This window comes from Alnus glutinosa, chromosome 4 (assembly GCF_958979055.1).
Source record: "Alnus glutinosa chromosome 4, dhAlnGlut1.1, whole genome shotgun sequence".
NCBI classification, from domain to species: domain Eukaryota; kingdom Viridiplantae; phylum Streptophyta; class Magnoliopsida; order Fagales; family Betulaceae; genus Alnus; species Alnus glutinosa.
The window spans coordinates 34,923,674-34,993,908 of NC_084889.1; the positions used below are offsets into that span (position 1 = coordinate 34,923,674).

Genomic DNA, 70,235 nt, shown 5'->3' on the forward strand with positions numbered 1-70,235 from the left:
AATAATCCCTTCTTTCATGAAGACTCCACAGAAAGTAATGGAAATAAGCTGAGATCTGAATCAGCTATTTTCCATGGCCAGAACCCCTTCTGGACTCCAAGGCATGGCTCTTCTTTGCTGGGTTAGATGAAAGCTTTTACCTGTTTCCTCTCTTTCCTGAGAGTAATCCATATCTAATGAGAATTTGTTGGTGTATGAGACATGAAAGATTCTTCAAGTAATTCAAATTCTTTTCCCTCAGGGTTTTCTCCAGTATGCGCAATAATTATCTGCCACTACAACTCTTTGTTTTCAAAATAGTGACTGCTAATTTTCAATCGACAAAGATGGGTTCCTCATGCAGCTATAAATCAAAATGGGAAAGTTCAAAACTTGAATGAAAATGCTTCAAAAGATCTGATTATTTTCATAAAATAAGAACTAACAAAAATTTCAAAACTAATAAAAAGCCATATGTTTGGGGGAAGCAGGTAGTCTGAACTACCTGGGGAGGGTTTATCTGAGTTTGCATGTCCACTGCAGAGATCACTGTAACAAAATTAATCAACCCTAGCAATTTATATAGGAGGCTGTACATCACTGTACTTTAGAGTGTGGCATTTTCAATGCAATTTGAAAATCAGGGATGAAAGCAATAACTACATAAAATACATACAAGTACTTTGCACCTGAGTTCACATCATGTTTGGGTCTTATGGAGGTCGGATTGATCACATTTATGAACATTTCACAGAAGATAATAACAATGAAGGAGCTAAGGGGCCGAGCCAGCGTACTCTCTCAATTTCTAAATATAAGGTTTTACAAAACCGAATCATTAGAAAAAGATGCTCCAAGATAAGGAAATTCTAATACAAGTCTATATAAGGACAGTGAATAGGTAATCACTATTTACATTTATATGTACAATTAATTGCATCAAAGAGAAGGGATTTCCGAGCCAGATACAGAAGACTCGGTGAAACCCTCGCGAACATCTCCTCGACAAAGTGGACATACACTGTAAAACACAAATGAGGAGAGAGTGAGAGAGGCATCGGAGAAAACAGGCAAATACATAATGAAATATAACATGAAAAAAGGGAGAAAGTGACAAAAAAATCGAAGCAGAGGGTGGCAATGACAAATACCCGTGTATCTCCTTTAGCCACTTATCAACACATGACATATGATACTCATGGTGACAGGGAAGAACTCGAATTTTGTCCCCTTCCTCATACTCAGCCAAGCAAATGTAACACCTATCAATTTGATTATTATAATTACTGTTAAATAAGTTCAAATAGAACACCGATACAAACTGCTGACTGTAAACAGTATCTTAGAATAAGGCATAACTATAGTAGTAGTAAACACTTTATATAACTCATTACCAGCACATACACAAAGAGATGAAAATACACACGCACACACGTGCATGGCAAATATTATTTCATTTATTTTAATTTATAAAAACATCTATATCATAGACAACATTGATGTGAGAAGGGACATACTGTTCTACATCACAACTCTCAGAGGTGTTGACCTTTTTGTGACTCTTGAGAGGGAAAGAGTCAACAACTGATTCAGGGGCTGGAAGAGAGACCATAGATAGGGAAAGTGACACAGGTTGGCGATGAATTTCATCCAAAACCTGCAAATAAAACATTACAAAAAATCTGAGTTACCAAGTTAATTGCTGCAGTTCCATAGATGTTATCAAGATTCAAGACTCCAATAGCAAAAATAGCAGGTAAGATTTTTATGAGAGGTAAATACAACTCACGCACTCACACATGATTGAAACCGCGGCATCACACTCCACCCCTTATTTACAAGGGAAGGATATGATGTTTGGTCCAAGGAACATTGACAAATAGATAGAAGCAATTTTAATCGAGTAGCTATCTAGCACGAATTTCACATTCTCCAAGAATCCAAATCTCACAACTGTCCTATCTCTTACAACTAGGGTATCAGAAAACATCTTGATACACAACCAAATAGATATAAATTAGGGTTAGCACAGGGGCACAAATAATCATAATTAAACAAAAACCAGAATGACAACAGTATCAACTGAAAGCAACAACAATAAAACTAAAAAACTGTTAATATTGTAGGGAAGATGTAACCATGAAGGATGGTTCATCTATTGAAACACCAAAGAATCAAACCTATGTCTCATCTTTAACTTGAAGGATTTTCAATGTCTCCACATAATGCTGATTTGAAATACTAACATTACCAAAAAGCATTTCTGAACTAACCAAAATCCAAAATTGTTAAAAAAAATTAACCTAATTATCTTTTCAAATGCTACATGAAGCATAGTGAAGTATTCCAGCAGAATCCCGAACAATCCCAAGTTTATACGATGGAATAAAGTGTGAAAGACACCCACATGCAGACCCCAAGACACCTGATCCCAAACCATGGATGTGGAACCTTGATAAAGTGTCCAAATAAAATGGTCTGCTGACACACTACGGAGTTTGAAATTTTTTGACAACATAAGTTTCCAGCGCTGACCAAAAACTAAAGTAAACTGGGAAAACAAGAGAGAGAGAGAGAGAGAGAGAGAGAGAGCGCCCATACATAGGCAATCAGCTAGTTCAGAAAAGAAAACTACCTCGAATAAAGCTTCAGCAAGCATGACTATGCGTGATATACTTGCACGAGTACTAGATTCTTCATTCGTCAAGACTGACTCACATGAGCATGTACCATCAGGGTGGAGACCTGATGGACAAGTGGTGTTTCGTCTACCACTGTCATCAAGGCTGCCACGAAGTCTTTCCCAGATCTGCACAGATTTACAAAAGAGTAGTTCATAAGATTATTAAACGAGCATAACATAAAAGTTAAAAAGCACAATATATCAATTCAGCTGCCCGGTTACAACAACGACATAGACAAAGTCTTTCCCAGATTTGCAAAGAGTTCTGCTGAAAAAGTTCATTAAATATTATCCAAGGAGTATGAAGTAAAATCAGACAGTAAATAACATAGCTTGCTACAGCTGCCCCGTTACAACAAATACATAGACAACGTAACAGAGCATGAAATCTATGACGTTGGTGTACAATAATAATGAGCAAACTTGAATGAAGATTTTCAGATGTAGGTAAAAAGTGTATTTAGAAGTCTATAATGTAAATGAAGAGTTCATAACATTACACTATACAGACCATAAGCCCCAAAAATCTCCCAAAAGAATGAAGCCCCAGAGATAATACAAGAATCTAACTATCAGATGCAAATTCTTGTGTAAAGGTTACAAAAGCATAATATAACAAAAATGTTCTGAGAACCACCTCAGATCTTGAGTTCCGTCGGCGTTCATTCAAGCTATGAATTCTATTGCCTAGATATCCACGATCACCTCCAACACCATCATCAAAAAGTTCACCACTCAGATCAAGGAGCCATCTATCATGAGATCCTAAATTCTCAGAATCATCTGTTGAGAAAAGAATGGTCGGAGAATCACTGTGCCTTCGAGAACTGCGTCTTGAAAAAGCGTCCCAAAACAGTCTTCTACTGTTTCTTCTGACTTCCCGATTACTTTCATCAGCATTGCTTCTTGAAATAATGTTAGAAGAGATGGTTACCACATCAACCTGAAGTACACTTCCATCTCCCCAGCCCTGTTCCCCATTGGAAACAAGGAATCCTAGACCAGAAGGTATTGCATCCTGAAAAGATTCATCTCCCAGTGATCGAGATGTTGCTGATACATTGGAATCATGAGGAACAGAATCAGAATCAGAGTTATGGACAGCAGCTACTTCACCAATGCCATTCTCAGCAGACACTCCACCAGAACTGGAATCTCCTATATCTTGAGGAGACGAGCTACAAGAATGAACCTCGGGACATATCTGAGGTATTCCCCTGTCCACTGAATTATCAATACCATTGCCCGCATCTTTGTTAGTGGAAACATTAACAGAGACTGGATCTGAAGACTGGTGTTCTTTAAAGGAAGTACTAGCTGCAGTACTACTATCCCTATAAGACTCATCATGACTATGATCAGTACTTACCTGATGAGGAGGAACTAGCTCCTTACTTTCAGACAAGAACTTCCCACGATTACTCGTTCCAACATTTATTGAACCATGTTCGACTGAAGTATCCTCACTAGCCACAATACTGCTCTCCGATAAGGCGCTAGTTTCGGTATTTGAGTAGGAGAACCTTCGTGTATCGGTACTCAGAGGGGTTTCCACTGTGATGTTCTGAACTTCATTGATGACTTGATTAGAATGTTCTGCAGAATTCACCAGAAATTCAGCTGGATAATCTTCCATCTGTGGAGAAGAATATCTACCCATTAGTTTTTGTTTCATCATCTAAAATGTTTTAATGCAAAATTCATGTCGCAAGAAAATTGAACAGAATCAAATTAATAGAACTTTCCAATGTCAAAAGTTTCAACCCTAAAGAGCTCGCCACCAATCAACAATATTAACAGAATTTGACAGACTAAATGCAGAAATCATAAAAACTGATGATTTCAACCTGCTGAGTTAAGATTCCGGTTCAGTAAACCAACCATTTAGTCAAGACCCTAAATCCTTCATCTAATCCTTCCTCGTGTTGATGATATGGCATGATTTTATTGTGAGCCTAAGAAATTGTAAGAACCAAACTTTATGTAAGGTAAGGCATCAAATGAATGACCCAATTGACCAAATTTCCAGGTGCTTAAGACCCCAAAATCGGATAATCAACAACTACTACAATCAACCCAATAAACCCACTAATAAACGAGCCTATACATAGAAGAAAGCACACAAGAAACAAAGATCAAACGTAATTAGAAAACAGTCCATTTCTTTTTAATTAGGCAAAAACACAAGGAACCTATCTTCTGCATCAATTGGTCAATACAAAATCATCCAAGTCAACATTTTGAATTGTAAATTCAGAGTTTGAATTGAAAACAACAAAAATCAGGACATGGGTATTAGATTTACAGCTAAAAGATAGCGTTTCCTCGATGGTGATTATGAATGGGACCGATCTTCGGCACTGATTGACCTATCCCAGATCATCCAAAAGTCATAAACTTGAACTTTTCAGATTCAAAATCGATCAGAATATTGAAAAATACGAGATTTAAAAGATCAAAGCCTTTGTTGAAGATGGTGGGGTTGAGTGTACCTGACGCGTAGCGCGAGAAGTGGAGCCACCGCAGATGAGAGAGAAGAGCTTTGAGCGGTTGGTGAGGTTGACTCGGGGCCGAGAAGGGCGTGACCCCAGCCGACTATTGCTCGAACCCATTATAGATAGACACACACAGAGAGAGAGAGAGAGAGAGAGAGAGAGAGAGAGAGAGAGAAAGAGAGAGAGGCTGTGGAAGATGATGACGAATCGACGATGATAATGGAAAATTGAACACACACACACACACACAACTCACAACTCACAACTCACAACTCACAGCTTCACTTTCGAATTCCAATTTCAATTATTTAAAGGTTAAGGCATGAAACACAACGCGAGACAGCGTATTGTACAACTCACTGTTTTTGTTTTTGTTTTTGTTTTTGTTTTTGTTTTTGTTTTTCATTTCACGTTTAACCCAAATGAATGTAACTTTTTTGAAATATATATAATATATGTCAGATTAATAAACTAAGTTAGAAATTCAATTAAAATTCTTTTCTCTTCTTTTAATCCACCTGAAGTTGTTCAATTCTTAATGGAATAGTTTTTGAATAAACAAAACAAAAGGCTTAAACATGTTTTTGGTTCTTTTGATCTTTTGTATTGCGGATTTTTATCAATAAAATAGATTAATTTTTGCTCACAGTAGGAAGTGATCATGGTAGATTTTTCTTTTCTAGTCTTAAATATATTTTTGAAAAATTTTACTTTTTATAATTCCTGATTTTTCATTACTTTTGAAATAAAGTACCCAAATTTTAAAACATATCAATTTAAGGTATCCATCTTTTAATTTTTTTCAATTTCAACCCTCCAATAGAAATTTCCGCTAAATCCTATCAAAATTCTGAAAATACTCATATGTTTTGTTTTTTAAAAAAAATTATAAAAAAAAAAAAAACAAAAAAAAAAAAATTCAGGCATGAGTATTTTTGCAAAGTTTGTTAAATTCTAACTAACAACTAAATCCTTGCAATTTTTTTTCTAGGTATTTTGAAAATTTTGACATGATTTAACGAAAAATTCTAACTGGTTGTTAAGATTGAAAAAAAATTGAAAGATAGATACCCTAAATTGACACATTCTAAAGTGTAGATACCTTATTTCAAAAGTGATAAAAGATTAGGAGTTACAAGTAAAGTATTTCTTATATTTTTTGTTTAATTTACATATGACTCGTAATGGGATCAGTATTTCATATTCTAGATTAGATTTAACTAATTTCATAGTAAATATGTTGTTACCGTAAAATGGAGATGACCGATTTCATTCCCTATATTGGATTTTATATATTTAATAATGTATCCCTTTGCGACGGGAAAATAGAGAAAATTTATTATATGGTTTATTATATTAATTTCATAAATCTAATGTTGTATATGTTATCATGTAATTTTAAAATTTTAAATGACATGGTACTAAGTTTAAATGATGTGACATCATATGTACTATTAGACGTAACTAAAGAAAATATTGACCTTTAAATTTAACTTTTCTATTTCAATTTCATAATGTAGCATAGCCATAATAAAGAATAGCATTAACAAATAGTCTAAAACATAATTAAATTGAATTCATTTAGCAAAACTTTTTTGATGTGTTTTTTGCTTTTTAGTTGTAATGTAACATAAAAGTAAAAGTAATTTTAATTGTTTTGTGTGTTAAGTTGTTTGTTAATTAATACTTTTATTTTCTTACTAAAAAACAAAAAGTTGTTTTAAAAAGTGTTGCCAAACAAGCTCTTTCTGTTTTCAAAATATTGACCAACACTTCAAATACAAAACTACTTTCCTATTTATATCGTATTAAAACAATTTTTTTCTTTTTTAAAATTTCCTTTAAAAAAAAAAAAAAATCCTTGAAAAACATAACAAACAAAACCAATAGTATTCACTTTCTCTCTCAAGTTTGCAGGCTTTGGTGGAGAGGTTGATGGTGAAATATATATACAGCAAAAGTAAATTCATCTTTGGCTCTATATATTATGTTGTTTGTAGAATGCTCCAATAAATAGAATATGTATAATAAGCATGTGGACCAACCTAATCCACTTTTTACAGCTTAATCTCTATCTTCTTTTCATTTCTTACTTTAGTGTTAAACAAACAATACTAGGCTTCACCATTCAAGTCTCGCTGTCTTCCACAATGTATATAAGGGCATGTTTGGGTAATATATATATATATTTTTTTAAAAAAAAATATGTTTGGGTTGTTTTTTAGAATTCAAAATCTACTAAAATTTTATTCAACTTTTTATAATTTTGTCTCAGGTTTTATAAATCATCCAAACATAATTTCAAAAAACAAGTTCTTTCGATATTCGCAATTTTGAATATAATACAAAATAGTAGAATATAATATAAAAAAATCACAAACCCAAATGAGCCATAAGAATTTTGTGAGTGCGAAAATTTTCAAAAGATAACACCAATAACATTAGTAATAGTAAAGTGCAATATATACAAAGTTTTTCTTAAACATATTCCTTAAAAATGCACGTAAGAATAGCCTGTTCTAAATATAATTAAATGTCAGTTTAATAAAGTGTTTTAATTCAATTTAAAAGAAAACTTTATTCCCTTTTATCATAGATAGAAACCAAGCTTGTAACATTGGATTGGCCACGATAACAAATGTGTTTTTGTCTATCATTAACTCCTTGATATTTTCTTACTGCTTATGTAATGAGAAATGATATATATCACATTTTTATCTCACTTTATTGATGTGCCACTGTCAATCAACTTTTAATTATTATTTATTTTCTTCGAAAAAATGACGATCAAGGATTGATTAGCAACATAAATAAAGTGAGATAAAATTGTGGTATTTAGCAATACTCTTCTTTAATTATTAACATTGCCCTTATAGGTAGAGGGAGGGAGGGAGGGAGGGAGAGAGAGAGAGAGAGAGAGAGAGAGAGAGAGAGAGAGAGAGAGAGAGAGAGAGAGAGAGAGAGAGAGAGAGAGAGAGAGAGGAGTAATGCTACACATCATCCCCTTGTCCTCTTTTTGTCCTCCCAAATTTGATGTGGCTCTTAAAATTACCATTGAATTTATGATAAATCATTATTGAATTTTGATCCAATGGTGATTTTAAGAGCCACATCAATTTTGGGAGGATAAAAGGAGGACAAGAGGATAATTTGTAGCATTACTCGAGAGAGAGAGTATTGTGATGTATCCTTATGGGCTCGTTCAGGCCCATTCTGAACCCAACAAAAAGGTTTTGAGGAAGATAGGCCTGATTTGGAGTCTTGGGTTTATTAATGTACAAAACGGACTCTATTAAAGGCTAGCTAGGAAGCCCAGACTTGGCCCACACGCTTCAACCTGATTATGACACTCCCACCAAAAATTTCACTCGACAGAGAAATGGAAGCAGCCAAAAGTCGTTGACATTAAGCAATTGGAAGTCACTACGTGGACAAATACAAGTCATACACCTATCACTCGCTTTCCTAACCATATATATATATATAGAGAGAGAGAGAGAGAGAGAAAGAGAGAGAGAGAGAGAGAGCAATACCGTTGGGTTATATTAACACTGCCGCTTCATTTAAAAAAAAATTAATGGTTTAGAAGTTAATGTAATAAGTATTATGTAAACTTACAAACTGACGTGACATTGTTATTTTATACTCTGTTTATTTTGTTGTAAAATATTTTCAATGAAATCATTTTTAGAAAAAAAATATTTTTTTTTTTGAAAATATTTTACGGTATTTGACTCGTACGAAAATATTACAAATAATAAAAATCATCAATGATGAAATTCCAGCGATTGTGATTGAAATCTGGCAGCACTGGCTAGAATCCGTCACCAACCGGCAAAATTCTTGCCAGTTTTGAGTGCAAATGGCCAAATTACGACATCGGCCGGCTAGAATCCGGCAGCCAGTGTTACTGGATTCCGGTGCTCGGATCTCAAAATACGGAAACCTTATGCTCAAATCTGGGCTACCAATAAACTTCAATGTCCGGTGGTGGCAAATTTTCATGAACGTACGTGTAAGAATAAAGAGTTTAAATTCAGAAAACGTTTTTCAAAAATTAAAGAGTTTTTTTTCGGTCAAATTAAAAATGATTTCTGTTGATTATCATTTTCGGTTGCACCAAACATACAAAAATATTAAAAGTATTTTTCAAAAAATATTGAAAGTATTTTTCAAAAAATATTTTTTATAAAATATTTAACGCCTAAACTAACGGTATTAGTCACTAGTTGTCACTTAAACTACCATGTTCACAGAATTTGCTCTAAGAAAACCTAGCCCAGACTGTCTTTCTCTTGAGTCTTGATCACCAGACTAAGCAAGAGAAAGCTACTTTACTTTTGACTATAACAAAATTCTTTAATCGGTGTTCCTTACTTTATAAAAGGGCAAGCTAGCAACAATTAAAAAAATATATATTTTATTCCAAAATAAAGTAAGGATCAGTAAATAAATTTATTGAGAAGAATGGATTTTAAAGATTATTATTATTATTATTTTAAAAAAAGAAAGTCTTATACAAATTTATTGAACCCATCCTGAACCGATCGAATTGAATAACATCACAGCTGTGCCCCGTGTGGCAAGCAAAGCAGTAGCCAGATGGCAGAGTGATTAATCATTCGATTCTCATCATGAATTAATGGGGGTGGGGATGGTATCATCTAGACTTTCTAGAGAAGTCCGTGAATTTTTGGTAGATAACCTACCGGTACCAGAAACAAGCATACATGCATGGCTGAATGATCGATGCCCTCTGACTTGCAGTTGTGAAATAATAAAGCTATTGCCTCTATCCTCAGCCGGCCACTTGTATAAATTCCAAAGGCTACCTCTATACCCTTTACAACACTGCAAAGGGGAAGAGGAAGAAAGAAAGAAAAAAGAAAAAGATGCCGGACCACCCTCCACCACCAGGCCCTCACCACCCACCGCCACCCCACGCGCCACCTCCAGGTCCTCCACATCCCGAGCCTCCTCCTCCGCATGGCCATCCTCCTCCTCCTCCCGGACCTCACGCGCCTCCTCCGGGCCCTCCTGAGCCGCACAAACCTCATCCACCGCCGCCTCATCACCACCACCCTTGATCATGTGTCCTCGATCAAAGCAAATAAGTGTAATCTCTAGTTTGTGACACTGTTTTTACTAGCATGCGCCGATGCGCGCACTATGCACTCATGTATGTCTTACCCTTTTCACTCTGTACTAGAGATGAAGAAAAAAGACATCGATCTAATGTAAAAACTATGATGGGATTGTTATTATAATAAAGTGAGAACATGTTTATACATGTATATATACATATAGTTGTCTCTTTTATACACTCGGACCTCGGTGGTTCCTTTAATTTCTCCACCATTTTAGCCTATTGAACTTTGTGGTGAAATTGGGGGAGTAACATGCCTGGCCTGGCCTCCAGTTAATAATCACAATAGACAGGTATGTTTCTTCAGTCCAAAAATGATCAATAGGCTACGTACGTAATGGTGGAGATAGCTAGAGAAGAGGTATTTCTGATTTTAGAGGCCAATTATTGATCATTCGTACTTCAAACTATATATAAATTTTCCAACTCTAACAATAAATTAACCTTGACACTAAGTGCAAACAGTTTCTTGGGGTCAACCACCTTAATTGTGTGGGGAAGGTCTTCGGACCTCTGATCATCTACTGGTAATTTAAGGCTCAATGCTTGGTGTGGTATCCGACATTGAGCCGGGAATTAGTCCTTAATTGGTTTCTGGCAGGCAGTCACTGCATTTGGAATGTTCGACTACCACCTCGTTGGGCCAGTCGTTCAGTAAACGAGGTACATTGTATCTATAAAAATGAATGCATAGTAATACAACTTTTGCTATAAATTATTTACAAATTAACGTGGTAAATTCAATTAATTCACGTAATATTATAGCCTCTCTTTTAGAAAGAACGTGGAGGTCATGCACATGGAAATTGCGGCATCCCGGAGAAAGAAATAGCAATTTGAGGCTTTGCTTCCTTGGTGCCCTTTCATGAAAGGAAGGGGTCAATGACTCAATGGGTCATTGACTAGTGAAGAGTGTGCACTGTGAGTGGTTTGGTTGAGGTGCTCTTTATTTGGAATGTTTTTTTTTTTTTTTTTTTTTTTTTTATTATTCATTTGTGTGATTTGTAAGATTTTTAGGCATTTTTGGTAAGTAATTTTTGTACTTTTAATTATTATGTAGCAAAGGAACTTAAATACTTTTGAAACACCAAAAAAGATGTTGATCGTTTCATGTTAAACTACTTCTATTGGGACGAAGATTTTAACGTGTTTTAATTTATATGAATTAAACAAAAATCTAAGGGTTTTTAAATTCATTTGAATGTTTTATAAGATGTATTTTACCAATTAGTATGATTTACTAGGATTTTTAGGCATTAATTTTGGATTTTTTTTTTTTTTTTTTGAAAGCAAAAGAAGTGGAAAAATTATTTGATTGTTGAGCAGAAAATGAACAGCTTGGATTTCATGCATAGTGCCAAATGCCAAGTGCCTCTTTTAAGTATAAGAGTGCGTTTGAGATTGCGATTTCGTAGAGAAAAAGTGCGTTTAAGATTGCGATTTTGTAGAAAAAAAGTGCGATTTTAAACTAAATCGCAGAAAATTAACCTTTTGAAAACTGCGTTTTTAAAAAATTGCGATTTGAAAACGCAAAAAGGCGCTTATTCAAATCGCAGACAATGTGATGTTTTTTTGAAAACACAATATTTTAAAAGGCTAATTTGCGATTTTAAAGGCCAAACTGCGATTTTGCCAAACGCTTAACTGCATTTTTAAAAATCATTTTTTTCAAATCGCATATTTTAAAATCGCTATTTTGAAATCGCAAACCCAAACGGACCTTAAAAGTTTCATTAGAATTGTTACTAATTAATGGTTAATATTCTATTCAGTTTTTAGACCAATTGAATGTTTAAACATCGCATACGCCTGTCTATTCCTTTTGTTTGCTTAAGTCAAGTCATATAAAACTAGATAAAGCGAAAATAAACTCTGTTTCTATCTTAATCGAACAATTTATTTATTTATTTTTTACTTTTTTTCAAGGGCCTTTAGGCTTCTTTTTCTGCAAAGTTGTAGTGGCCGATATCTAATTAAGAACAAACTTTATATCAATTTCAAGGAAAATTTAGATTATAAAATCACATTTCCTATTTATGGCTCTCTAATTATGCATTTAAATTTTTTTATTTTTGAATTCGATATTGTAATTAGAATTACACATTGCTGCGAACCAAGCTTGATTTTTTAATAGATCTTTTCTTTACTTTTTTTTTCTTTTTTTTTTTAAGTTCATTGATTTTCAATTTGATGCTTCCTTTCAAGCTTTGATCACAATGCAATTTATACAGATCCAAATTAAAAGACTTTGTTTTATTTTGTATTCATCAAAAATATATATTTCTTTATTTTTCTTTGTATTTTTCTTTTTCAAATGTATATATATATATATGGGTTTTAATTGTATTGGAATGTAATAGGTATAACACCAACAATATCATAGATTCATGTTCATTGCCTATCAATATTTTAATAATTAGAGTCTAGTTTCCATAAAATGGGAACAATCATTTGCATTTGTAAGGAGATTACAGTGAAAATTGTAGTACATACTTCAAGTGTTTTCCAAATCGAGTGTTGCTATGGGTATTATAGCATGGACCTGAAACGAGAGCCGATCCCACCAAGACAAAGAGGGGTGGGACGATGAAAAGACATGACCTTTCTCTCTCATACATCGATCTTATCTGCAAGAGTTAAGAATCGATATTCATCACCACACAAATTTAAAACATATTTTTTTAAATAATAAATTGAAGATATATATATCAGGACAACATATTATCCAGACATTGTGATGGCATACAGGTGAACCCCTTATTATATATAAGTGCCCCAACCTTCTCAAGTTCTCCCGCAATTGGGAGGCACCAATTAGTAAAAGCATCCCAGCTAAGAAATAGAACAAAAAGGAGCAAGAAGATGCATAACCCTCCACCACCACACGACCCTCATCACGGGCCGCCGCATCAGCCACCGCCTCCTCCAGGGCCACATCATCATGAGCCACCTCCTCCTCATCATGGCCCTTCTCCTCCAGGTCCACAGGCGCCTCCACGAGGAGGTCGGTGCGGTCCGGGCCTTTGTGACCCCCACAAACCACGCCCTCCCTATAATCACCACTAGTTGCACTATGTTGAAGCTTATGTGTGCCCTAAATGGTGTGACTAGCTAGGACAATAGATAGTCCAAATTTAATGCCAATGTTTTACTGTTCCAGCTTTTCTAGTCATGAGGCCAGGGACTTGTTTTGCTTTATGGCCGAATAATAAAGCATGCTTCTTGTTCAAAAAAAAAAAAAAAAAATCATAACCTCCATCATGTATATTCAGTGAATAACTGGAGGGTTATTTTGTGGAGATCTAGAAGAGTAGGAACCATATATGCTATTACAACTGTGTTTCAACTCTGCTGTGATAACTATTATTAATAAATGGAGCACAGTGTATCTGGGTTACTCTTCTTCTTCTTCTTCCTCCTCTCTTTTCACTCTTCAATTCTTGTCAACGTTTGTGAATGAACATAGTTATTTTTACGGTGGGCAATCATTCACAAGAAACTGTCAAAATACGATGACTCTTTATGCGCACGTACGTTGCATAGACATGATTTTTTAGTTCGAACTTTGTTTTCGTCATTTACTTTTATTTTCGTTAAATTTTATATGCGCTAAGCCTCGCTTGTTAAGAAATAATTTGAACTCATACATGAGTAAAATAATAATTAAATGATTAAATTCATCGTTTCTTTTAACCCATGTAAGTTTGTCTTTGCATTCCATCCCTTTCAGTTGGCTTATGATCTATGAACAAAGTGATGGCACAACAGTTACCACATACTAATTAATCATGCAGGGCAAAAGAGGACTGGAAAATAAACCCAAAGTAAATAGGTTCATTTAATTCTTTTATACCAATTCTTCCAAAGCCTTTTATTTTCACACAAAATTTTCTATAAAGTTCTGTATTTCTTAGTTACTTTTGGGACCAATTAGCCTCAAACTTGCCTGGTGCTGGTGTGTTTGGGTATTGAATTTTTGAAATCAGAATTGAATTCTAATTCTCTTTACAAATTTCAAGGCAAAAAAATGTGTTTGGGTGTTGAATTTTTAGATTGAAAAATATTATTTTTTAATTGTAAGAAATTATTGGAAGTTTGAAAAGTTGTGTATAATGATTGGTATTGTGAAAAGTTGTGTGGAATAATAATTTATTATATATTGATTGTTTAATTAAAAAATAAATAAATAATTTTTTTTAAAAAAAAACATAATTAAAATTAAAATTAAAAAAAAAAAAAAAAGGATGAAGGTGGTGGTTTTAATTTGGGGGTGGCCGAGGGTCCGGGGTGACTGCGCGGCCACCCCCAAGGGGGGGTGTAACCGGCAGCCACCTCTCTGCTTTTTTTTTTTTTTTTTTAAAAAAAAATTTCTTTTAATTTTTTTTTGTTGATTTAAATTTTTATTATTTTATTTATTAAATGTGGGATCCACGCGTTTTTAAAGACAACTTGTCCTGTGCGTGGGTCCCGGTCATTAAATCATGTTCATTAGAATGTCATCCTTGAATTGAAATAAAGACAACTGATGTAATAGTGACGCAGCACGGATACGAAAATAAAATAAAATAAATATAAATCTTGCGTTAATTTAGAGTCTCACCAAAATAACAAAGATGATAGAACAAACCAGCGTCTCACCACCACATAATAGAGGACGACTCACACCTCCAAGAAGCAAACATTTTTTTTATTCAATCATAATCTGTATATTACAATAGAATATTATGCTTAAAAGGCTCATAAACTAAACCTAATGTGACTAACTTTGGGCTAAGTCCATTATTGGATTATAAATAACTTAAACTAATATGATTGACTTTGGGCCAAACCCATTATTGAATTACAAATAACTTAAACTTTGGGTCAATGCCATAATTAAATTCAAATAAAACTAATAATTTAAATAAAACTAAATGACCAATTTATTCTTGTCTCATTCTGTATCAGATAGTTTACATGACACTCATTTTCATAAAATGCAAACAATCTTATTCAAAAAAAAAAAAAAAAAAAAATGCAAACAATCATTTGCGTTTATAAGGAGATTATAGTGAAAATGGTAGTACTTCAAATATTTTTCAAATTGAGTGTTGTTATATATGGGTACTCAATTTTTTTATTTTTTTTTACTACAAGTTATTTACAAAATGATATAATAATTCACGTAGTATTTAATATTTATCACGTCGGTCGCTAAACAATTGAATTTGATTGTAGTTGACGTAATAATGTCACGCGGATTGCTAAGTCAGTTTAAAACTCAATGTGAGATTATATATAGTAATTAAAAACTTCATATTACAACATATTATCCATTACGATAATCAGCCTCTGGCCCTCTGCCACTAATGGACAATTTACCTTGATAATGCATGTGCATGTGTCATATGCAATAGAGCCAAGCATATACTGCATCCTCATCCACTAGCCTGGACCTGAAACGAGAGCCCTCCCACCAAGACAAAGAGGGGTGGGACGATGAAAAGACATGACCTTTCTCTCTCATTCATCGATCTCTTCTTCAATAGTTAAGATGCGGTATTCGAATGGATATTCATCACCGCACAAATTTAAAACATGTTTTTTAAAATAATAAATTGAAGATATATATCAGGACAACATATTATCCACACATTGTGAATTTGTGACGACATACGGGTGAACCCCTTACTATATATAAGTGCCCCAACCTTCTAAAGTTCTCACACACTTGGGAGCTAGGCACCAATTAGTAAAAGCATCCCAGCTAGGAAGAACAACAAAAAGGAGCAAGAAGATGCATAACCCTCCACCACCACACGACCCTCATCACGGGCCGCCACATCAGCCACCGCCACCTCCAGGGCCGCATCATCATGAGCCACCTCCACCTCATCATGGCCCTCCTCCTCCAGGTCCACAGGCGCCTCCACCAGGAGGTCCGGGCGGTCCGGGCCCTCATGACCCCCACAAACCACACCCTCCCCATCATCACCACTAATTGCGCGCACTATGTTGAAGCTTATGTACGTGTGCCTTAAATGGTGTGACTAGGACTATAGATAGTCCAAATTTAATGCCAATGTTTTACTGTTCCAGCTTTTCTAGTCATGAGGGACTTGTTATGTGGCCAAATAATAATCATAACCTCCATTATGTATAATCAGTGAATAACTGGAGGGTTATTTGGTGTAGATCTAGAAGAGTACGAAGGAACCATGCTATTACAACTGTGTTTTAACTCTGCTGTGATAACTATTATTAATAAATGGAGCACAATGCATCTGGGTTGCTCTTCTTCTTCTTCTTCCTCTCTTTTCACTCTTTAATTCTTGTCAACGTTTGTTAATGAACATAGTTATTTTTACGGTGGGCAATCATTCACAAGAAATTGTCAAAATACGACGACTCTTTATGCACACGTACGTCGCATAGACATAATTTTTGAGTTTGAACTTTATCTTGGCCATTTACTTTCATTTTCGTTAATTTTTACATGTGCTAAGCCAAACTTGTTAAGAAATAGTTTGAAATTTGTCTTTGCATACCGTCCCTCAGTTGGCTTCAAAGTGATGGCACAACGGTTACCACACACTAATCATGCAGAGCAAAAGAGGACTGGAAAATAAACCCACAGTAAATAGGTTCATTTAATTCTTTTATTCTTTTATACCATTCTTCCAAAGCCTTTTATTTTCACACAATTTTTCTACAAAGTTCTGTATTTCTTAGTTACTTCTGGAACCAATTAGCTTTAACCCTGCCTGGTACTGCTTACTGCTTAGGCTCTCAAGTCCTAATCTTTTTAATTTCCCAACATTAGTCCGATCAAAATTACCATAAGAAAGACTTATCATTATTATGCCTACAAAAACCATTTTCTCTTAATTCTTATAGGAAAATACTTTGGGTACTTATGCAGTGGTTAATATTTAATGACAGGAATGATAAGTGTATCACGTCCATGCCACATGACTTTCTAGGGGCTTGTACTAAAGGAAAAAGATCTCTGTGCAACTATTATGCATGAGTGAGACTCATGTGATAAGACCACCACATGGGTCCCATCCTATGTCTCTACAAAGGTGCACAATAGTTGCACAATTATTGTGCATCAATCAGGTCTCTGTAATAAAAGTTATAATATTAATAACTGCACTCATAGTTAAATAGTACTCTTTACCTCCAAGAGAAGGTCTTCTGTTGCATTAATTGGAAGGCAATTTTTTTTTTTTTTTTTTTTTTTTTTTTTTTTTTTTCCAAATGTTGCTTATTGTATCCTTTGTCATTAAAAGAAAATAAACAAAAACATATCCACCGCCTAATTTGGTTGAATTTTATGATTGATGTAAATGAATCACATAACAAATTGAGCTTTAGGGCTCGGTTGTTAAAACTTTGTTTCGTGCCTTTTATTTTCTCTTCTTAAATATTTTTTTTAAAAAAAAAAAAATTAACAAACAATTTAAATACAAAACACTTTTAAAAATACAAAAATAAATTTTACATTTATGTCACATTACGAATAAATTTTCCAAGGAGGAGGCTGATATAATTTTTTCCATTCCTCTTAGCAAATATGGAAATCCTGATATGCTGATATGGCGGGGGTCCTCAAATGGAGAATTTACCGTTCGGAGTGCCTACTATATTGAGAAAGATAGGCAAGAGGTAACACGGGGTGAATGTTCTAACAATGGAAATGATCAAAACTTGTGGAAGTTGATATGGGGAATGAAGGTCCCAAATCCGGTTAAGGTTTTCATTTGGCGTGCATGTCAAAATATCCTTCCAACGAAAGATAATTTACAAAAGAAAGGTATTTCTCTTGACCCTTTATGTTTGTTTTGCAAGAAAGAATTGGAAACGGCGAAGCACATTTTATGGGATTGTCCTTCGGCGGTTGATGTTTGGGGGGCAGGGGGAAGACTGATTCAAAAGAGCTATGTTGCTGGCTATTCTTTTGCAGAAGTTATGGAGTATCTATTTGATAGGTGCAGTGGGGATGAGGTTGAAGTTCATGCAGAGATTGCTAGACGTATTTGGTTTAGGAGGAATTCGGTGGTTCATGATGGGGAGTTTATCCACCCAAATGAAATAATAAAGATTTCTACAACTTTCATTAACGAATATCGGGATTCTCTGAAAAGAAAGGGACATTTTGAATCGGTACTGAAGACTCGGGCAGAAACATCTATAGTGAGATGGGTCCCTCCTCCTTCCAGTTTTTATAAAATTAACTGTGATGTGGCTTTAGACAACAAAAATGGCAGGATGGGTATTGGTTTGTTAATAAGAGATTCCAAGGGTAAGGTTCATGCAGCTGCTAGTCAGGTGGTGGATTTTATTTTTGATCCGGTTGTTGGGGAGTCCATAGCGGCTTTGAAAGCTGTTGAATTTTGTAAGAACAGAGGGCTGGACAGAATCATGGTAGAAGGAGATTCCCTTCAAGTGGTACATTCTATCAATAAACCAGGATTAAATTGGGGAAAGTATGGACACATTGTGGCTGATATTCACGAAGTCCTCCGGTTTTTTCGGGATTGGAAGGTTTGTCATAGGCCAAGAGATGCGAACTCAGCGGCACATACGCTTGCAAAAGAGGGAATTCAGTTTGTCGCAGATCGAGTTTGGCTTGATTGTTATCCGAATAGTATTAGAGAGATTGTAATTTCAGAGTTACCTACTCTGGTCCATTAAGAGTTTTATGCTCTTGTTGTTTACCCGTTTAATGAATGAAATCAGTACGAATGTTTATCAAAAAAAAAAAAACACGCTTTCAAAGCAAACGCAAAAAACACTCATTAAATGCATTAACAAATAATCTTAACTTTAATTTCCATGCATGATGAAAGTCTTTTAATACTCGAAGAGGGCTTGGGATCAAATGGAGATTGAGATTTTTAGATCGATGGCAATTTGGACAACACATTGTGGGAAAGTGCATAGAACTTATCTGTTTAAATAAATTTTGAACTGTCCAACAATTTATTTTGACAGACGGGTCATATTTGAGTTCGCCCAACAATTTAAGCAGTAAATGGTTGGATATTCGAATCCATTGAATGGGTTTCGGGGCCCATACTTGAACTGAGCCCAGCTCTCTTAACTGGCTTTGAGGGTACAATTGTCAACTAGAGAAAAAGAGAACATAAGAAGCACCTAAAATCTCTCGTAGTGTCTCGTAGTCACTCTGATAAACCCTCATTTCTACTCTCCCTATTTGAAACCTTCTTGTTCCGCTTCTTCTGGGAGTCACTGTTCGTAGCCTACGAAGCCTCTCGCTCTCTTCAGGTACTTAATTTTCTTCCTTCAATGTTCTGTCTTTGTGTATGTTTTTAAGTAAGAATGTGAGTATGTTTTATTTATGTATAGGTGATTTATGTTTTGTGGATGTGAATTCCATTGATTTATGTGTTCTATATATGACCCATTTGAAATAAGAAACAAAGGGTTGTTTTTTCGATATGTTTAAGCCCTGCCAAGCAAAATCATTCGAAAAAATTTGAGACCCATGTGCAGGTTTTGCTTAATTAGAGACCCATTTGAGGTTTTGGGTTCATATTTTTTCCTCTTTGGTTTAAGTAAAATATTGGATAAAATCGTTTTTAGTGCATGTAATGGTAAAGGGTGTGCTAGACTATATGTGGAATATACAGTTCTTGAGTTATTTGACTGTTTGAATCCCGTTAGAGCAAAAATTGTAGGATGAATTAAAAAGAAAAAAAATTAACCATATAGGTTCAAGATTTTGTAAATCAATGACCCAGTTTGTGTTTCTGTCAATTTGAGTACATAAAAGCCAAGCTCGAATAGAATTAATTTTCAATGTAAGAAACTTTGTTGTTTGTAAGGAGCTCTAATTGTTTATGGGACATTGCAGATTTGGAAAAGAACATGGATGATAGTTTATATGATGAGTTCGGAAACTATATTGGACCTGAAATTGAGTCTGACGGAGAGAGTGACAGAGAAGATGAAGATGAAGATCTTGAAGACAGGCCCACTGAAGAGGCCGAGGAATCGGATGGTGAGGATGCAGCCGCTGCCTCAAATGGGTGGATAACGGCTTCAACTGACATTGATATGGATAACCAGATTGTCCTTGCTGAGGACAAGAAGTACTACCCGACTGCTGAAGAGGTTTATGGTGAAGATGTTGAAACGTTGGTTATGGATGAAGATGAGCAACCTTTGGAGCAACCAATAATTAAACCTGTTAGGAATATCAAGTTTGAGGTTGGGGTGAAGGATTCTTCCATGTATGTTCCTACCCAATTTCTTGTGGGTCTCATGTCAAATCCCATTCTGGTTCGGAATGTTGCTCTTGTCGGTCACCTTCAGCATGGGAAAACTGTCTTCATGGATATGTTGATTGAGCAAACACACCATATGTCCACATTTGATGCGCACAGCGAGAAGCATTTGAGGTACACAGATACGAGGATTGATGAACAAGAGAGAAGGATATCAATTAAAGCAGTTCCAATGTCGCTTGTTCTTGAAGATAGCAATTCAAAATCGTACCTGTGTAACATTATGGACACCCCTGGGCATGTTAATTTCTCTGATGAAATGACTGCTGCTCTCAGACTTGCCGATGGCGCTGTATTGATTGTGGATGCTGCTGAAGGAGTAATGGTAAGTAATTTTCTTCTTTTATCCAAAGGGTTAATAGTTAATCTTTTTAACTTTTTTAGGATTTGGTATAGCCTATAACTCTGTGGTTTAATTCATGAATTGGCTCTGAAACAAAATTCTAAGAATCTACTTGATGTCCATCAACGACTGAAGATAAGTTTAACCATGAAGTGTAAAACCTGAGATAGTTGGTTGCCTGGTTATGGGCATCCATGTAGACAGGAGATTAGGAAGTTGATTTTGTAAACCTTGGCTAATTGGAGAGATAAAACAATATGCTTTGTGTAGTTTCAACCATGTCTTAATTCATTTATATCAGTTGCCTTCAGGGTTAAGGTGTTAATTGATATCGCTACTTTTTATTGCAGTATAATGTCCGTGAACATGATAGACTTCTTGATATTAATATGTTGTACAATATTCTGTGATGCACAGGTAAATACAGAGAGGGCTATACGCCATGCAATCCAAGATCGCCTACCTATTGTAGTTGTAATCAATAAGGTAAATCTGTGTGTGTGTGTGTGTGTGGAGTGCCTACCTATTGTTTGTGTGAATTTGGAAGTTTTAAGTGTCAGTTTTAAAATCCCATTGAGTATGTTTAATGATGCCATGAACTTCTAGATACCCTTGAAATCTTATATCAAACTTTTTGTTCTACAGGTTGACAGGCTGATAACAGAACTTAAACTGCCCCCAAAGGATGCTTACTTTAAGCTAAGGCATACGTTGGAAGTCATCAATAACAACATATCTGCTGCCACTTCTATTGTTGGCAATGTGCCAGTTATAGACCCAGCTGCTGGAAATGTTTGTTTTGCAAGTGCTACAGCAGGGTGGTCCTTCACTTTGCAATCATTTGCTAAACTATATGTCAAACTCCACGGGATCCCATTTGATGCTGATAAGTTTGCATCTCGGCTCTGGGGAGATCAATATTATCATCCGGATGCTCGAGTTTTTAGGAAGAAACCCCCTCCAGGTGGAGGGGAAAGATCATTTGTCCAGTTTGTGCTTGAACCCCTTTACAGAATATATAGCCAAGTGATTGGCGAACATAAAAAGAGTGTGGAAGCTACTCTTGTGGAATTTGGCGTCACTCTTCCAAATGCAGCTTACAAATTAAACGTCAGGCCTTTGCTGAGGCTGGCTTGTAGCTCAGTTTTTGGTAATGCCTCAGGCTTTACTGATATGCTGGTTCAGCATATACCTTCCCCCAAAGCTGCTGCAACAAGGAAGGTTGATCATATATATACTGGGCCAAAAGACTCTATGATCTACAAGACCATGAAGAATTGTGATCCTGATGGGCCTTTAATGGTTAATGTGACCAAGCTGTACCCCAAGTCAGACTGTAGTGTCTTTGATGCTTTTGGTAGGGTCTATAGTGGCAGGATTAGGACAGGGCAGACTGTACGTGTTTTAGGAGAAGGCTATTCCCCAGATGATGAGGAGGACATGACAGTAAAAGAAGTGACAAAATTATGGGTTTATCAAGCTCGAGATAGGACGCCAATAGCCGAGGCTCCTGCTGGTTCTTGGGTTCTCATTGAAGGCGTGGATGCTTCCATAATGAAAACTGCCACACTTTGTGATGAGGATGTGGCACGTTATGAGGATGTCTACATCTTCCGGCCTCTCCAGTTCAACACTCTTCCAGTTGTGAAAACGGCTACTGAGCCTTTAAATCCAAGTGAGTTGCCTAAAATGGTGGAGGGTCTTAGGAAGATCAGCAAGAGCTATCCTCTAGCCATTACAAAAGTTGAGGAGTCGGGGGAGCACACTATTTTAGGCACAGGAGAGTTGTACTTGGATTCAATCATGAAGGACCTTAGAGAGCTCTATTCTGAAGTAGAAGTCAAGGTGTTTGTTTCCTCATGCTTCCTTTTTTTTTTTCTTCAAAAAACTTCAGCACCTACCATTAAATATTCTCTTCCAAATCTTCTGTTTCCTTTTTTTGAGGGATGTACTTTGTGCTCATGGGCATGTGATTCCTTCTTATGCTTTACTTGAAATGCAGGTAGCTGATCCTGTTGTTTCGTTCTGTGAAACTGTGGTGGAGTCTTCATCAATGAAATGTTTTGCTGAAACGCCAAACAAAAAGAATAAAATAACCATGGTAAGGAAGCCGTCCAAATCTTATGCAATTCTGTTCCGGCAATATGATCACTTATACCTATTCTCATTTTCTAGATTGCAGAGCCTTTGGAGAGAGGAATTGCGGAGCAAATTGAGAATGGTGAAGTGAGCATTGATTGGAGTAGAAAGCGAATTGGTGAATTCTTTGAGAAGAATCATCACTGGGATGTGCTTGCATCACGGTCCATATGGGCATTTGGCCCCGACAAGCAGGTAATTGAATTCTTCCTTTCAGAATATTACTGGGTACGGTTATGGGCATATGTCTCTAATGAGCAAGTATGAAGCGTGTGAGTGTATTTGTGTGCTTGCTTTTTATGCAATTAAAAGGAAAGCAATACCAATTTTATTGTTTTCTTGTTATCCTTGGTTGCCTTGGTTGCCTTGGTTGCTATTCTTGTGCTCTTTTATGTCTTAAACCAAATATTGTACAATCTTTTCATTTGATAAGATATTCGACTCTCGTATTGAACAAAATATTGTATGGCACTCATTTGACGAAATGCCATACATGCAGGGTCCTAACATTCTATTAGACGACACACTCTCAGGTGAAGTTGACAAGAATTTGCTGAATGCTGTCAAGGATTCCATTGTTCAGGGGTAAATGAATAACGTCTTCTTTTCTGCTCATGGTCTCACTTAAAGCCCACCATTAATGGTTTTCTGTATTTTGGACAGATTTCAATGGGGTGCTCGAGAAGGACCTCTCTGTGATGAACCCATAAGGAATGTTAAGTTCAAAATAGTTGATGCAAGGATTGCACCTGAGCCACTGCATCGGGGATCTGGTCAAATCATTCCTACCGCTCGACGTGTGGCCTATTCAGCTTTCCTTATGGCAACCCCACGCCTTATGGAACCAATGTATTATGTAGAGGTAATTGTGTGCGACTTTTATCATCAAGATAAGATTACATTTTTATGGAAAATGTTTGATTGGCTGTTTCTTTGGTGTGACTGAGGACACAAAATGGTGGTTAATGTGATGAGTGTCGGAATGAAAGTTGAGGAGAATAATTGTTTTTCAGATCTCCTAACAGTCTTCTCAAATATTCCTTAGTCTCTTTTGATACTAAAATAAAACGTGTAAATTTTTTTAGTTTATAAGTTTAAGTAATTGCTCTTTTTTCTTGAAGTTGCTTTAGGATGGAGATTCTCAAAAAAAATAATCATTTTGATATATGACTTATATTGATGCATAAACTTGGAGCTGAAACTAATTTGTGATTCTGTTGTGTCAGATACAAACCCCAATCGACTGTGTCTCTGCAATCTACACAGTGTTATCTCGCAGGCGTGGGCATGTTACAGCTGATGTTCCTCAACCAGGGACCCCAGCTTATATTGTTAAGGTTTGCTGACTAACCTTTATCTACATAGGGACCCTTTGGGAAATGCTTTTAACTGATGGTTTCAGGAACTATTGTGAGAGTGAGGACAGTTTGCATCCAATCTTCAATCCAATCTTCATCAACTTTGAGAATAGAACATGAAAACCATAGAATACATTTGTAAACAATGCCCTAGATGGCTTGAGATAGAAAATTTGGGGATGTTGAATTAACCTCTGGATGATTGAATTCTATGTTTGGCCTGTTTTGAGCCAGCATAATTTAATCTTGCTCTCATGGAAATTTTTTTGAGGCCATTGGTCAGTGTGGAATGTTGTCGAGTATAATTTGAATATATATATATATGCTTGAATTCTTATCTTGTTTCCTATATTTATTTATTTTTTGCATTGGATTACAGGCATTTTTACCTGTCATAGAATCATTTGGTTTTGAGACAGACTTGAGGTACCATACTCAAGGACAAGCTTTTTGCCTCTCGGTGTTTGATCATTGGGCTATCGTTCCTGGGGACCCTCTGGACAAGAGCATTGTTCTGCGGCCACTTGAACCGGCCCCAATTCAGCACCTTGCTCGTGAATTTATGGTGAAGACAAGGCGGAGAAAGGTATTGCTGCTCTCCCTCCCTTCTCTGTCTCTCTCTTATTCAGACCAAGATATCAATTTGAACTCTCTCTCTAAACCACCCCCCCCCCCCCCCCCCGCGTCTCTCACTTTGAAGTCTTTTTTTTTTTTTTCTTTAATTCATTCTAGATTGTCTTCTTTGAAAAATGCTCTAAAACGTCTTTTCTGTTTATAGATTTAAATTTTAGATTCACAGTTGTGCTTTGATTTGTGTTGTGTTTGTTTTAATATCTCTTAGAGTGCCTTCTTTTTCTTTTCTTATTTTCTATAAAAAAAAAAAAAAAAAAAAACAAAGAAGCTCCAAACGTCTTTTATAGATTTACAAAAAGCTTCACCCATCCAGAAAAGAAAGAAAAACGATAAGAATTTTATGAAGGGTAAAGTTGTGGCTTCAAGACTCAGCAAGAATAACTTACCATCAAGAAAAAAAATTACAAAAGACGTGTGTTACATGATATGCTTTTCAAGTAGTCTCCAGCATGATTAAATATGTGTGCTTTCTGTCATTTATCATTTAGGACATGACATAATAAACATCTAGGGAGGTAATTTTTTGTACCCTTGTTGTTGCTGCATTTGCTGCACAATCTGAGAAAGATCTGGAGGTGGATGCTGCAAAATCATATAAATTTGTCTGTGGATATGTTATGGGTCTGTTACTGAAGGAGTGCCCTGGCTAGAGGTAGAGGGCGAGTATGGTGGTAGGATCACTAAGCCAGCTCATCTATTCACACGTAGCAAGGAATAGTCTAGAACGTTGGCTGAATCTATGTTATTTCTTTTCCAGTATTTTTTTAGCTTGTTGTTTAGCATCTTTCATTTTATGTAATTCCTTAGATTTCTAGAAGGAATATCACAGCTGTACATTCTGTTGGATGTCCTAACAGAATGCAACGGCTATTTAAGGCGAGCTAGAGGAGAAGAATGGATGAAAAAAGAATCCTAAGTTGCTAAATTGTATCCAGGAGAATAGACCTCTCGAATGCTCCCTATCTTTTAATGAATTCCAGTCTATTATCCATTTGATTTCCTCTCTTCCTTCCCCAAATCCTCTAGAAAAGCCCTAAAGAAACACACGCCCCTTACAGGATATAGAACTATGATAATTTTAATTTTATTGAACATGCAATTTGCACAATAATGTATAACTAGAAAACCTGCATCTAAGCTGTAATAATGTTGGAGTTGGCATTGAATTTGGCAGGGAATGAGTGAAGATGTGAGCATTAACAAGTTCTTTGATGAGGCTATGATGGTGGAGCTCGCCCAGCAGGCAGCTGATCTTCATCAGCAAATGTTGTGATCAGAGTTCAACTCAGACTTTGGTGCTTGTGTTCCACAGCTGGAGGTGTAGATGGTTCTACAAACTTTATCCAAGCCAGAATGCAAATTTTAATGTTGTCAAACAAATCCGGATTCTACCTCTAGGTCTTTGACACCACTACTTCTAGGTCTTCTAGGCTCTGACTAATTTGTCAAGCTTATTTTTCATGTAAAAAATCCAACTCTGTACTAATTTGTCAAATTTATTTTTCATATTTACAGTTCTTACAGGAATATCAAGCTATCTTTGGTTGTTGCTTTGTGAACTGGTACAAGCAGTTGGCTAGTACCATGGAAATAATTCCTAGATTATCATTTTGTGGGTTCTGCAAGTAGATGGGAATTGGCTGCATTTATTCTTGTGGGATATTTCAGTTCAAGTGTGCAGATATCTATTGATGACAAAACTACCATCTCAAAAAGCAATAATGAAATAACAAAAAGCCTCTTGACAATTTAATACATCACGTACAATTCTTTTCATAAATATAAAATAATCTCATATCTTATGGCACCTCATAGACTTGCCCTAAAGGAGCTACTACTGTGCTAACAAAAACTTTCCAAGACTTCCTCTTCATACCATTTCAAGTAATTTTACTAAGGATTCATTTTAGGATCAGAATTTAATATTATTATATTAACGAATATAGATGATGTTTACATAATAAATATGTTGGTTTGTTATTAAAAATAAATCAAATGATATTACATCATTTACACCGTTAAATACGATAATATTAAATTCTCACAATTAAATGACTCTTATTTATTTCAATTGAAATAGTGAGAGTCATTGTCTGCTATTGAGAAAATTACAATATTTATTACAAGTTTCTAGTAAATTGACGTGACAGTTACAATACCAATTACTAAAATATGAACTGTCACGTAACAGTTTACGTGACAAATATCACAGTTCTAATCTAACATATATATATATATATATATATATATATATATATGCGCCTCATAGAGATAGTATGAAAAACTATATAATACCAGCCACTTTCCAAGAAATAGAGGGATCTAAGATCTAATGCACACCTATTAAAGAAAAGAAGAGAAAAATCTAATGCACATACTAAAGAGCTACAGTTACCAAAGAGCCCCATGTTTTCCTATAATCTCAATCACCTCCTCCTACCTCCTCCTCCCTCTATAGTCAACACAGTGATTGAAAAGAACTAGAAGGCTTTTCCTTTTGAATGAAAAATTCTGTTCAAAGTTTGTCTTTCTAAACTACACATTGAAAGCCCAGAAACCCTAACCCTAGCCCCATTATCTTCTTCTTCTGCATCCACAGCTTTTCTGTGAGAAATTTTAGTTTTTGCCTACAGAAAATATAGAAAAAAATTGAACTTGTACGAAGTTGTTTCCTTTCTAATCAATCACAATGCAATCCAAAACCCTAATCTTAACCTAAGATCCATCTCTGGCCCTTCTCTTGATCAATCACAATGCAATCCAGAACCCAAACTCTAGCTCCAGCTCTGACTCTCTTCCCAACCCTCAAACCCCCTCACAAAACCCTAACTTTTCACCAAACCCTAGTCCTAATCCTCACGTTCTTCGCCTACGCTTCCTTCCACGCCTCTCGGAAGCCCCCGAGCATCGTCAAGAGCGTGCTCGGGCCCGAAATTCAATCTAATTCGACCCGAATCCGATCCGATTCGGGTTGGGCCCCGTTCGACGGGCCCCAGGGGACCCACCGTCTCGGCGAGCTCGACCTCGCATTCCTCTCGTCATATTCGATCGGAATGTACTTTGCCGGTCACGTTGGTGATCGGATCGATCTGAGGCTGTTCCTTGTATTTGGGATGATGGGTAGTGGTGCTTTTACGATAGTTTTAGGGTTAGGGTATTGGTTGAAAGTGCATTTGTTATGGTTCTTTGTGGGGGTTCAGGTTGTGTGTGGGCTTTTTCAGTCGATTGGGTGGCCTTGTGTGGTGGCAGTTGTGGGGAATTGGTTTGGGAAGGAAAAGAGGGGGTTGATAATGGGGGTATGGAACTCGCATACCTCGGTCGGGAATGTTATCGGGTCAGTCGTGGCATCTGGTGTGTTGGAATTTGGGTGGGGTTGGTCCTTTGTGTTGCCTGGTGTGTTGGTGATTGTGGTTGGGATGGTGGTGTTTATGTTTCTTGTTGTGAGTCCTGAGGACTTGGGGTTGGGGTTGGAGTTGGAGTCTCCTGCAATGGAGATTGAGTTGAAAGTGGATTCGGAGAGACTGGAATCGGAGGAGGCGGGGCTTCTTGAGAGGGAGAGATCAGATACCTTGAATGCCATTGGGTTCTTGGAGGCGTGGAGGCTGCCGGGTGTGGCACCATTTGCTTTCTGCTTGTTTTTCTCAAAGCTGGTGGCTTACACTTTTCTGTATTGGCTGCCCTTCTACATAAGGCACACAGGTACTAGTTTCGACTTACATATTAATGAAACAGTGATTTGGAATTGAATTGTAGGGTTGTGCTATCCTGATGTGTCATGGAATTGTTGCCTTGCTGTGTATGCATAACCTTTTGTTCCAATACATTATGACTATCTCACAAAATGGCAAAGTAGCATGAACTCGTAAGGTTGTGACAATGGGTTGAGGTTGTTTCCATGGTATCCTTTGAATTTGCAAATGTTCTGTTATTCATTATAAATTTGAATTGGCATTGTAGCTGTTGCTGGTGTGCATCTGTCGCATAAAGCTTCCGGGATCCTCTCAACAATTTTCGACATTGGAGGAGTCTTTGGTGGAATTTTGGCAGGATACATATCTGATATGATTGATGCCCGTGCGGTTACTTCAATTCTGTTCTTGTTACTATCAATTCCAGCCCTTATTTTCTACAGGTTATATGGAAGCCTCTCCATGTTTGCCAACATTGGATTGATGTTTCTTTCTGGGTTGCTTGTAAATGGCCCCTACTCGCTTATCACAACAGCTGTTGCAACTGATCTTGGTACCCAGAGTTCTGTCAGAGGGAATTCCCGTGCATTAGCTACTGTTACTGCAATTATAGATGGTACTGGCTCTGTTGGGGCAGCTCTTGGTCCACTGTTGGCTGGGTATATTTCCACCAGAGGATGGAACAGTGTCTTTTTTATGCTTATTCTTGCTACTTTCTGTGCAAGTTTGTTCTTGATTCGCGTGGCAAGAACTGAGATTAAAGGGAGACTGAATGACGGAAAATGGTTTTGGAACAGCATCAGCTCAAATTGATGGAGAATTTCCTCCAGGCATCACTCATGTGTGTCTGTTTTTGTAACTTATTATTAGGAAAAACTGTATGTCAAACGTCACATTCACATAGGAAGCAAAGCATTATAGAGAAGTTACTCGAGTCGCTATACATGTATGTCTTTTTTGTATCTCATTCTTTATTCATCAATAGTCTTTACACATGTACAAGAGCTACATATTTGAGATAAGAGTGTTTTTTTTGTCCTAAATTTTTGCTCTTGTAATTCCCTACTTGTTTTCTGAGCCATCTTGCATTTGCCCTTCTATTGTTTCCTAGACAAAAAGAAAAGGAAAAACTTAAAGTGGGAAAAAAAAATATATATATATATATTTCATTTATTGTTGGTCACAATACAATCCAGTATTTTTTTTTTTTTTTGTTATTATCATGGGTGAGATAAAATTTGTATTAAAATCACATAAAGTACACCAGGAATGACTGTTCCGAAATAAGAGCACTAGCAGCCTTTCCTAAAACTCATTTTATTCTTTAAATATAGGTGAAACTCTTAAAAAATTCTTGAGACAGATTTCCTTGATATTCCTTAAATTAAGAAAACACTAAAGGAATCAGAAGTGTTACCCTACCACTTTTGCTTTTCTTAACATTATTATTTTATTATTATTATTATTTTATTTTTATTTTTATTTTTAAAAAAAGGGCTATGAAGAGAAGGGGATTAACCCGAGCCAAGATGTACCACTAGGTCCACTACCATGGAGCTGACACGTGAGGCATACATGCGACAGGACGGCGCGTGCAATACATTATTTCCGGATGCCACAAAAATAGTGGTTCCCTTTATCATCATTGACTTGTTCAATATCAATTCACATTCACGCGTGCAGCATCATCTATGAGATAAGTGTGAAAGAAAAGAGCCCAACAGAGATCCAAAAGTACTTTTGGTATACATTGAATTCACAATGGTACAATGCTACATTCAATCTGTTTACAAGTTGGATTCCACTACTCGATTTTAACAAATTATGATTGCAAATCTTCTTCTCTTTCCTGCCTTCTTCTCAGGAGATAAATGGGGCATCAGTTAATAAGAGTTCCAGGAAAAAAGGCAGTTCCCAATTCCCGGAAGAATATATATACACACACAGACAAACTCCAAGAGATCAAACAATTGATGAAACCACAAAGTATTATTTTTTTACTAGTTCTAACCTCTCTGTGCCAGAAAAAAAAAAAAAAAAAAAAAATTAGCCTTCTACCAGGCATTTGAGACTCTGAAGGCCTTCTGCAGATATGCTTCTCCTCACTCTGGCCCTTTGTACCACCACTTGGGGAGGTGGCTCCTTATGAAAATCTACCATCACAACCGTCAGATTATCTGTCGCTCCCCGCTTAACTGCTTCCTCCACTATTTGCTTGCAGCACAACCTCACATCATTGTGCTCTTGGAGTCTCCTCCAAGCAAAATCTACAGAATTTTGACTGGAAAACACCTCCCATATTCCATCGCTACCAATTATCAAAAACTCATCTTCCTTGGTTAATGTCACCAGTTTGAGTTCGGGTTCAGCACTCAATGGCCCAACCCTTTCACCCGTGCCTTTCATTCCTTCAAGGTGCCAATCGCCTAATGCACGTGTCACACCCAACTCACCATTGAGGTAACCGTCATCAATATATCCACCCAAGGACTCAATCCTTGTCTTTTCTTTTGTGCAATCAGGCCTGTGATCTTTCGACATTTCTACAGCAATTCCGCGTCGTGACAACACTGCCCGACAGTCCCCAGCATTGGCTACAAGTAAGGACCTGTTCAAAGCATGTATTGTAAGAGAGAGCGAAGCACTCTATGTCACTCAGAAGACCTTAGCATTACAAGCGACACTATGTCATGATCTCATAATTTTGGGAATAAGAAGATAAAAAGATGCACAAATGAAGACAACATAAGCAATTCCTTGATATGGAATTTCGAGTTTCATCATTGTGAGCCTCTTATTTCATTTTTCCTCATAATTTGGTCCATTTTCATGTCATTGGCTACAGCTCATTCAGCAGTCTTGCTATGCAAGAATGGAATATTTCCCAACATTACCCTGATGTAAAACTCTATATAAAAAGATGGCCAATCAATACTGAACTTACCTCCCAAATATCATTGCAGTCAGAGCAGTTGTGCCAGAAGAGAGGGAAGACTCAAGAGAGCAAGTCCTTGCAAATGCAGCATCGGTCTCCATAAATGACCTTGCAACCACCTTCTCGAGTTCTAAAGGGAAATTGGGATCTTCAACAATGACTCTTGGTAAATGGTCACGGACAAATTGCGCTGCACCCTTTCCTCCATGCCCATCAAATACCTAATTTTCAAACCAATTGTGATACACGTGTCAAAATCTGAATTAAATGTCTCTACATCACAATTTATGGCCTTGTTCCACGTGAAAATACTTGTGTTGATCAAATACCTATTTCTACAACTTGTACAGACAATTTGCAAACTAGTTGCTTTTCTATGTTGTTCATACCTCGAACAAAGCAAGTACCAGTAGAGAAAAGGTATCTACAACGTAGCTACACCATAAAACATTCATTTAACGGTCACCAAATTCATTTAAGGGTCACCAATTTTTTATCCAGGAATGGTCATTGATCACCAGAGGTTTTCAAGCTCATGAGTATTCCTAATTACTGGGTAATGGATACATATTATACAATTCAAAAGTGATCATGTCTGCAATACAATCATTCACTGCTCAAAAGTCGAACTGGGTTGACTTTCCAAGTTAAAAGCAACTAATGGCTAAAAAGAAGGTTCATATATGCAATATGATCATTCGCAATACTGTGGTATAATCTGTTTCCAAGTAATGCTCAATTTTTTCATCAAATTGGTGCAAGAAGCCCACAACAGAAGATTTTTGTTTTATTTCTCTGTATAACAATGCTGGTTGAATCTTTCTTCCCACTCTCACAACAACCCACATTTAAGGATGCAACTCTTGTGAAAAATTTGATGGTGCAAATTGTTTCTGGAGACAGAGTAGACAATTTAGTAAGTTAGAGAACTTACACCATAGAAGGAGACAACTTCATCACATAGTAAATTATAACCAAATTTCTTAGCCAAATCACCAATGCAGATGTGAGTATCCTCCATATAGGAACGGCTCCCTATATCAGACCACTCTCCTGAACTAAGGACAGGGACAAAGTTTAACAGTTTCTGTTTTCTGTCCACAGCTACTGAATCCTCACAAATGCTTTCCAGCTGAATGAATCACAACAAAATGAAATTAGAATCAGAAGAAAAGAAGAATTAAAAGTACAAATATATAAGAATTTTGAAAAAGAAAAAAAAAGGAAGAAAGCAGAAAGGAGGACTTAGGGAAACTCAAGAAAGTAGTATAAAGCAATAGAAGTTACACTCAGTTAACAGACATTCTAAATCTTGACCAGATAAAAGGTCTCCATATAAATGTTGGTTTTAGTGATCAGCATCACTCTTCTCCAGAGAAGGTAAGTGTAATAAGATAAAAGCATCTGGCCATTAAAACTGTGAAGAACTCGTCTTAAAGACATGGTAAGGAAAATACAATTAAAAAAGGAAATCATCACCATCCAGCTTTAAAGATCATCATAAGGGAAAACCTATTCCGGCAAATAACCACCTTCCAATCAAGGATAGCGAGAATAGAGAAGCAAATAGAAATTCAAATAAATTTGATGTCTTTGTTATGGGAAAAAAATTTCAGGACACCAATCCATTGACCGAAGCTCAACTGGAAAAAGCAGCAGCGTTGAATTAAGTATAGGAAAATGTTTGAAGTGTAATAATTTCCTAACGAATACCGTACCAACTGTTGACTACAGTAAAATTTGAAGCGGTAACGATCTCCATCGAACTGAAATTAGTGAAACCAACTCAGTTTTACACAGTGCAGGGCCACAAACATGAGAATGGTACCCACATAAGCCCAAAAACTTTCAGATAGATGTCCCAGCGATATCTGAGTTTCAAAGACAAATAATAATAAAACAGCTAGAAAAGTTCCCATAAACAAAAACCCAATTTGCAAAATGAGAAAAATAAAAAAATAAAAACAAACACCATTGACCCAAAAAGAAAATTCATTACCAATCATCAACCGCATGAGGAAACAAAAAGAATCAGAACCCAATTTCAAGCAAACGAGTCTTCCAAAAAAAAAAAAAAATACAAAATTGAGACAAACCCAGTACAAAAAACGATCAAGGAATTGGAATTCTTACAGGACATGATCTTTCAGGACTGATTCGAGCAGTGGAACTCATCAAAGGAGATTCCTTTTCCCACTTCTCCATCTGGGTACGCAACGCTTCACAATGCAAAGGCCCTGGCTTCTTGTTGTTGTTGTCCAGAATCTCGAACTCCTCCTGGTCAATTTGCTCTGCGTCCTTCACACACATGATGGATGGTATAGTGGTTGGTAGTGGTTGGCGGTGGAGGTGCTGTTTCACAGTTTCAGTTTCTTCTAGCAACTTGTCGTGGGTGTCAAAAGTAACGCGCACACAAACGCACAGAGAGAATCAGAGAAAAATATTGATGTGGGAGAAGATTCTTTGGAATATGTTAAGAAGGATGGGGTGCTCGGTTTACAGTAGGTGTGGTCTCACACAGAGAGAGAGAGAGAGAGAGAGCCGTTAAATTCCAGATTTTTCTATGAAAGCGTGGCTGAAAATCAGTTGGGTGGGTGTTAATACAATCTTCTTTTTGGTCGTTGCGGCTTGTAAATTGTAATACGGAAATGTCTTTTTGATGTCCCTATCTGATATTGTTTTTTTCTTCTTATTTTTTTCCTTTTAGACATTTATATGAAAATAGTTTCCGATAGGGAAAATGTACAGATAACATTATTTACTTATTTGTCTCCATTTTATATTAGCTTATATTTTGGATGATGTCTAAATTGTTGATTTGATTTTTCCTATCACTAGGGTTGGCAATTTGTGTTTGTGTGTCGGGTTCGAACAGTATCAAAGCATGAATATAGGTCAACCATAAAACGTTATATTTAATTAAACGTAGACCCTTTAACCCTAACACGCTAATTTCGTATCGAGTTTGAGGGTTGTGTCAAAAATTGTTAGCCCTAATCACAAGCTCTTAATTCAATCTCTTTGATTATGAATAAGATTAAGAAGGGGACAAAGTTTTCGTCTAAACTATTCTTCAACTTAGTCTATTTAAATTGATATGTGTTGTTAAAGTATGTGATTCTCACGTGCATTTCTATATAAGATTAATTGAGCATGTGGTTTTCAGATGTATATGAAAATCCCGTACTCTAACATATGTTGGTTTAATAAACTTGGTTGGAAAAACTTCCTTCAACTGAATTTGGAGTAAAACTTTGAAGTGTTTTTTTTTTTACCATTCTTAGTTCTCTTATAGAAACTCTTAAGAAAAAGAAGAAGAAGAAGATCTGAAATTATTCCATTTTGATCTGCCTTCAATTCAATTTATTTCTTCTGAAAAATGTTTACCCTAAACTCAAAGATTGTGGCCTGCACCAATAATTAATTCCCTGATACTCACCAATAATAAAAAAATATCCCAACCACCCATATTCATTATATCACACGATACTCACCATTTAATTACTTACCTAATTCTTTATCATAGCTTGTGTTATAAACTACAAAAAAATAAAAAAAAATGTGATCAATTTTATTTTTAAAGATAAGCTGAAATTTCATAAACTAGTGAGATGCAAGTATTTTGCCGTTGATTAAAGAAATTAATTTCTATCATTTTCCTCCTTTGGTAATAGAAAGCTGCTTTTTGTGATGCTCTACATCAACATGGTGCTTGAATAAGTTGAGAAACAAGTTGTAATAGGAAGTTGGTTTAATTTAATTGGTAATAATAGCACCAAAAGATTTAGAAAGTGAAATTTTCAGCATCTAGATGCGTTCATACAGAAAAAAAGGGACTTGTTCAATGGGAAGATGATGTAAGACAGCAACTGTATATATCTCTTTTTGCTTTATACAGAAGGACCACCAATGATCACTTTACAAAAATCTCTCCTTTTTGCTTCACATGTTCAACGTCGTCTTGATGGTCAAAAGGCCAAAAAAAAAAAGGGTTTCTTTCTATCTTGCTATTATCTAACCACCTCTGTCCTTCAAATTTGATTGAGACTTGAAGAATTAATCATATTAATTAAATGTGATTGTTCCCCGTTATCCGCCCTATTGTCTGCTCCATTTCAAGTGAAATAAATTATAAAACAAAATATTGACTGTAAAATGAGAGAATCACATTCTTCTAATTTTACCAAAATCGAAAAAAACCAAAAAGTGGGAAGGTGAAATAATCTATATGCATAATCAAGCTGGATTTTCAAAATCTGATACCGATCGTTTGGGATTTTCTTCAGAGACAAATCTAACAAAATACTAAGCTCCAATTAAACAATGACTCTATTATTATATCACTTCCCAAGGTCAAGTCAACCCAAAAAGAGTTTTTTTTTTTGGCAAAAATTCTTTTAGTACATAAGTTGGCAGCAGCAAAGTAATCTCTTTGGTTGCCTGATTATTACAACCTGACGTGGAAAAGTGTTACCCACTCAAGGTTGGTCCAATAATGGCTCCCCAGATTGCCAATCGTTGTGCAAAGAATAAGTGGCAAATCACCAGGATTGTCGACAGCTAGAAAGTTGAAGCTTTGGCCAAGTCACTAATGAGTAATGACAAAATCACACGGTAATAAAGATACGAAAGTAGATTGAATTCCTATTTAAAAATCGTATTGGGTATCTTCAGAATTCCAAAATTTAAACATTACTTGAAGAAGTCATAATTGTATTGAAGGAAGAAGAAAAGGAGCAGCATTTAACAGTCCAGGTCCACCCAATCAACATGCTGTAGTAAACTTCAAAAGTCTTCTCTTACGGGACTAAGCTCACTGAAAAACCATGACAATTATATAACCAGCCTTTGAGGAAAACTGGAAATCACCTCACAATCCTGTAAAAGCCTTCTTCCCACCAGCAGAAGATCCAGCTGGAATGACTTTCAAGACATTGAACCTCACAGTCTTTGACAATGGCCTGAAATATTTGAGGGGGGGGGGGGGGGGGGGGGGTGGGAAGTACAGTCAAAACTAGGAACTGTGCATGCTTGTCCTTTAAATCATACACAGACATGATAAAACGATAAAACAAGAGGGCCTTCCATTCAAAAATCGTTTACCTGCATTGGCCGACAGTGACATAATCTCCTTCCTTCACACGGAAGCATGGGGATATGTGTGCAGGTATGTTTGAGTGCCTTTTTTCATATCTGAAAGGAGACCAAAAGTGGAAGAAAAGAGAAGCAAACAAAGGAAAAAGGAAAAAAGGTTACGCTTTTCCTAAGTGAGAATGTAAAGGAAATAGAGAAATCCATCACAACTAAGCAGGATCATGCCTTTGGTATTTCTTCACAAAATGAAGATAATTACGACGAACGATAATGGTCCTCATCATCTTAGCACTATGGCAAGTACCAGATAAGATACGACCCCTGATAGATACATTGCCGGTAAAGGGGCATTTCTTATCAATATAGGTTCCTGTATGAAACAGTGAAAAAGGGTTCTAATAAGCAAAAATCCATAGTTTTGACTGCTAAATAATTATGAAAAAAGTAGCCAAAGTCATGTTCTTCAGTACTTGAAGAACTGTGAAACACACATCTAGATAGAATAATCCCCAAGTATGTTCATCATGATTATGATTCAGAAAATACACTACTTAATGGTGCAATATCTTAGTTTCACATGATTCATCAAAAAAAAAAAAAAAACCAGAGTTTCACTTGAACAGGCATTGCAGCTAACCTCATTGATGTCTTTATCAAACCTATAAGAGCACACTAGCAACTTCTCTATAACATTTTCCCTTCCTTAAATATAGGGAAAATCTAACAAAAAACCACAAAAAGTAACCTGCAGCAGCTTCCCTATTGCTTCCCTAACCATTGGAAATGCTAGGGTACTACCCAATGTATTGGGTAGCAATACATTATTTTAACATAAAATATCTCTCTTCTCATCTTTTTGCCTTTCATTGAGGGGATTGTGTTAAGTTTTGTAAAAAAGGCGAGGATAGGTAGGGAACTCGTATTTTGTAAAGAAATAATATTTGAATGATATAGAGAAATATAAAAGAAGCTATTGTGAAATGTATTTGAATAGGAAAGCGAAAAATCATTTTGTTCCCTAAATTTAGGGAAAATCAAATGGAAGTTTCTGCTAGTCTCCATCAAGAATTTAGACGAATGAGTTAATCTCTAATTCTAGCCTGCCTTGTCTTGCTGTAAAATATTGCAATATCATTCGACCAACATAAATATCAAATTTTCACAGCAATCAATCAAGCTGAATCATGGTTCAATGCTAGTCTTTAATTACATAAGCATATCTTTGCATCTCCAAAACCCAATGCACACTTGAGTTATGACATAGATATTATCAAATCAACTAGCCAAACTAAGAGAATCATAGAGGGAAACAGAAAAAGATTATAATTGAAAAGGACAAAATCTTGTACTTGATCATGCAAAACCCAATTGGACACTAAAAAATCAAAACAACTAACATACATCAAGCATTAATACAAGTTCCTCGGAGATTAGCCATATGAACATATCAGTTCTGTGATAGATCTCACACAGAATTTGTACTTGTTTTCTAGGATTTGGCCAGGATATTTGTACTTATTTCCATTTCCATAAGGAAACAGAGACATCATAATGGCCAAAGTTTACAGGTGGAAACCAAACTTATATCAGCAAATGTTCAAATCCAAACTCATGCTCTGAAACACAAATTCCAAGAAAGAAAATTGCAACGCTATACTGTCAATACAGATATAATCAGCTAAGATATAAACAGAAACAAAATAGCGCAGCAAATTAACCGCAAAGTACTGATCTTGAGATTGTAGTATACGCAAGAAATAAACATTCCCAGACTGCAAAACCCTCAACTAAACCTCAAATATTCACATTTCAAAAAACTAACACACCAAAATATAAAATCAATCTAAGACACACACACAGACCTTCAATGGCTTCTCTGGGGGTCTTGAAACCGAGACCAACGCTCTTCCAGAACCGGTTCCCGCCCTTGCCAGGCCTCTTTCCCTTCCCAGACTTCTTCGAGCTACAAATTATGTTTCCAAAAACAAAGGAAATAAATGAATGAATAAATAAATAATCACTAAAAAAAGAGAGAAGAATAGCAGCAAACCCTCACAATTTATCAAAACCCAGAAAGTAAAATAAAAAAATAAAACATTTTTCACTTTGTTTTTCCATACCATAGAAACACTTTTGGTTGCTTCAGAAATGCCTTCTCAGTCTGCAAGGACAAAACAAAAAATTATTTTATCATATAACTCCCAAACCAAACCCTAATTTTTTGAAACGAAGAACAAAGAGTAATGTACAGAGAATCGAAAAGAAGAGCATATGGATCTGACACCGACCTGTTCAGCCATGATTGGGGGTGCTCTCAAGCTGCAAAGGGAGGCAAACTAGAAGAGTCTCTGCCACCCAAAAAACCCTAACCCTAACCCTAACCCTAACCCTAACACTACAGTCACTACTTTTAGGAATATATGATGTGAAACATTGGGCTTTTTTATACCATTCGGATGGGCCTGACTAAGTCGGGTTCGACGTGGCCAAATGTTATTCCAACTACATTCTAAGTTCTAACAAGATTTAACTGCCATTGAGTTGTCTAACATAAATCGGTAAATCTACTTTTCACTTATATTTATTATATTTATTTTATATTAGTTGATATGATGTGTCTTAAATGATATATTTAATGATATTTTTTTTATTTATTTAATTAGATGATATAAAAAGTTGCTTCAAATATGTCACATCGATTGATATGAAGATAAATTTGTATAAATAATAACATTACTTAAAATAAAATGACTCAAGCTAACCAAGTCAACAAGAGTGTTATTAAGAGTATTACCGCTTTTATTATAAGCTTTTTATAAACTAGCATACCAGTTCACGTGTCACTTACTACTTCAATCACTAAACAATTAAATTTATCTTGTTAAATTTTTGTTATGAGTTTGCAAGGAGATTGTAGTAAAAGCAGTAATATCATTAGTTTTTAATTAAAAAACTGATGTTTTACCATGTCAATAGACAATTTACAAATAAACGATAAATTAAAATCAAATTAACAATTTTTAAAGATGATAAATATTAAGATGACAAAATCCAAATCATGCGGTTAAAAATGTTGTAAATCCTTTACAAGGATTCGTGGATTTGAATTTTCCACCAACTTATGATACCGATATCAATGATGAAGATTTTGTAAGAGGTTCTTTGTCGTAGGATCAAGAGAAAGAATCCGTAGTAGATTGGGCTTATCCACTAATCTACGACATTTATCCTGAGAAAGATGAATCGTTGGAAAAGGTAAATCTCTTAGATGATATTAAAAATTTTGTTAATGAGAATTCTATACATCATGTGCTTGATGAAAGCCCTAAAAGTAAAGTCTTTGATTTGGATGTTAACGAAGTTGATTTCCATAGGGTAGAAAATATTTTATAAAATTCTCTTGATGTTAATGTTTTTGGTGATTTTTATGTGGAGAAGAATTTTATGTTTAAAAGTGACGAGATCATTGATCCATTTTGGAAGATATTAATGGTGCATAAATAGGAAAAGATGTGCGACAATCGTGTGAAGCTAGAGTTCTTTGAATTTAGTGTGAAAAGTTTTCAAGTTGATTGACGCAGTCTTGTGGTGATCAATGAAGAATTATTTCTTGTGGGATGTTATATTGTTTTGCTTTTATAAAATTCTCTTGATGTTAATGTTTTTGGTGATTTTTATGTGGAGAAGAATTTTATGTTTAAAAGTGACGAGATCATTGATCCATTTTGGAAGATATTAATGGTGCATAAATAGGAAAAGATGTGCGACAATCGTGTGAAGCTAGAGTTCTTTGAATTTAGTGTGAAAAGTTTTCAAGTTGATTGACGCAGTCTTGTGGTGATCAATGAAGAATTATTTCTTGTGGGATGTTATATTGTTTTGCTTTTGAAGAAAAATGGATTGATTGGGCATCTGAAGGATCAGGGCAAGAATCATCTGAATTCGAGGATGAATTCTCTCAAACCCGATGAGAATGATGCGGGCCAGTTTTATCAGTTTTTTGTTAGACCCATTTTACTTTAAAAAATAAAAATAAAAAATCATATCTTCTGATTCTAACATCAGATTGAGACCAAGTTGGTGGCGTTGGAAAGCTTATTCAGAGGGCTACAATTTTGTATTTCATGAACATTTCATAATTCCAACATTTACTAGGCAAAATTTGTCATTTTGTAATATTTGTACTGCAATTATTTTTATTTCATTTATTATTATTATTATTATTATTATTATATTTTAGGGTTTCGAATTTAAGCTTTATATAAGCCTATTAAGATGGCTTTAGCCTCTAGCTTATATATCTTTATCAGTTTATCAATATGAAATACTCAATGAGTGATTTTCTATTCCTTTTAATTGCCTCGATTCCACGATAGAATCTTGGTTTGAAAATAGTTGTAATTCTATTATTGTTTACTATTACCAACTCACTACGCCACCCTGAATCATTGATCTATAGCTAATTTATGTTCTTCTAACAATACTCTCGATTTCGTTGAGATATATAGATTGTTTATGTGAAGCACGGTGTGCATAAATCTACACCATGTTTTGGTATGGAGAAATTTGGGCTTCATTGGTTATGGGCTAATAAAAGAGGCCTATAGTTATATAGGCCCAAGCCCAAGAGCCGATCAATTGAAGATTGGTCTTGGCATGAAGTTCAATTCACTGAACTACAATAGGCGAGGATGGCCGTACAATCATCCCTCTCCTCCAATGAGAGTGACCACATTCAATATCTTTTCTTTTCTTTTCTTTTTCTCTACATCTATTTTTTGGTTTTCTCAAAATAAGCAAAGCAAATATACTATCATCTGCTTGGGTTTTCTCAAATATGAACCCACTTAAAATACGCTTAACATTTATGTTGCATCAAAACACTTTCGCAAACCAAAAATAAAAAATACGCTTACTTGAATACACGATGGCCCCGGAAAATAAATAAATGGTAGTAAATACAAAGCTAGGCTAGAGAATTTTGATACAAGCATGCACTTCTGAGTGTGATCCCAAATTAAGTTGAGATGGACTCAAACCAAGAAACGAAGGCACTGAAAAGGGTTCATAAAAATGAAATAAAAATCCCAAACAAATAGCTCTATTGGAAATAAAATCCAATTTATAAGTCTTCCAGCACCAACAAATTATACTGTCTAAGAGAAAACAAGTTTTTTTTTTTTTTTTTTTTTTTGTCTGAGAGAGTATCCGGATCCCCTATAACTCCAATAACTATCTACTTCACAACTTCCCGCTCGAGAAGGCAAAAAGAGAAAAGAAAAAAGAACTACGTTGGCTGGTAGCATCACTTAGACACCAGTCTCATGACATCACTCCGTCTGCATCCAGGAAAGCTTAGTGTTATTTGAAGAGTTAAAAGAGATTTAAGCACATTTAGACAATAAAAGGCAGACATGTTATATAGAACTCTTTGGCGTATGCATGCAAAAGTTATAGTCCTCCTCCCTTTCAAAATTATTCGTCCAGAGGAATTGATTTCAAGCAAAACCCAGAAATCGACTCTTTTTAACAGAAGCGGTGCACAGTGCACTTCATTTTTACCATTAAAATATTATTAGTGGGGGTGGTGGTGGTGGTGGTGGTGGTATAGTTTCCACTTATAATTCAATAAATCCTGCTTTGAATAATAAAACTTACGTTATGAAAGATCCACTTTTTTCAGTTAGGGTCAGTTTGGTTTAAAGCGGTTTTGACAAAATATCACTTTCATGAAAACACAATTAAGCGTCGGTAAAATCGCAATTCGGCATTTTAAAGCGCGCATATTTAAAAGCGCACCACTTGCTTATGATTTCAAACCGTCATTTTTTTTTTCAAACGCACTCCCAAACGAGACATTCTCGCAATCTTGTTTGAACATGAACCATGACCTGCAAAATCGCAGGGCCAAACGGACTCTTAGGTTGTTAAGTTAACCGAAGCTTGGTTTTTGAAAAGTCTGTCAACTATTTTCTCAAAACTGCTTTTAACTAGCATTTATAGAAGTCATTGATTCCTGTATTTTCTTAAACAAAATGAAATTTTTAATGTAGAAACTCACTCACAAAATCTTATGATTATCAACTCAGATTATCAAAACCAGAAAATCAGTCTGATGGAATAATTTTGACAACCCGGTTACCACTTAGTATGTCTCCAATAGCAGTTTAAATGCATTATACCATACACTAAACAAATCCATCCAGCTAAGTGAAGAAATACCATACCATATTCAATATGCTTAATAGGTTCAGCAGCAGTACCTTTAGGCGTTTCGAATTTGGAGGGCTTGTTTCACTATCATTTGGTCGACGAGACGTCCCAACATCAGAGTCCTCAGCCTGCAAATATTTCATTATGTTGCTTCTCTTCATACATTTTATAATTTTAGCATTATTATTATTATTACTATAATTATTATTTTTTGTGGTAAATCGGAATTTTGCTTGACGGCAAGACTCACGAATTTATGCTTTATTTGGTTTAATAAAGAGCATTACAGGTTGAAATCACAAGAAACTCCATAGTTTGTTGAAACATGAGAAATAAAAAAAACCATGACCAGGCTCGTGAACCATGCTCACCTGGGTGGAAGAATCTCGAGGCATTGTATTCTCAGAAGCGTTTGCTGCTTCTGTATGTCTAGCATCTGGCTCTGCACCAGCTTGTGGCGATATTAAGGGTATGATCTGATGTAGCAAATTAGACAAAAATATTCCTTCATCGCTTGCTCTCGGTTCAGCTTCTGGTGCATTCACAAAACCACCAGATGCCCCTACATGATCAGAGACCGCACCTCTACCTGTTCCCTCTGAACTGGCTTCTTCAACATGAATTTCACCATCAGGAAAGAGGGTCCTTAAGAACTGCATAACACTACTTGGTAGATGTCCATCAGACTCCTGGCTGTTTTGGGTCCGATCAGCTGAGACAATGTTGATATTTCCACTGCGTGCATTGGATGGCTCCTGTTGTCTTAAATAGGGAGTTGGAAACGATCCTGCAAGATATGCCACCAAAATAGAATTCCAACACTACAAACTCAAATTTTCCAGGAAATGTTTAATCTATTGAATAGTAGAATGTTCAGATTACCATCTCTAGCAGGACCATCTAGGTTATGCTGTTGTACTGCAGAATCAGTCTGCTGCTCAGTTTGGAGGCCAGCAGAATGGCGCTCACCAGATGCTTGAGATCCCTGTTCACCACTCACAAGTCCAGAAGCCACATGTTGAAATCTTCCAAGAACTGGATAGTATAAACCTATCAAATTACCAGCTGAATCTGAAGGTAGGCGACTGAAGGGACCAGGTACTGCTGCAATCATGGTCCTAGTCGGTACCACCTGTACTCCTGACTCTCCACCAAAAGATGGACCCTCTGAGACCCTTGAAGCTGATGTAATAATAGGATTTTCACCACCAGAATTTGTTGTTGAGTTTCTGTGCCCAAAGGGCTGCTGAGTATCACTATGTTCCTCACGATTAACATTTGGTGTAGTTGCTGAAGAACCTTTCGGTAAAACGAATACCTATCTATTAGGGACATAATTTTCTTCAAACAGAACATGGATTTTAAATAGCCAAGTCTTAAATATTACACGGTACCTCTTCTTATTTGTATATCAATACGCCTCGGAACAAATCCAGTACCAAGTCCATTAACCAAGCTGGGGCCAGGTTGCACACCTCCCATGGGGATGGCACCTAAGCTTGTTCCCGGTTGAAAAGGAAAAGGCTGGACATGTAAGGTTCAATCAGCAGATATAGAACTGTTTTCAACCGTAAACAGATTCTTTTTTAATAAGTAAACCAATAATAAGGTGAGAACATTGCCTGAACCATGATTGGATTAGGACCAGATGGGGATATGAAAACTGCAGGTCCAGCATTAACCACGGCTTCTGACTGCATTAGAAATTGATCATAGCAACACATAAAGCGCAGGTGACGGCATAATTGAGAAGACGCCACAAACCAGAAACACGAATAATCCTACCGGTGATTGACCCAGCCGCAATGTCATAGTTGTACGACCAAGTTCAAGTAGAAGTGCACCTAGATTATGAATAAGAAACCCAGCTCTACGGACACTAGACTGAGTGCTTAACCGCATTGAGGGATCAGTCACATTCACTTGATCCTCCAGTTGTCTAGCTAGTTGCTGCCAACATATAAAATATTATTGGTTTATCAGAAGAATTCCAAACAGTGAGAAGATCATAAACACTCTACATGTCAAGAAATACAGATTCTTGGACAAAGAAAAGAAAATAAAATAAAAGATTCATCAACCCTCGAGCAATTGAATGTTGAAATATGAGTAGATATTAATAGAGAAAACAAACTCCTAACAGGTATAGCCGCGGGCAAAAATTTCAAAAATCATGTAACACCAAGATATTCATTTTCAAGAATATATAAAGATGATAAAGTGTCTCGAGAACTCACAAGTATGCATTCTCCTGCATGTTCAATGAGCATTTGCCTGGTCGATAGCATGACTTCTGCCAAGGATGCAGGCGTTGGAAACCCTTCTTGTACTGTCGCTGTAGGCAGTGTGGCAGCCGCCTGAGCACTGTTTCCCCCACCTCTCCCTGCCAGTAAAATGTGTCACCACTGTCTCAAAGAACCAGCTTTGCAGGAGGAACAGATATGGAAAAACATTATAAACATTGTAATATGAAAATAATGATGACAAATGGAAAATTAACTGACCAATGGCATCAAATTCACGCCTCATTAGACTTAAATATTGGGATAGAGTAGTCAAAGAATCTTGAATTACCTACAAAAACCAACAATATTACTCCAATACTTCCCATTCAACCATAACAGGCTTCCACGAAGTTCATTTAATATATATATATACAGTAAATCAGGGGAAAAATAAATATAATTAAAGCAAACAAGGGATTTCAAACTTACAGGAGGCTGCAGAGGTCCCAAAGAAACTGCTGATGGAAGTCCGTAAGTATTGTGAAATCTATCAAGCGGACCCCTCACGCCAGTTTGTTCAGATTGAAGCTGGGTAGGATTTTGTGCACCGTGTTCCTTTAGCATCCACCCATCACCCCAAAGAGAGTTAAAAAAAATCATTTTTCCTGATTTTGTCTTTTCTTTTATTACTTTTCTAAATTTTTTGCATTTTTGTTTTTTTCTGAATTTTTTGTCTTTTTTCTATATGTTTTTATCAGGAGTAATTTTGTCATGTTTATGCAAAAAGGAGTTATTGCAACCCCATGGTAGTTTGAGTCGATGTACTTTCCCCTTAAATATGTAGATCAATTAAATAACGTGTATATCTGTGCGTATATGCAGATGAAGAAGTAGGCCACAAATGACTCACTCTACATTTTTCTTAGACCTTGAAGGTAGTGGCATACATCTCCTTATTCAAGCCATCTATCATAGTTATCTAATTCTTCATTTTATGGATACAAAAAATGCATAGCTTCTGAAGGCATGTACTTTAGAAATTTAAAATTTTATTTGAATATGCTTTTACTTATTTCTTATGTGTAATAGTGGTAGACTCTCTGGGAGAGAGAACACAAATGTATTTTATATCCAGCCTATGGAAACATATATAATATTTCGTACCGAGTCCAAAAAACAAGCTAAGTCATTAATTCCCAGAAGTAGACAGTAGTTTTACCCTGACATCAGTCCCGTCACCACCACTTACAACGTTTGTAATTCCAAAAGAACCCATAACGGCAGAGACGATCTGCTCAGAAATCAAGATAAGAGAGGAGAAACCATTACCGTGAGATACAGTTCCACCAATAATACCATAAAAGTTCTTCAATACTTCTGTAGTTATAGACTCACCCGATTGATTTCTGGAGGAACACTATCCCCCTGAACAGCACTGAAAGCTTCAATAACAAGACCAGGGGCTACCTGATTACTTTGACCACGGCTTGTACTTAAAGCAGGATCAGTTCCTTCAAACAATAGAATTCAGCAGTAAATTTTACTAATTCTAAGTGAATCTATTTTTGAGAAACCAACAACATGCACATCAATATTATTAAGAAATGAGTAGAAAAGAAAAAAAAAAAAAAAAAAAAAAAAAAAAAAAAAAAAAAAAAAGAGGTCAGGAGACAACTGATGAAATAAACATTTGAGAATGTCAGAATATCCTCAGCAAAAGATGGCACGAATCTCTTAGTCAACAAAATCATGAAGTTTAGAGAATCCTGGGAGTCATTTATTAACCAAATTGCTGGTTCTCCAATAAATAACCAAGTGATTAAATGTGTATGGGTAGGATTGTTAATATCTAGAGAAGCACATTTCCAAATAATTCGTTAGAAAACATGCCAAAGTGACATAACACACGTTTCTCTAAGAAGAGAAAAATGAAAAAAATACATATACCCCTTTCAAACTAACACTCAATTTGCAATGTCCAATCCGAACTAAAGATTGCATTAGTGTGCCCCCAAACTACCAAAAATTTGCAATGTCCCCCAAATGACAAAAATACTCTTAATAAAAAATTCAAAAAAAAGAAAGTGGTGACAAACCAACGGCAACTGCTATGAGTCTTCACCAAACCCAATACAATGGCCATGGGTCTTTGCAAGACCCACAACATTTTCTTTTCTTTTCTTTTTTTGAATTTCTAGGAATATTTTTGTCTTGTTGAAAAAAATAAATTAAGGGCATGTTTTCTTTTTGCAGGACAAAAGGGGTATATTGCAAATTTTTGATAGTTTGGGGAGACATTGATGCAATCTTTAGTTGGTGTGGGGAGGGAACATTGCAAATTGAGTGTTAGTTTGAGAGGGGTATGTGCGAAGAGAAGTTGCTTTAAGAACAAGAATCAGGCCATTGATTTGGGCCTAAAAGTGCTTATAGCTGGTAGGAGAGAGTCTTTAATTGAGGCAAAAATTAGTATCTATTGATGTGATCACATACAATTAACTAGGCATGCCTTTATCCTCCAGATACATCATAATGAGTCACAAACTAAGAATTTAGTAATCAAACCCATCTCTTTTGATTTACTTAAAAAACCCATCTCATTTTTCTTGTTCTTTTTTTAACTTATCAAAAAAATAAAGAAAAAAAAGAAAAGAAAAAAGAGAGAGATGGGTTTGTTCAGTAAATCAAACTGCATTTGTAGAGCATGCTTACAACATTGGCTATTAACTTCTCGAATACATCTACTCCATGGAGATGTTCAAAGCAATTAGGTCATGTAATTTGGACCCAAGACCATAAAATTTGATGGTGAAACCCAATGGGTTGGCTCAAGTGGTAAGGGCATTGGTCTTTATAGTAGTCCCATGAAGTCTAATGTTCAAATCCCCTTGAGTACAAACAATTATTTAGGGCCAGCCCACCGGCTTTGCTGGAGTATTACCCTATCCGTGTGGAGGGGGCACTTTCACGGGGTCCAAGGTTTACCTAACAATGGTGGGTACACGAAATTGCCCTGTATTGGAGGGGTTCCTCGTCATTAAAAAAAAAAATATGATGGTGGCACCATCTTAAGGATATTGGAAAATAACTGGCAGGGAAGAAAGGTGTTCAATGAAAAAGAAAACAAAAAAACTACTCTCAAAGATAGACTCTCTTACTTAGCTGATTGTTCGTTCCTGTATTGGCATGTGAGCTTCTTGCCATTACTGAAGGATAGCAATTGCAAAGGTAATAACACACTTTTCTCTCAGAACTTAATACAACTAAATTTAAGATTTCATTGGTAGATATAAATATACCCATAAAGGCATCATGCATAACTTATCTTTAGTAGAATATTTTTTATGGATCTATTTAGTAGAATATTTTATGTGAGTTGCTCATCAGGAGGAGCCACTAACAGAAATACATCACATTTAAAGGCATTTCTACTTACAAAACAAAGAAGCTCTATCTTATAAAGCATATAAAAAATAAAGGTACTATAATATCTAAATTATGTAATAAGTTTTATTATGGCATTAAAGCACAATATACCTGGATGATTGGATAAACCCTCAGATGATGGCATAATAGGTTGCCGAACAACCAGATGCAAGGTATGACCATCTTCAACATCTAACTTGCGTCAAGGTAAGAAATTCATTTCAAATGCTGAAAATGAAAAGATAGCAAGAACAGTAAAAATCCATATTTTTTAGATCCTAGTAGAATTGTATGGCTGTGTTTGGCAGCATCCAAATTTCCTCTTTTATAGACTTTCTCAATCTTTCGAACTTTATATTGTAATTTTGAGCAGAACCCTTCATATACACCCAGCAAAAACAAGGTTTATATCATGTAATGCAGACTCGCCGAGAGGGAAGGCAGTATTAAATATGTCTTGCACGATAGGTTATAGGTGTTAAAAATAATCAACTTGGAAGGTTAAGGCTAACAATTAATTCACTCAATCTATTTAGCTGAACCATTTGCTACTGGTATACAACACCTCTCAGAAAGAACAATGTTACCTGGAACATGAACCATGCAAGATGGTATTTAGGGTATACATAGATTTCTGAATTAGCAATTGGAATGCCAGACCTACTCTTTAATTTAATAGAACCTAATACTAAAACATTCATCTTCAAACTGAACAAATTTTCTATCCATGTTGAAAGTAGGTTTAGGATTAACTAACCATGTAGGACACAATATATATGTTGTTATCATCTTGATTATTTTGAATGTCACACCCTGTCCACAAAACCCTTATTGTTTTGGGATACAAATCTATTATTTAGAATTCATTAAATTCTCAAAGCCTCGAGAGTAAATAAGAGAAAACAGGAGTAAATTTTTAGAGCAACAAAGTTTTTTTAGAATGGAAGAGTACCCTATTAAGGATCACACGATCTAATGCACGTATCACTTTTCAAGAGAAATCAAGAACTGCCAAGTTTATAAGTTTACTAGCCCTGAGTCATTAATACATTGCTTCCCGCTTTGGTTGACATAAAAAATTTAATTGAACTTTTCTTGAAACTTACCCACCTGAAAAGCAGGACAGCTACAACAGGAGTTCAAGTAACTTTATCAATCTTTTTCTGACTTCTACATGACCCTACTCCCTGTTCTATATTGTAATATAGAGACACTCAGTTACATGTCCCCACACCTGCACAAGCACACACACACATGAGCAAGGTGGTGCCTCTGTTGTGACCTGGGGTCTGGTGGAACCTCCTTCGTAAGAGGGAGGTTTACTTAGCTCATCAGGAGATTGAACCAGCAAGGAGACGGTGATAAACAAGCCATGTAAAGTTCATTGAACCATACATATGATAAATACCAAACCCTTTATCTAAAATAAGCAAGAAATTGAAAGAGCTTCTTAAGGTACAAAGAAAATGACGCTAGATCTTAGAGCCAAAAACACTTTCTGCAAGCCGAAGAGCCATAAAAGAAAAAAGGATACGGTAGGCAGAGAGGAGTTGATCGTCCTTTAGAACCTTTCCTCGGCATATTAGGCGTTGTTGCTCCGATAACACACCAGTGACAGAAGCAATCTGCTCTTTTAAAGCAGGAACTGGCACCTGCAGGATATTAAAAAATAAAGCAACTCCCAAATTCCATGTGACAAACTCTCATGTACAATAACCTGCCAATCTATCATGCTGAAGAAGCTTTGAAAAATGAAATTAAAAACGTGAATACATACATGTTACTTTTCGAGGTTTTCTCACAAATTAAGACACATTAATTGTAGAAAGCCACCTCAAACACTGAAGCATAACTATGTCAATATGCTAAAAGTGCATTTTAGCACTCCTAATGCAATTAAAGATGGACTGCACCCAAAGAAGCTTAGCGTTACTGAATTGCTAGCTAATAACGGAACTTTTAAGCAACAAATGCATTCACAATATATACTTCAAAGTAAATCACCCACAAAATACATAAGGCCGGGACTTGTAATAATGTAACAAAAAAGCACTACAGAGATCACCTGTTTATCAACCCTCAGGGTATATGTTTGAGAATCCAATGTTTTTATTTTAATCTCAATGGTAGCTTCAGAACCTCCAGCCTCATCAGCCCTAGGAAGTGAGTCCACACCATTACTTCCCATTCTCCTCGGATTACTTTGCACCTGAAAGAGAAAAAGAGTATAGAACAAAAGTTATAATGTCCTTTTTCCCTTTTTTCTTTTTTGGGAGTGGTACGGAAGATAATCAAGCAACCAATTCCATTGAAGTTGTGAGATGTTATGATTAACAGCAAGGAAATGAAGACATATAAATGAGTCTTTTGATATCTCTGGATACTTTCGAAATAAGGAGTAATCACAACACCATCCACGCATGCATAGGCCCTAGCTTCAAATAATCGTGAGTTTAAGAAGCATCAGTTTCAGCACAACTGAAAAACATTATCGAGATCTATTAGATGAAATCAAAATATCATACAGGGTTCAAATTGAAACCACAATAATGTCATTGTAATTCCCAAACCAAAGGCACCAATAATCTACAAGAAGGAATCAGAAGCCCAATAGCAGTAAGCACTCAACGATCTTGCTTTTGGTTGCAGAAAAACAGTTTCCATTCATTTTCGGTTGCAGAAAATAAACGCCTCTTTTGGGTTCAGAACCCCCTCTTCTCAAATGAAACTTTCTGAACCCCATTCACAATCTTTCACAGCTGCTTCTTGCAAGACCCCATTCACGGTATTCACCATCATTTTCAGTCTAAAAATCATCTAACCTAAAGAAACCCAACACTACTGGCGCAAAAAAAAAAACCCAATGCACAATCTTTCACAGCTGCTTCTTGCAAGCAATCAAAACCCTACAAAAGTACACATTTTTACACAAACAGATATGCAAACACACCCACACGAATTTGACTTTAGAAGCATTTCCTATGCACGGAAGATTACATATCAACAACGCAGACAAAATAATTCATCAAAAAAAAAAAAAAATCATCTTGAAACAGCACCCGTGATCTAATCCATTATTACAGCTTGCCCGCCTATCAAATCAGCTCAGAAACCCTACCCTCAGTTATCAACAAACTTCCAGTAACAAAGATTTAAAATTTTCAATACCCACCTCCAATCTCAATCAAACAAAACACAAGCCCACGAACCAAGACTTCGAATGCAAAGGCATTAGGAAACCAAATTCACAATCTTTTGAGCTTTAACTTCCAATTGAGCAATAAAAACCTAGTCAAAATACAGCACTTTTACACACAGTTGATTGCAGAAGCAACTTCTTTACATGAACTGAGATTATATGTACCAATAACCCATCAGGAAAGAGAGATAGAGAGAAGAAAGAGAGTAAGCATAAGAAATTGTGTACCAAGTATCTTAGGGCTTTCAAAATCAAAAGTGAACAACAAAGGCTCAAGCTTTTCAATTCCCGACCCACCAAAGAAAAAAGAGCATAGACATCAAAAAGCAAACCCAATTATGATCAGAATCCCTATAAAATCTCAGACTATATGATCAAAGAACTACAAAAATAATAAAATAAAATAAAATAAAAACAGATGATGCTAATAGTTACCCGAGAAGCTCGACGAGTGCTTTACGAGGATGTGATTGTATATAGCTGCGACTTTGGGTTTTTCACTGCTATTACTTGTTTAAATCTATTTATTTACTCGTTTCTATACAGACAGGTCAGAAGAGACATGAGTGAAGCCGTGGAGTTCAATTTTTTATTTTTTTCTTTTTTTCTTTTCTTTTTTTGTTAAACTTTGTCTTGCATGGTTTTGGAAGGTTGGTTATGGATTTTCATGCGGTTGGATTTTTCATGCGAATTAGGCCAAAATAGTAAAGATTGCATGAAGTTTTGCCTGTCTTCGGTCGAAAAACCAATGGTAAAGATAGATTGCAAGATTGAGAGTGAATTTTAGTTATTTTTTTATTGGAGGGAATTTTTTTCTCTTATTTTTGCATGTAAAGATCTTCAATTTTTTTTTCTTTTTCGCTAATTAAGTGTCATGACATGATTAAAGAATAAGAAGAAGAAGAAGAAGAAAAAAAAAAAAAAGAATCCGGGACTAAATTATCGAACTTTTAATATTTCATTTTATTTTATTTGTTTTCTCTATAATTTGTATTGAGTGGATTTAAGGGTCTATTTGACATTGATATAATTGTGGTTGCTTGAGAATTAATTTATTGTTTAAAACATAGTGGTTGCTTGCTTGGTGCTTTGAGTCCTTTGAGTAATAATGTGGTTCACCAAAAATGGCAAGAAGTAATTGTGTATAGGTGTTTCTACTCTATACTATATTCTAATTGCTTTTGCTTATTCTTTTACTAATAATATACTTTTTCCTTTGTTTTTTTTGTGTTCCAATTTGAGAAATGCAAATTTGCAATGCATGTACGAGAATAATTAACACCCCTTCTTTTTTTGGCTTTTTGCCCTAAATACAGAGAACATGGCCATTTTTGGCTCATTTCCCATTTATTGTTCTTAACTTTAACATTGTATTTTCGTTTAAGTATGCTGTTGGGAAGCCCACATCTTCTTGTACTTTATTTCCATGTAATCATTTTCCCGTTTGATTAAAAATAATAATAATAATAAAATTAAAAAAAAAAAAAGAAAGAAAAAGAATGTCTCCTTAGATGTGGATCTGCCTAGGGGTGAAAATGCAAGCTATTAATAAACGCCTACTAACGGCTAACTGCTAACTGTTTTTTGTAGGCAATAGGAAAATCGATAACTTACTGCTAACCGCTAACCGCCTACCCATATATATACAAAATACTTTGTTACATATGGGGTTTTAAATGACACCATACATTCGACAAAAAAAATAATCTAAAATAAGCCTAAAAAATATGTGCAATGAAGGCCTAATACCCTAAAATATGCCCAAAATACCTAAATTTAAAAATGGTTATGCGGTGTGGTTATAGTTTTAAATAATCGCTAATCGTATAAGGCATAACAGTTGCAGTTATTAAGATAAAATAACTGCATTTTCACCCCTAGATCCACCGGTGAGGGTATCAAGAAAAGGAAAACAAAAAACAAATTGATGAGACTACATGTATAGGTTCTTCTCGTTATCTAAAAAATAATTAACACGAAATTACTTCACTTACTCTTATTTATAAAAAAAAAAAAAAAAAAAAAAAAAAAAAAAAAAAAACTATTAAATTACATTTTTTTTAAAGAAAAGTATTGAACTCTTCACACTCTCATTATATTTATAATATTTTTATTTATGAGCTTATTATACGCATAATCAATCCACCCTTCTTCTTTTTTTTTTTTTTTCTAATTGATCAATCCACCCTTGAATGTAATCTTTTAAGACACACACAAAAGAGAGAGAGAAAAAAAATCATCTAGCTACAAAACAAATGATGTGCATGATTCATAAATTTAAATTGAGTATTCCAAGTCAACAACAAAGACCTGAATGTAATAGTAAATACTACTAATTTGTGTCTCTACTTTATCTCGAACGTAGAGTTAGTTTTGTCAAATCTTGAGAATTAATTGCTTTGAGTATTGAGTTTTGAAAAATGTAAAAATATAGAATTTATTTTATTTTAGTCAAAATTTGAAGAAAGTGTTGTATGTAGGCCTTAAAAAAAGAAAAAAGAAAAAAAAGAAGCTATCCAATAAAATTTTGTGTTTAGTTATTTTTTAGAAGTGTTTATGTTTTATTTTTTGAAAAGTATTTTATTTTTTTTAAAAAAAAATGTTTGTGGTTTGTTTTGAAAAGTGTGTTAGTGATGGGGTAACACCTGAAAACTAGTTTGAGTAACTAATTTTTGAAGAGAGTTTCAACATCTGAAAAGTGAAAATCATTTTCCAGAACTTTGCCAAACAAGCCTTAATTCTCTAACCCTATGCCATGTCGATTTAGATTATGATTGTAATATCATATCCTATAACTAAGTTGTCTAGCTGCTTACTGAAGGACTAGGTTTTTTTTTTTTTTTTTTTCGTTAGGAGAAATGTTACAGATGATGGTAGTTTTCACTCTTGATCTAAATAGAATAAAGAATGAGAGGCTTATGGGGAATACTATATATTTTCACAGCTTTTGTAATACCCAAGAGAATAATTAAAGAGTTTATCATAATTAAATTGATTAAGTATTAGAATTAATGATGAAAAGCAACACTTCGAAAAATTTAGGAAAAAGTTAGTTTTCAAGCCTTCAATTCAAACTGGAAGGTTTCGAGTTCAAACGGGCCATTGTGATGCACAGTAAAATGTGTTTCAAAGAGCTTTGTTTCAAGTTGGTTTGAACGGGCTACTTTTTACTGTAGTAATGAATTTTTTCCTAGAGGTCCGTTCCAAGTTCGTCGTAAGTAAGTTTGAACTGGAGATTATGCTTTTGGATTACAACTTCCTAACCCTATAATCACCATCGAGCATTTAAATATCATCCTAAAATCTTCTAACATCAAAATCACACATTCAGCTACGAAAATACATCTTAAACAGAAGCTAAACATGAAGTAAAGAAACTTGATACATGAAAATAAAACGAGATTAAGGCATCGGGTATAACTCTCTTGAAGGTACGAACTTCAACCTTTAAGAAAATCTCTCCCCCCCCCCCCCCCCTTCTCTATCCTCTAGGATTTCTAAGTGAAAAGGGCCAAAAATGAGGGCCAAGGGTCGTCTCTAAACCTTAAATAGACATACTCCCACGAGTCTCATGTTGATATGTCAAAATTTTATTTGCATGCATGCAAATTACACCGATTGATTGTTAGAGTTGAACCTCACCGATCGATCATTACTCACATGTTCTTTACAAAAGTTCAAAAAAAAAAAAATCACTTTCTCCCACTTTGGTCCTTAGAACTAATCCTTATATACACAGATACTAATCGGAGCACTTTTAACCCTAATATTAAGGTGATGTGTTATAATGGTTGAATTATTTGGGCATGAAACCCCCCACCTTTAAAAAAGATGGCACAAAGGCAATGATTGATTAACAATAGGCCAGTAGGTCTTATAGTTAACACCAGTCTTACCATCAAGCTGAAGGGGAGATATTGGCAGCATAGCCAGGGGCGCATGGCGGCGCGTGAGACAGGTGAACAACTAACAGAATGTTTGGGCAGCACGTGGTAGCACGTGGAAAGTCTGTTTGAACTGAGTAAGCCACAAAAAAATGGCTATGATACGATGTAGAAATATATGATGGGAAAATAATTTGAAAGAGAAAGAATAGAGCGGAAGCAAAGAAATAGAGTGATAAAGTGTTAGGACTACATATTGTATATATTAAAGGACATTGATGTATTACAATAAATGATATATATATAAGGAGGTCATGAGTAGCAAACAAGAGACCCTATACTAAATGAATAAGAGAATAAACCTAAGGAATAATATAGAATATTCTAACATGTTGATTTCAAACTCTATGTGTTAGTGCTCATTTAGGAAAGACTCAAGTCATTTTGCAAATCTTAGGCTTTCGGGTACCCATAGTCCAAAATTTAAAACTCACATCTTTACCCTTTTATTTGATTAACAATCATTGATATTACACACAAATTGGTGTAGAATCTAATATCCCATATACAAAATAGCATATAATGTTCGACTAATGGTATGTTTCGGTGTTTGATTTTTGAAATCATAATTCAATTATTATTTGGTGTACAAATTTAGAGGCAAAAAAATATGTTTGAATGTTTAATAGAATTTAAATTGTATTTGAAATCATGTTTATATAAGAGTTGTATGAGATTATTTTTTCATGAAAAAACTATTGTAGCAAATAATTGGTGGTATGAAAAATTGTGTAGAATGATTTGAGTTATGAAAATTAGTGAGGAATAATGATTGAAATAATTATTATTTAATATAAATAAATAAAAATAATTATTATTTTCGGTCAAATCTTTGAACACGTGTACTTTTTCTTTTTCTTTTTTTCTCTGCATCTGCATTTCATTGATAACGCAACATTTGATTAACGCGTCCGATGGGTCCCACACCTTGAAGTTCTTTTTTTTTTTTTACAAAAAAAAAAAAAAATCAAAAGGGGAAATCTTGTGTAAAAAGAGAAAGAATTCGGGTTGAATTTAACCCGAATACTATAGCAAGTTGAAAAAAAAAAATCAATTTGCATCCAAACATTCATTAATCTTTTAATCAAAACAACTCCTCAAGTCCATAGAAAACATAATAAAGAACGTTTGGGCATATTGTAAGTCATGGGAGTATCAATATGGTGTTTGATATTTGATATATGTCCTTCTATGATTAAGAATTTTCACGCATGTTTAAAGAAAGTATACAAGCTTCAAGTATTTTGATAGTTCTTATCATGGTGTTTATTAAGCAATTATTTGATTGAATTTCTTTTTGGAAATTTAGTTTGCGGGCACATGCTTGGTATTGATTTGAGAATGAGGTTCTGGCTATTGCAATTAGATATACGATAATATATATCACATAATTTGGATATGTTGTTGTCGTGCACAATAATAATAAAAATATAAAACCAAAAAGAGAGAGTAAGAGAAAATTAATACACAGATTTACGTGGTTCGACAATATTCCTAAATCTACATGAGTGCGACTATTTCAATAGTGATTTAGGATTACAGCATATTATATTTATTACAAAACCCTACTGTATGGACAGATATAAAAAATTCCAAAATACTCTATCAATTAATCATTATACTAATATTCTTGTATTATTCTTTATGCCTAGGAGAATATGAACAAATTATTCAAACATGATCAATAAATGTATAATTATTACATGGACACCGGATAAGGGAGATATTTCCCTGGACAATGAACTTGGACATTTTTGTTGGATACTAGACAAATAATATTTTAGATGGAGATGGATAAAATGACATTATTATTACTTGGACTGGACAGTGTACAATTTTACTTTGACCGGACCAATGACATTTTTATCTGAACTTGGACAGATCGAGGACAATTCTGGACATGGAGGCCAAGTTTTTTGGCCATAGACAGTGACACTTTTTTTCTTTTTTTTTTGGTGGGAGAAAATTAAAGTTTTAATTCCCAAACTGCTAGTGATTTTGGAAGTAACTATACAAATAATCAATGTTTGGATTCTAACCTCTCAAACTATTAAAAGGTTTCAAAAATGTCAATTTTGTTGAAATATACTTATAATATCTCTACCACATGTCATTTTTCAATTATAAAAAATAAAAAATAAAAAATAAAAATAAAAAAACTAAAAAAGAAAAATGAGGTTTGAGGGGTGGCTTGTGAGCCACCCCCGACCCTTGGGATGGCCGCGAGCCACTCAAAAGGTGGCGTCAACCACCTTTGAGGGTGGCTCGCAGGCCACCCTCCTCTCTAAGTGGCAACCACCTTTCAAACACCAAAAAAAAAAAAAAAAAAAAAAAATTCTTTTTATTATAGTTTTTTTTAAAGAATTTTTTTTAATTGAAAAATTACACGTAACAAATGTATTATAGGTATATTTTGACAAAATTGATATTTTTGAAACGTTTTGATAGTTTGGGAAACCAGAGTTCAAGCGTTGGCAATTCCGGCGGTTACTTGCAAAATGGCGGGCAGTTTGGGGGATAAACTTTTTAAAATTAGAATTCAATTCTAATTTACTTTACAAATTTCAATGTTTGATTTTGTGAGATAAAATTTAAAAAAGTTGAATAAAAGTAATTTATTTAAAAAAAAAAAAAGTAAAAAATAATCAATATACTTTTTTATTGCCAAACGAATCATTAGCATTTAGTAAGTTATAAGCTTCAAATGGGAGAGAGAGGGGAAGAGAGATGTCCCCCCCCCCCCTCCAAAAAAAAAATAAAATAAAATTATGGACATTATAGTTCTTTCTTAATTTCTGACAATAGCGATTGAAGAACTTCTCTGAACAAGTTTACGTGATAAACTGTAGAGTTTCAGGTGAATGGGCTTCTTCTTCTTCTTCTTCTTCTTCTTCTTCTTCTTCTTTTTTTTTTTTTTTTTTTTTTTTTTTTTTTTTTTTTTTTTTTTTTTTTTTTTTTTCAAGTGTTAGAATCCAAGTAAGTAAACACTTTAAAACTCTTGCCAAATGCTTTCTACTAAACTAATGATATTTTTAAATGTCAAAAAAAAAAAAAAAAAAAAAATTAATTGACGCACACATTCTAAATACTTCCTTCTGTATTTTGAAAATCACGATTTGTATGCCATGCTATTTGTAAGATGATGATATGATGTGATTTGCATGATGTTATATGACGTGAATGATGACTATGAAATTTTATGAAAACTCTATAATGTCACAAATATGTTTGTGATGATTCATAAAAATGCACATGCAATGTTATACACAAAGATTATGAGCTCTATGATGAAATGTTTATGAAATATTTATGCACGAAATTTATTAGCTCAAATGATGTTATGTTTATGAAAGATGCCGCTTTTTCGCAGCATCATTATGATGATGTTATGATTGAGACCGGATGATGTGTTATGATTTGGGATGATTGTAGTTCATTTTAGCCGACTTTTAAATATTATGAGATGTACGGTTTAATGAAACTCCTGCTTTTTGTGTAAAAGAATAGTTGATAAATAAAAATTTTAAATTTTCATGCTATATTCTTATTGCCCTAGAAATATATATTGAAGATTTTATACTCTAATCATGAACATACGAGTTTCGCGCCCTTTTATTTTCCTAAATTGGGGGTGTGACAATTAATTATCTTTTGAGGACCTAGTGTGATTTTCTCTTATTACTATTTATGTGATGTATTAGTCATAGACTTATGAAGTATTTTTATGTTAATGAAGTAATTTAGTGGTATTATTTAGATGCTATGGTTACTACCTAATTGATATTATTAGTTAACCTAATATATATATATATATATATTAAGTTATTAACCAAATTTCCGCTGCATCTTCTAAATTAAAGGTATAATTTTGGTGACTATCACATATTGCCACCTTGTAAATATGTGGATTAATGGGTTGGAGAGGTTCAGCCCAAGCCCACATATTTATTTACTGGGTTGAATATGCCCAAGCCCACATATATGCCTCATCATACTCATCTCATTTACCAAAAAGAACAGATTTTTCCTTCAAATTCGAATTGAGTTGAATGATTTTTTTTTTTTTTTAAATAAAATAAAATTGCTTCAATTTAATTTGAATAAAAAAAATTCCAGACTACATTGAAAAAAAAAATTCTAACTCAGTTTTATTCTTTACGAAAAATTGGCTCTAAGTTTAGTAGACGATGGTAAAAGTGGAAAGATCTAATTGTCTGTTGGTTGTTTAATTTTAAATGAATTTGTCTGTGTTTTTTATTTTTATTTTTATTTTTATTAATTAAATAAGGAAAAGAATTACAAGGAAGGATCGTTCTGCTTTTGATTCAAAAGGAAGAGACAATGGACGATCTTAAAACCAAAAAAGATGTGAATTCTCCTACAGTAGACCTACAAAATAAAACAGTGTAGATATACATATAAAGAGTAAGAAATAAGAGAAATAAGTGACTGGATTTTCTTAATGGGCTCCACAAAGCAGTTACATTGCTTTCAGCAGTTACATTTCTTGAAACTTACCTACCTGACAAGCAGGACAGCTACAGCAGGAGTTCAAGTAACTTTATCAATCTTTTCTGACTTCTACATGACCCTACTCCCTGTTCTATATTGTAATATATATAGAGACACTCAGTTACATGTCCCCCACACCTGCACAAGCACACGCACACACATGAGCAAGGTGGTGCCTCTGTTGTGACCTGGGGTCTGGTGGAACGGGAACCTCCTTCCTAAGAGTGAGGTTTACTTAGCTCATCAGGAGATTGAACCAGCAAGGAGACGGTGATAAACAAACCATGTAAAGTTCATTGAACCATACATATGATAAATACCAAACCCTTTATCTAAAATAAGCAAGAAATTGAAAGAGCTTCTTAAGGTACAAAGAAATGACACTAGATCTTAGAGACAAAAAAAAGAAGAAGAGGGGTGGCTGAGGCCACCATGGTGTAGCCGGCCATCCCTATTTTGGCCAAGAAAAAAAAAAAAAAGTTGTTAGATTTTGGCCCTTGGGGTGGCCGAACTAGCTTCATGGGCCCACGGGGGTGGTTCGGCCACCCTTAGGCCGGCCCATCAAAAACATTTGAGGATTTGTCCATAGGGTAGCTGAACTACCATCATGGGTCATAGCGGTGGTTTGGCCACCCCCGAGGGCCAAAACCCAATAATTTTTATTTTTTTATTTTTTTGCCATGGGGTGGCTGGCCAAGGGGTGGCTCTTTTTTTTTTTTTTTTTTTTTTAATATATATTTTTTAATTTTAATTAATTTTTAAAGATTTTTATTTATTTTTATATAGTGCCACGTGTCAACCTCAGCAGTTGACACGTGACGGGTCGTTAAAATTTGGACGGAAAAATATCTAACAAAGGTACCAATTAGATTTTTACTCTTAACTCAGCTATTACCTATGATATAAAATAAAATTCAGAAAATAAATTTAAAATGGCTTAAAATTCAAGTACCAATGAGATATTTAATCCAAAATTTTATTAGATTTCTATCATATCATTTGCAGGAAATCGAGGTGGAAGGAAATTGGCCGCAGATGAAAAAAAAAAAACAACTCAGGCCAGAATCGCTCTCCTGCTGAAATGTTGGCGGTCATTTTCATCTTGCATGAATTACGGCAGCTGGGAGCAAGTTCATCTAGTTATATCCATTTCAATGAAACATTCATTTGGTTATGTTTTCTTTGTTCATCAATAATGGGTTGATGCCTATATATGTTTGTAATTGAAAATAAATATTTGATTATTTTCCGATTACCTAAAAGAGACGAGACTTCTCAGTGTTCTTTGGTCGTGTGTGAGTAAATTGTGTTGCCTTTTTCCCCTATTTTTTGCTCTGTTGAGTGAACCTTGGGTGTTTGCTGCGTCATATGTATGTGCATGTGTGTGTATATATATATACATATATACATATATACATATGTATGCATGTGTGTGTATCGATATTAGACTGAAAAAAAAAGGTTTCATGATCTGTTTGCTTGCAAGGAAAACGTAGAAAAATGAAAAAACAAAATTGCCTTAAGTGAGGAGGAAGGACCCCTTCTTGCGCTTGAGCGCACCTTCAAGCTAGCGCAGGAAAGAGATCTCAGCAACAAGAAATTTGTTGTCTTCAACAAATTTGGAGTTGAGAATGCTGACCAAGATGATACCATGCATTTTGTTATGATATTGAATATTATGATAAGATGTGAAGAATATAATCAGTGAAGTAAGGAAATATGTGATTTTTGTAACTCTATTTTTGTAGTTCTTCTCATTGTTTTTAAGAGATCAGTTCTTGGAGATATAATCAATGAAGGAAATATGTTGTTTTTGTTACTCTATTTGTTCATTATATATAACAGACACATGTTAACTACTTTCAACATAATGTAGTTCTTATATATGAAGATAAGATCAATTGAAACAACATAACTTTCAAAATAATGCAATTCTTATACACAAAAATAACATCAATTCTTTTGTGTACATGATACAAAACCAACATAAATTACGTCAACTACAAACTCAAAAAATCAACATGGACGGGACTGCACATTAGAGAGGAACTGGAAGCCTTGCACTGCATGAGATTTTTATGGATGATTGCTTAATTTTATCCACTGAGATTTGTTGGCCCTTTGTAGGAATTCACATAGATATGAGACAAACTTTTCTCCAAAGACACCATCTTTGGTCCAGATTGTATTCCAAGAACAGAAATCTCCCATGAATTTCATCGAACAATTTCTGGGCATGATGTTTGAGTATACTGAAGCTGTATGAGGTAGATTATTGTTGACAATTAATTACCAGAATTATTATTATTATTATTTTTTTTTTTTAAAAAAAAAAACTTTGAAATGGGTATGCGGGAACTGCAAGGGTTCTCAAAAACCCAAACCCAGAATACAAATTAAATCAAGAATAATTTGTGAAAAGAACAAAGACTAAGATCACGATCTAGATGCAGTGGAAACAAACTTGCAAAAAATGTGATTGTAGGGGAGTAACATTGGTCTGTTGAGTAAGCTTAAGCTGCAAAACACCAACATGAAACCCATAATTGTTTACGGTCACAAACAAAGAAATCACTAAGACAATGTTCAGTTCACCAATAGATCAATACCGAAAACATAAGTAAATAAACTTCAAATAAAAATATTTCTTCTTTTACCTTCACTACAAAATACTTGGTTTTTAGTTACTTACAGTTAGCTACGTGGGTTACGCGTAGTGAATCCGGTTGTTGTTAAATGTACATTTAGCTACCTGGCCTTATATATGTGGCTATTTAGCCACGTGACGTTTAGCCACATGCCACCCCAAGTAGCTAAATACAATTTTATTTTCTAATAAAATTGGGCACTTATAGCCACATGTAATTAAAGCCACGTGGCTATAATTTTTTTTATTTTTTATTTTAAAAAAAAAAAGAGAAAAAAAAAACATAACAGATTCTGTTCTGTTTTTTTTTTTTTTTTTTCTCCCAATATCGTATATATACGATATTTCCGGCGTACATCCAGGCTAGGACTGGCAATCACCCAGTCGCCAGATTCGAACCCATCAAACCAAAAATACAAAAACCCAATATGGGAAAAACCTAATCATGTACATTAGATTCAATAAACCAAAACAACAACAATCCAGTCGCCGGAAGTCAAACCAAAAAAAAAAAAAAAACCAATTCGTCAGCCATCAAACCTAAACAACAAGAACCCAGTTGCCCACTCGACCACTCGCCGGAAGTCATCAAACCAAAACAACAAAAACCCAAAATCAAATTCAAAATCCGGCCGGTCCTCCGATCTCTGCATCACCGAAACATTGAAGGATAAGAGAGAGAGATCAACACAAGTGAGAGAGAGTGAGAGAGATAGAGAGAGAGTACTTGTGGTCGATGGAGATCCGCGGCCGGCGAGCGTGAGTCGGCCGGATCTCCTCCATCTTTGAGAGTCGGTCGATCTCGATCTCGATCTCTACCTCTCAGGCCGTGACCCTCGGGACTCCAGCTTCGTTGTTGACTACGGATCTATCTCAAAATCGCTCCAGCTCTCTCGATCTCCCTCTTCAATCTCCCTCTCTATGTGAAGAAAATGAAGAAAAAAAAGGAGAAGAAGGAACGACGAGCGTGGGAAAAAGGGAAAGAAGGAAGAAAATATAACAAAATGAAAAAGAACAGTTAAAAAAGGGGGCAGGGGGAACTGATAAAAAAAAGGGGAAAGATTGAAAAAAAAAAAAAAAGCAAGAAGGAGAGAGATAAAGAAGAGGGAAATTAGAAATGGGTTGGAGGGAAGTTTTAATAATTAATGATAATTAGCCACGTGGTTAATTTTCCACTTGGCAATAAATAAGTAGCTAAAATTCTAAATCTTAAAATAAATTAAAATAATTTTAATAAATTAGCCATGTGGCTTATGTGCCACATACTAAAATTTTAAATATAAATATAAAAAAAAAAGTTTGAAGAATTTTAATAAATTAGCCACGTGGCACATAAGCCACACGGCTAAAATTTTAAATATAAATATTTTAAAAAATAAATAATTTTAATAAATTAGCCATGTGGTTTATGTGTCACGTGGCCAATTGGCAATGTGGACAATAAACCACGTGGCTAAAATTTCAAACTTAAAAAAATTTGAAAAAAAATTCAATTCGAAAAAAATATTAGCCACCTGGCTTATCAGACACGTAGCTAATTAGCAACTTGGTAAAAACTAAGTGGCTAATTACCTGCACAAATCATTTAGCTACATGATATATTATTCACACGGCTAAATCACCATGTGACTACAGTACCGAATACTGTAACCACGCGGCTAAAATCAGCATTTTTTCTCAGCAAAGCAAACATATTTGTTCTCTTAAAATTAAATACGTGCATGGGGTGCCCAACTCACGTGAATTTTGTAAACTAAAGACAACATGTACATTTGTAAAGAAGAGACCTGGCCGCATGACGTGTTCACGTAAAGAGCTGCTAGTCTTCTTTTGCTTGTTTTCACATTTATTGACAATTTTGCAAAAACATCATATTTTTTATCAATCACTTATAAAAATATTAAAACACTAAAATTAACAAAAAAAAAATTAGAAAATAACAAAGTTAAAGGTTTAACAAATGTAAATTAAGAGATATAATTATACAATATTTGACACTACTCATCAAATACCTCCAAACTTACATTTTGCTAATTCCTTAGCAAAACAAAATGAAAAATAAAATTAAAGCAAGAAACATAAATCCTCTTTTATAGGAGAAATGAATGCATTTAGCGTATGCAACAAGCTTTTTAAATCTCTAGAATTTCCTAGTGGATGAGCGAAATCTCGTAAGGGTTTGCCAGGAATGATATCCACAAACATTTTAAAGCGTTATGTTGTTATCAAACAAAGACTTCCACACAAGCACATGGTTAATAGGTCATGAGCAAGTTTAACAAAATGAACATCACAATCACATCAGGACATCTAAAATCTATCAACTCATAGCTGAAAAATTGAGATCACATATGCTCAAATAAGTGTAAAATGATAAATTAACAAAGACTCGAGATTTCAATCTTTTTCAAAATTTGTGTACCCCAAAATTCATGAAAATTTTATCAAATGAAAACAACAAAGGCTTAAATCAAAATATGCATCTTATTATATTATTATTATTATTATTATTTTCTTTGTTGTGTAGGCTATGTAATGTTTAATTCCTTTAAGTTTTCTAATTGACCTATGTAACGAGTGACGAAATAGGGCTATTTTGTCCCTAAATTGCTCAGTTTATTTTGTACCTTAGATGCAAGAGACGACTTAGATCTTAAAATTTGAGGGGACCTGGATCCATTGTCTTTGTGATATCATTTTATTTAGAATTGGAGTGACATCACGAGTTCAACTAAGAATATTTGTTAGCAAGCAAAGCCGAGGTTCAAATCACCTCTTTTCTTTTGACATAATTCATTTATCTATCATATCCTTTCCACTATTTTGTTAAGTTTAAAAAGAGTTTTAAATTATCAAAATATTGACCAAGACAAATGGCAACCACAAATTCTTAACACCAGCTCAATATTAGCTTCTTTTTGTCCATACATAACCATCCAAGTTGCTAATTTGAAATTATTGGATTTAGCTTTAACTGCTTTAAAAAATTTCGTTTACCCGTCTAGATTTAATTTATATTAATTTTTATCTTTCTTATAAAAACTTAAAATTAAATTTAGACCGTTAAAAAAATTATAACACATGCCATAATTTTTTTTTGCCGCACTTAAGATAGATTGTTCTACTACGATATATGGATTAAATAACATGTTTTGGCTCTCTACAAATAAAAGATTAGGATTCGAGACTTGTGAGGAAATGATTAATAGAAGATTGGTATATTTTTCTGGGGCAACAAACTATAAAGTATAAATTAAGGTGAGATTCTAATTTGTAAGAAAAAAATTCGGAGCAATTCAAGGAAAAAGAGAGGGGAGAAAAAAAATTGGCCTTATTCCTTGCCTATATGACATCCATACCAATTTCTAAACTAAGCGGATCTCCATTTTAGCTAATAAAAAAACACCATTTTCTTTTATTTTATAAATTCTAAACATTTTTTTAAAATATTATTTTTTAACTTTTTTTTATATTGTTTTTTATACTACCAAGAGAGAAATGATTGTAGCAAAAGAGAGATGATTAAAAAAAAGAATACATAAGCTTTAATGCTCGCTTAAAAGTAGTTAATTTAAAAGCAAAATAAATATTTTAAAGAAGAAAAAAATAAGTTGTTAGACGGCATTTTCTAAACGACATTTTTTTGGTTAGAAAGCAAAAAATAAGTTGTTAATACGAGTCGTATTAACTAAATGTACAAAATATAAAACTTTAGGAGGAGAATCAGGAAATGCCTCTCAACAGACTGTAAGAAGGTTTTAGTGTGAATATAGAAAGTGAAACCTGAAAGTTGAAAAATATATTAGAGTGAATCGAGTGATTGATTAGTTGTCTAATCCTTGCTTTTCTATTAACAGCCTTTTTTCCTAGAATATTGAGCTCCATTCAGATCCATCATCCAGAATCTTAGGGTCGGCTCTTCCACTAGGCGGTTTAAGCAGCCACCTAAGGCCCCTAAGTGAAAGAAGGTCCCCATAAAATAAGTTTATAAGAAAAAAAATAATAAAAAAATAAGGCATATTGAATCTTCACAAAAGAAAGAATATGGCCTAAAAAAAACACCCATTAGGCCTCTGCAATTATTTCTACAAAAGAAAAAACAAGGCCCCACAAATTGTAGAAAGAAAAAATAAATAAAAAAAATTAAGCCCTATAGAGTATAGATACGCCCCCAGAGGTCACCGCGTATCAAATATCTCTAACAAGACATGATTCCTGCAAAATAAAATAAATAAATAATTAAACCCAACATTATAAATGACTCACTTCTTACACACATTTTTTCTCTCGCATCAACTTCATTTTCTCTCTTCTGTATGAATTTAAATTTATATTCAAACAAAAATTGACAATACAACCAATTACCAAACTTATCCCGATACTCAATGATGAATTGGGGGTTTTTGCTTTGGAGGATGGTCCATGTCATAGTGCTCAAAAGCAGGCCTCGGGTTAACCCTGAAATTCTCATTCTCTACATTCTTCTCATTCTGTGCATAAAGTATATATATATATATAAGAAGAATGAATAATAAGGGGAGGTTAATTAATTAATTAATTTCATCTAATCCTAGCTATGGAAACTCGTTTGTCTTAACAAAAGACCGACCTTTGATGTGGGGTTGGTCGTAGTAGACGTACTGGCAGTATTAAAAAGCTTTCTATTCTTTCCTGCAAGCAACATTAGACACAAGGAAACCAGTTTAGATATCATATCATATTATATATATATATATATATGGGATTTCTCTGCTAAAAAAATTACTGGCAGTAATAAAAAGTTTTCTATTCTTTCCTGCAAGCAACATTAGACACGAGGAAACCTGTTTAGATATCATATATATATATATAGATATGGGATTTCTCTGCTAAAAAAATTGCAGAGGTTGAAACTTTCAACCTCTACCAAGTTTTTTTCTCACCTCTGCCACATCTCCCAGACCCACATGCCTTCCTTCCCTCTCAATTTCCAGTCATTAGCAGCTAGCCCTTAGTCCATCTCGTGTCAGCTCCTCAGCATTCACAGCGAATTGTCTAAATTCCAATCTAAAATAGCTAACTAAAATGCATTTTATCTAATTTAACTAAGAAATTTTAAATACCTCTTTCATCCAATTATTAATTCTTATATATATATATATATATATATATATATATATATATATATATATATATATATATTTATTGATAAGTTCGCAACAACTTGTTCTAAAAAATTGAACAACTCTCCATACCCCAAAACACCCATACTCTTCCTGTGAAACCAACCGAATCACCCAATAAATTCCTCTAAAATTTCGATCACTCTCACCAAAAAATCAAAACCTCACACTCAAAACCACCCCACCTTTCCTCCCAATTTTGGCCATTCGGCCAATTCAAAAAACTCACCCACCGGAAATTTCCAACAATCAAAATCAGCAACTCCTCCACCTTCGTTTGCCAGAAAATCAAAACCCCAACACCGTTGAACAACCACACAGAACCACCGAACCCCGAAAATCAAACCCACCCAATGAAATTGAAAACCAAACCAACAATCTTTTGAACAACAGTAGCTAAAAATCCCATTCTCCGACAAATTTGAAACCAGACCCATATCTTGGGCCTCCGAACCCCAGAACCTCCGACCGTCAAAGCCAGCTCCATAGCGTGACCGTACCCGACTATAGTGGCGATCACCGGCTTCCGGCATCGCTCAATCGAGGTGACCGCGTCCTGTGGGAACTTGATCTCTTGCCGGATTTTCTCTCCGGCGCGGCCTCGGTCGCTTCTGGAGAGTGAATTGTCGGAGATCGAGCCCAAGGTTGCGAGATCGATACCGGCGCAAAAGTGGGCGCCGACGCCGGACAGGACGACGACGTTGACATCGGGGTTCTGGTCGAGGGCGGTGAGGGCGTTGGGGAATTTGGAGAAGAAATTGCGGGAGAGAGCATTGTAGAGAGAGAGAGAGAGAGAGAGAGAGAGACGCAGAAACTGACGAGAGAAAGAAAGAAGAAAGGCCGAAAGAAACGATTAAAAATGAATGAATAAGAAGTTTGACTTTGTGTGAAAGAATTTAAAAAGGTATAAAAAATTTAAATAAAATATAATTTATTTAAAAAAAAATTAAAATATTACTTTAAATATTATTTAAACCAAACGCACCCTTAAAAAATAGGATCCGGCTACTATGCGGTACTAAAAAGTACCGCATATCTCCAGTAGTAGCTGGAACGGCTGGGATTCATAGCCAGCGTGTTTCTTTTTGCATATTTGGCCTTCTTTTTTTTTTTAGTTTTTTTAATCTTTTTCTTTTAACTCTGTGATCTCCGTTAAACTGTTTTTTTTTTTTAATGAGCCAAACAAAAACAGTGCTCTTTGTCCCTCTAGCACCACGATAGCAAAGTGGAATCCATGGAGCTTGGTGCTGCTGTGCTGGTGCAGACCCGGTCGACGCTTTCACCGGAGAGGGTGGCAGATGCGCGCGACAGGGCTGGGTCGGTGGTTGGTGGCGATGCCGGCGTGGGCTTTTGCAGTGCTGTCGGCGTCCTTTGCCGTGGGTCGACCCCACAGGGAGGCGGCACGGAGGTTGTTAGCTTCTCGATCTGTCGATGGGCGGTGGAACATGACCTGTTGTTTCCGTGGCCGCAACTAAAAGGTCGGCAGTGGGGGCTGATTCTGGCGCAGTGGTGCTTTGGATTTGGATTTTTGGTGGGGTTGGGTTTGTTTTTAGGTATTTTGGCAGTTGCGATTTGCTGTTTTCCGGTGGGTTAGATGCCTGTGTCTTCCGATGGGGTGGGTTTCTTGCAATAAGCGTGGTCGATGGGTTGGGTTTGTGTTTTCGATTCCTGCAGCGTGACTGGGGTTCCTGTTGGTGGCAATACGGTGGTGGACTGGCAGCGGACGATGGACGTTGACGCTGATCTCGTAGCGGGGGATGATCTTCCCCTTGTGCACGTTGACGCTGATCTCGTAGCGGGGGATGATCTTCCCCTTGTGCACGTTGACGTAGGCCTCGCCCTCGACCCTGTCTACCTTCTTGGTCTTGATGTAGAGGTTCTCCTCGCCATCGAGAGGAGCTTGGACAGAAGGTTTCTGGACAACTCGATGCAGTTTGTCTCGGATCAGTGCCAGTTGTGGACGTTGGCTATGTGGGGGCAAAAGGTTTCTGTTTGGTTTTAACGGAGGTCACTGAAGTTAAAAGAAAAAACAAAAGCCAAAAATACGAAAAAAAAATCTAAAAACACGCTGGCTATGAATCCCAGCTGTTCCAGCTACTACCGCAGATATGCGGTACTTTT

General features: G+C 35.3%; 7 protein-coding genes, 1 long non-coding RNA gene and 1 pseudogene across 17 annotated transcripts in view; 3 read left to right on the forward strand and 6 right to left on the reverse strand.

Moving 5' to 3' along the window:
- LOC133865457 (uncharacterized) overlaps nt 1-252 on the forward strand; it is a 3,001-nt gene extending 2,749 nt beyond the window's left edge. The window contains exon 5 of the mRNA XM_062301869.1: nt 1-252. This exon is cut by the window's left edge and continues 223 nt beyond it. Within this exon, the coding sequence (XP_062157853.1) occupies nt 1-126 (126 nt within the window). The 3' untranslated portion in view covers nt 127-252.
- A 494-nt stretch (nt 253-746) lies between these two features.
- On the reverse strand, nt 747-5,439 carry LOC133866680 (E3 ubiquitin ligase BIG BROTHER-related-like). 2 transcript variants are annotated; one of them, XM_062303288.1, is made up of 7 exons: nt 5,155-5,439; nt 4,968-5,031; nt 3,300-4,298; nt 2,615-2,788; nt 1,497-1,636; nt 1,131-1,241; nt 747-1,000 (listed from the first exon to the last, which is right to left on the reverse strand). In XM_062303288.1, exons 3-7 carry the CDS (start codon nt 4,296-4,298, stop codon nt 919-921), a joined length of 1,506 nt encoding a protein of 501 aa, XP_062159272.1. In that variant the 5' UTR covers nt 4,968-5,031; nt 5,155-5,439; the 3' UTR covers nt 747-918. The 2 variants fall into 2 exon arrangements, with proteins under 2 accessions (XP_062159272.1, XP_062159271.1); XM_062303287.1 differs by lacking the exon at nt 4,968-5,031.
- A 13,994-nt stretch (nt 5,440-19,433) lies between these two features.
- Nucleotides 19,434-26,620, forward strand: LOC133865824 (110 kDa U5 small nuclear ribonucleoprotein component CLO). Its single transcript, XM_062302311.1, has 11 exons — nt 19,434-19,576; nt 20,166-20,923; nt 21,359-21,427; nt 21,587-22,786; nt 22,944-23,042; nt 23,117-23,275; nt 23,580-23,665; nt 23,744-23,942; nt 24,307-24,417; nt 24,818-25,024; nt 26,246-26,620. Exons 2-11 carry the CDS (start codon nt 20,180-20,182, stop codon nt 26,342-26,344), a joined length of 2,973 nt encoding a protein of 990 aa, XP_062158295.1. The 5' UTR covers nt 19,434-19,576; nt 20,166-20,179; the 3' UTR covers nt 26,345-26,620.
- A 784-nt stretch (nt 26,621-27,404) lies between these two features.
- Nucleotides 27,405-29,782, forward strand: LOC133867170 (putative glycerol-3-phosphate transporter 5). Its single transcript, XM_062303868.1, has 2 exons — nt 27,405-28,770; nt 29,029-29,782. Exons 1-2 carry the CDS (start codon nt 27,825-27,827, stop codon nt 29,571-29,573), a joined length of 1,491 nt encoding a protein of 496 aa, XP_062159852.1. The 5' UTR covers nt 27,405-27,824; the 3' UTR covers nt 29,574-29,782.
- A 701-nt stretch (nt 29,783-30,483) lies between these two features.
- LOC133867017 (probable protein phosphatase 2C 27) lies at nt 30,484-34,293 on the reverse strand. The gene is made up of 4 exons (XM_062303688.1): nt 33,829-34,293; nt 32,630-32,827; nt 31,705-31,916; nt 30,484-31,368 (listed from the first exon to the last, which is right to left on the reverse strand). Exons 1-4 carry the CDS (start codon nt 34,003-34,005, stop codon nt 30,807-30,809), a joined length of 1,149 nt encoding a protein of 382 aa, XP_062159672.1. The 5' UTR covers nt 34,006-34,293; the 3' UTR covers nt 30,484-30,806.
- Nucleotides 34,294-36,313: 2,020 nt separating this feature from the next.
- LOC133865222 (small ribosomal subunit protein uS17) lies at nt 36,314-39,192 on the reverse strand. The gene is made up of 6 exons (XM_062301585.1): nt 39,078-39,192; nt 38,910-38,950; nt 38,652-38,752; nt 37,015-37,159; nt 36,799-36,888; nt 36,314-36,656 (listed from the first exon to the last, which is right to left on the reverse strand). The coding sequence occupies exons 1-6, from the start codon at nt 39,087-39,089 to the stop codon at nt 36,566-36,568; spliced, it is 480 nt and encodes a 159-aa protein (XP_062157569.1). The 5' UTR covers nt 39,090-39,192; the 3' UTR covers nt 36,314-36,565.
- Nucleotides 39,193-41,868: 2,676 nt separating this feature from the next.
- On the reverse strand, nt 41,869-52,406 carry LOC133865705 (ubiquitin-like domain-containing protein CIP73). 9 transcript variants are annotated; one of them, XM_062302145.1, is made up of 18 exons: nt 52,285-52,333; nt 52,078-52,126; nt 51,823-51,938; nt 50,716-50,859; nt 50,185-50,302; nt 48,762-48,842; nt 46,623-46,738; nt 46,447-46,518; nt 45,717-45,842; nt 45,507-45,576; nt 45,240-45,391; nt 44,788-44,952; nt 44,625-44,696; nt 44,397-44,526; nt 43,885-44,301; nt 43,374-43,789; nt 43,053-43,130; nt 41,869-42,128 (listed from the first exon to the last, which is right to left on the reverse strand). In XM_062302145.1, exons 4-18 carry the CDS (start codon nt 50,836-50,838, stop codon nt 42,120-42,122), a joined length of 2,145 nt encoding a protein of 714 aa, XP_062158129.1. In that variant the 5' UTR covers nt 50,839-50,859; nt 51,823-51,938; nt 52,078-52,126; nt 52,285-52,333; the 3' UTR covers nt 41,869-42,119. The 9 variants fall into 9 exon arrangements, with proteins under 9 accessions (XP_062158129.1, XP_062158134.1, XP_062158133.1 ...); XM_062302150.1 differs by lacking the exon at nt 52,285-52,333 and having other exon boundaries at nt 43,885-44,292; nt 52,078-52,260; XM_062302149.1 differs by lacking the exon at nt 52,285-52,333 and having other exon boundaries at nt 45,240-45,385; nt 52,078-52,256.
- A 14,576-nt stretch (nt 52,407-66,982) lies between these two features.
- LOC133867175 (uncharacterized) lies at nt 66,983-68,102 on the reverse strand. The gene is made up of 4 exons (XR_009900002.1): nt 67,875-68,102; nt 67,562-67,623; nt 67,318-67,442; nt 66,983-67,167 (listed from the first exon to the last, which is right to left on the reverse strand). It is a non-coding gene; the product is annotated as an uncharacterized LOC133867175 (long non-coding RNA).
- Nucleotides 68,103-68,118: 16 nt separating this feature from the next.
- LOC133866368 (delta(3,5)-Delta(2,4)-dienoyl-CoA isomerase, peroxisomal-like) lies at nt 68,119-68,940 on the reverse strand (annotated as a pseudogene).
- Between the last annotated feature and the right edge of the window lie 1,295 nt (nt 68,941-70,235).

What these genes read in the sequence shown, in the direction of transcription:
- LOC133865222 (XM_062301585.1), bottom strand. An exon ending in TTTGTGAAGAAATACCAAAG is followed by an intron (nt 36,889 to 37,014) that starts GCATGATCCTGC and finishes GTCTCCTTTCAG; the next exon opens with ATATGAAAAAAGGCACTCAA. An exon ending in GTCACTGTCGGCCAATGCAG is followed by an intron (nt 36,657 to 36,798) that starts GTAAACGATTTT and finishes CAAATATTTCAG; the next exon opens with GCCATTGTCAAAGACTGTGA.
- LOC133867017 (XM_062303688.1), bottom strand. Translation starts at nt 34,005, where the DNA reads ATGTGTGTGAAGGACGCAGAGCAAATTGACCAGGAGGAGTTCGAGATT. An exon ending in GTCCTGAAAGATCATGTCCT is followed by an intron (nt 32,828 to 33,828) that starts GTAAGAATTCCA and finishes TGATTCATTCAG; the next exon opens with CTGGAAAGCATTTGTGAGGA. An exon ending in AAGTTGTCTCCTTCTATGGT is followed by an intron (nt 31,917 to 32,629) that starts GTAAGTTCTCTA and finishes TTTGAAAATTAG; the next exon opens with GTATTTGATGGGCATGGAGG.
- LOC133865705 (XM_062302147.1), bottom strand. Translation starts at nt 50,838, where the DNA reads ATGGGAAGTAATGGTGTGGACTCACTTCCTAGGGCTGATGAGGCTGGA. An exon ending in TGGGACCTCTGCAGCCTCCT is followed by an intron (nt 45,577 to 45,716) that starts GTAAGTTTGAAA and finishes TGGTTTTTGTAG; the next exon opens with GTAATTCAAGATTCTTTGAC. An exon ending in GCGTGAATTTGATGCCATTG is followed by an intron (nt 45,392 to 45,506) that starts GTCAGTTAATTT and finishes GACACATTTTAC; the next exon opens with TGGCAGGGAGAGGTGGGGGA.
- LOC133866680 (XM_062303287.1), bottom strand. Translation starts at nt 5,274, where the DNA reads ATGGGTTCGAGCAATAGTCGGCTGGGGTCACGCCCTTCTCGGCCCCGA. An exon ending in CTTCTCGCGCTACGCGTCAG is followed by an intron (nt 4,299 to 5,154) that starts GTACACTCAACC and finishes TCTTCTCCACAG; the next exon opens with ATGGAAGATTATCCAGCTGA. An exon ending in TTGCTGAAGCTTTATTCGAG is followed by an intron (nt 1,637 to 2,614) that starts GTAGTTTTCTTT and finishes TTTTATTTGCAG; the next exon opens with GTTTTGGATGAAATTCATCG.
- LOC133865824 (XM_062302311.1), top strand. Translation starts at nt 20,180, where the DNA reads ATGGATGATAGTTTATATGATGAGTTCGGAAACTATATTGGACCTGAA. An exon ending in ATTCTGAAGTAGAAGTCAAG is followed by an intron (nt 22,787 to 22,943) that starts GTGTTTGTTTCC and finishes CTTGAAATGCAG; the next exon opens with GTAGCTGATCCTGTTGTTTC. An exon ending in CATTTGGCCCCGACAAGCAG is followed by an intron (nt 23,276 to 23,579) that starts GTAATTGAATTC and finishes CCATACATGCAG; the next exon opens with GGTCCTAACATTCTATTAGA.
- LOC133867170 (XM_062303868.1), top strand. Translation starts at nt 27,825, where the DNA reads ATGCAATCCAGAACCCAAACTCTAGCTCCAGCTCTGACTCTCTTCCCA. An exon ending in CTTCTACATAAGGCACACAG is followed by an intron (nt 28,771 to 29,028) that starts GTACTAGTTTCG and finishes TTGGCATTGTAG; the next exon opens with CTGTTGCTGGTGTGCATCTG.